General features: G+C 65.6%; 2 protein-coding genes across 2 annotated transcripts in view; both read right to left on the bottom strand.

Annotated features, from left to right (window-relative positions):
• LOC117645844 (nucleolar protein 4-like) overlaps positions 1-6,667 on the bottom strand; it is a 19,443-nt gene extending 12,776 nt beyond the window's left edge. Inside the window, exons 1-2 of the mRNA XM_034386303.1 lie at positions 6,425-6,667; positions 5,958-6,049 (exon numbers count right to left, since the gene is read on the bottom strand). Coding sequence (XP_034242194.1) covers positions 5,958-5,990 — 33 coding nt within the window. The 5' untranslated portion in view covers positions 5,991-6,049; positions 6,425-6,667. The remainder of the gene's footprint in view (positions 1-5,957; positions 6,050-6,424) is intronic.
• Positions 6,668-18,060: 11,393 nt separating this feature from the next.
• LOC117646254 lies at positions 18,061-47,219 on the bottom strand. Its single transcript, XM_034387090.1, has 7 exons — positions 46,710-47,219; positions 40,194-41,171; positions 39,673-40,110; positions 21,784-21,921; positions 19,391-19,560; positions 18,585-19,279; positions 18,061-18,467 (listed from the first exon to the last, which is right to left on the bottom strand). Exons 2-7 carry the CDS (start codon positions 41,160-41,162, stop codon positions 18,061-18,063), a joined length of 2,817 nt encoding a protein of 938 aa, XP_034242981.1. The 5' UTR covers positions 41,163-41,171; positions 46,710-47,219.
• Positions 47,220-68,805: the final 21,586 nt, after the last annotated feature.

Genomic DNA, 68,805 nt, shown 5'->3' with positions numbered 1-68,805 from the left:
GCCCCTCGGGCCGTTCCCTTCCCTCCCCCGGGCGTCCCTCCATCCGCCGGCAGCCCAGCCCCCCTCCTCGCACCCTTTCGGGGAGCAGGTGCTGCTTGAGCTGCCAGGGGCCGGCGGGCGGAGGGGGCAGCAAAGGCCCGTGATTTTTCGCTCGCCGACAAGCGGCGCAGAGAAAGCGGGGGAAAAGGACCGCGAGAAAAACAATGGGGAGGGAGAAAGATGAAATGAGGAATCTGCCGCCCCCTCCATCCACTCCCCCGATCGACGGCCCCGCTTCGCCCGGTGCTCGCACACCCTACACTCGCAGTGTGGTGTGCAGCTTGCAGCGCTCAGGTGCGCCGGCAGGCCGGCAGGGTGACTCACAGTGTCACACACCTCTCCGCAACAAAAGCTTTCGCTTTTTGCCGCCCCTTTGGAAGCGCAGGCACAGCGGTGCGTCCGCGCGTCCGCACGGCCAGCATGGGAATTCGTGGAAGACGAATGCATGACGATTCGACGAGTGTGCCAGAGAAAACACGTGGCACTACACCCACCCTTGCGACCCTTGCGCGCAGCGCGCAGCTAAAGGAATTCCCGGACACGCATAAAGGGCGAACCGCCTGCACTGGGGCGGAGGAGAAGAGAGCATTTCTACAATTCCGAGAAAAACGACGACCAGAAAAAACTACTTCTGGCATCTCCCCCCTCCCCCCTCTCGCCCTTTTCACCGCCAACCCGCTCGGCCCGGCGCGCCTGCAAGCATGCTGCAAGCACTCTGTCAGCGGCGGCCAAGCCACGGTGCCCATGGCCTCCACGACGTCCACGCGGTCCAGGAGTCCCCAGGACGCCGAGCCGCCTTGCACAACGCCGCCACACTTTTGTCGATTCCTCGAATTGGAAGGGATTACCTCCACCCCCTCCGCCTCCCACCTTCCACCTTTCCTTCGCCTCTGTCCGACGAGTCCGACGCCTACCTGGCCTTGCCGGTGCCGTCGTGCCACGCCGTGCCGTCCCCGCCACTCGCCGTATCATCGCTCGCTTGCAATCCGCAGCTTACCTTCCCCCACACCCGCACCGAGGGGGGAACAGCTTCCCACATTCATTGTACAAAATTTGACCACATTCCACATTCAGGTGGCAAAAACGCCTGTAAGTAGGCAACATGTGTGGCAAAAACGCTAGAAATCTTGCACATTCTTGCACATTCACACAATCATTGTACACCAAATGTTTCAGTGGGTCACCCCTCGACCCGCACTCACTCACACACACACACACACACACACACACTGCTTTTATGTGAGTCAGGTCCGACCTGCCTCACTCACTCAGGTGAGCCGCCAACGCCGCCAACGGCCAAAGAAGAAGAAGAAGAGGAATAAGGGGCGGGGGAGCGGCCCATCCGCTTTCTTTTTGTCATCGTTGTGTCTCCAGGACTCCCCCACCCCCAGGCCGTCGGACACGCGGAATGAAACAGTCACTCTGCGCGATGCTCGCACGTCGCCCCGCGAATTCTCTTATCAACCCCCTCCCCCTCCCCCTCCCGGACATCCTCGGCGCCCTCGGCAGTGGCGTGGCGGCGTGGCCTCCACCAGTCTGGCGCCGCCGCCGGGGCCCCGCTGGGGCCTCGCAGGGGCCGGCCGCTCCACCCCCACGCCCCCACGCATTCCAGAGTAAAAAGGCCCCCGAATCCGTGGCGACGGCGGCGTCCTGCGGCATCCTGCGGCGTCCTCGACGTGGCGGTGACCATCGCGTCGTCCTGCGACGCCGCGTCGACGCCGCCCTGCGTCCTACGCCACTCCCCGGCTGCCATTCCAGAGAACGAGGGTTGAGGATTCCTTTCATTCGGCCGGTTGGCCACGGCACGCCACGGCACGCCACGGCGGCGCGCTCTTTCACACGGCAAGGATCCCCTCGTCGTCCATGCCTGCACCCCTTCCCCGCGCCGCCCCCGCGCCGCCCCCGCACCGCCCCCGCGCCAGAAAACAAGCAAGAAATGCGTTCGCTGCCTTTGTCCACCGCATCCTTGGACGACCCTCCACCCCTCGGAAGACCCTGCCGCGCCCCGCCGCGCCCTGCCGTGCCGTGCCGTGCCTGCCACCCCCAAAGAAAGGGACAAGCAGGTTCACTATTGCTTTTACTTACACGTCCCCTTTTCCGTTTTTTCCTGCCCGTCCCTGCTTCTGCGAATGACGGAGGCGCAGAGACGGCCTGCATGCCGTCCGCTGGAACTGCTGGAACCGCCGAAAACCCCAGCGGCCTGCCGGCGACACGTCCTGGAGGCCTCGGCCTTCTCGGACACCGCCTCGCCGTTGTCACACCGGACTGGCCAGGCAAGGCCAGCGAGCGAGGACGAGACGAGACGCTTGGCAATCGGCTAGCTCCACTTCCAGGCGTCGCTCCGAAAAAAAAAGCTCCAAGTGCAAAGTCAACCGTGCTTGTGTAACAGGTGGAAACGAACCTTTGATTTGTCAAGGGTGGCGGGATGGCGCGGTGGCCCACTGAAGCCTGAAGCTCCGGTGGCGCCAGTCCACTATGAAAACGGTCACGGACGCGTCGCGGTGCCTAAAAGCGTCCGGCCGGCCGGTCCCCCCCCCCCCTTCAACCACAGCTGGATGCATTACCATCAATAATTTGTGTACCCTACACCGGACGGGAAAAGGGGAAAAGGGGGGGGGGGAGGCACAGGCCCAAGGTGACACGCAGGTGGGGGAACTAGTCCCGCTCCTTGCAATAAGCAGGGGTGCATGTCTCTGCCGAGGGAGAGGAGCGTCTGTGTGTGTGTGTGGGGGGGGGGGGGGGGCAGTAGGATCACCGAGATATTTTTCTCTTATTACAACTGGAGAGCTGTCACCACGGGAAAGCCAAGGCCGGCATTGCTGAATTGCCACTGTGCTATATAGTACAGTGTGTAAGTAAAACCTGACAGCACACAGAAAAACAAAAACAAAAAAAAAACTGACGTGCAGGGCGCCGCTTGTAAAGTTGCGGGCAGGGCCTTTATATCACCCGCTTATCGCAGGGCAATAATTACAAAGACAGGTGGGACAGGTTCGTATACAACGGTGCAACGCGGGGCGCCGCGTTTCGGGGGAAGCACTCGGCCATAAAGTGTAGTACCGGCTGAACTGGGCTGAACCGACCCTGAGCGGGCACACGGCGGGGCACCCGGACACGCGGACGGCGGGCCAGATAGCTGCACTGCGAGTTTCACTATTGCTTATCAATGATGTCCGCGCGGGCCAGCCACTCCATTACTCCAACCGGCAGCTTCCGAGTTCGATAAACCAACCTCTCCCCCCCCCTCTCTTTTTCGACTGGCGCAGATATTCTACGCGGAGAAGGGGCCGAGAGGCTAGAGGTCGACCCGCACTCGCTAGTGCGCGCGGGGCGAGACCTTGACCAAAACAAACAGAGGAAGAAACGAAAGAAAAAGGAGCGGAGGTGCGGATATTCGAAGCCCAGTGTCCCCGGCGGAGCTTCTGCGTCGGATAGCCGCCCATTCCCTTTCGCTTCGCAGCGGCCAGTTCGGCCGGCAAGACCAGCCAGCCGCGCCGTGCCTGCCGCGCCGTGCCGAGCCGAGCCGCGCCGTGCCGCGCCGCCACCTCACTGACCTGCCGCAAGCCAAGCCGCGCTTCGCTCGCGGTCCTCGGCCCGCGACAAGGCGGCCTCCCCCTCCCCTCCCCCTCCCCTCTCCCTCTCCCTCTCCGCGCGGTCTTGGCCCTCTCGTTTTCAGCACAGCAGACGCAGTTAGCACACTGCTGAGACTTCTTCCCTCACGAAAATCAAAATTGCAAAAATTCGATTTTTGAGACTTGTTTGTTTGAAATAGGAAGCAGCTTTCCAGTTCTCAACACACGCGGCGGCACTGGCACCGCGGATGGAACGGGAAGGGTCAGTGTTTCGCACCGGCTGCCACGGTGGGACGGGCCCAGCCTCCCAAAAAAATAATGAAAGAGAACGAAACAAAAACCGGAGAGTGGCATTCGCGATGCTGTGTGGCACACACACACACACACAAACGCGAACGTAGCGAAATGCGAAACAATAAGGCCCCGAAGTGGGTCGTGCCGCTGCTTTTCGCCGGGTGGAGCGGTGGGGCCGAGCGAGAAACAAAAACGCGGAATGAAGCTGCACGCGTGGATCGATGGCGGGAAACAACAAGAACAAGCAAAACCAGAGGAGCAGTCCGCGGCAGTGACGACGGGGACCTGCGCGTTGTTGTTGTTGTGGTTGGCCCATGCACCGCGGCTTGCAGATCGGGTCGGACCGGGTAGGTTAGGACAGGGCCGTACGCAGGCTGGCCCGCAGCGTTGCCGGACCAGACGGGCCAGGGGGGGGGGGGGCAGCGGCCCCGCGCGCGGCCAGCAAGCTGCAGCATCTAAAGGGGAATCCTCACCGCGCGCCACGCGCATTTTACGCGAGTTTTCCCGAACAAATTATCGGTTTCCGAACTCATGTCTTTTTCGGGTCGCTGGGGGGCAACCTGTTGGCTGGGCTGAGGGCAATGCCTGTTGGTGTCTCAGTTCACGGAGAGCGATTTGCCCGGTGGCGGCCGCCGGGAAGGTCAGTCGAGGCATTCAGGCCCAGCCATTGAGGCCCAGCCATTGAGGCCGCGACAAAGGCGCCTCCAGTCGGGTGCCTCAAGGGCCCGGCGGCGTCGCGACGCCTCAAGGATGAAGGCTGCCGGCGGACACTTTGCGGACACCTTGCGGACACCTTGCGGACACCTTGCGGACACCTTGCGGACACCTTGCGGACACCTTGCGGACACCTTGCGGACACCTTGCGCCTTGCGGACACCGAACGCCGGAGACGCGGGAACCCCACTCCATATCCATCTGACTCCGCCGCTTGACTCGCCGTGCGCTTGTCTTTTTGAAACAACTTTCAGCCAACTGCCAGTCACCATTATGCTCCGGCACACAAAGTCGGACGCTACCTTTCCAAAACACACACAAACACACACACGCACATGATGGTGAAATATAAATTAGATAAAAAACGGGACAAGGCAAGGGCAGAAACAGGGACCCAGCATCACATGAAAAACTAACGACGACCTGAGTACAGCAGCGAGGGATGGCCAGCTCCTAACGCAAGCCAACACACTCACTCACTCACACACACACACACACACACACACACTGACTCACACACACGCTCACACAATAAGGGCGCACAAACCGTACTAGTCCCTCCCCTCCCAGTGAGTCACTCCTATCTCGCCCCGTCCCTTCGCAAAGACCCTTTGCCGCTCGCCCTCCGCTTCCCCCATGCATGTGTAGCGCCCCAGCCTCCCCCCTCCCCTCGGGCTTTGGACGAGTAAAGTATTTCATGACTCGGGCGCAAGAAGTTTCCAGGTTGCGTGGGTGTAGTGGTGTAGTGCCTGTGTGGTGTTTGAGGGCCAATACGCAGAAAGTGCGCCGTCGGCCCACCCCTCCCTCGATGCCTTTCTGACCGCACCGGGCTTCTCTCTCTATCTGCCTTTCTCTCTCTCTCGCTCGGATCGCTTTGTGCCGAGGTGAGGGGGCGGGGGGATCCCCAGTGGCTGCGGGCCCCGCACAGGTCAGGTACAAAACCCTTCAAAGGGCAGACACATCCACACAGCCACGCCACCTCTCGCACATCATCCTTCCCTTTCGAGGCGTGGTTCTCTGCCGCTCCGTTCCGCGAAGGCATGAAAAACAGGCATCTCCTAGCCATGTTGCCATGATGCACCATGATGGTATAGTTCGGGCCTGCCGGGGAGGGGGGCTCCGGTCCCAGCCGGTATAGAGTCCGAGGGAGAAGGGGGGTGGAAGAGGGGGCGTTGCGTTCGATCGCCAGAAAATGCGCGATTGTTGTGTCAAGTGGCGGTGCGGTGCGGCGACCCGGGCCGGGCGGCCACAGGCCCAACAGGCCGAGACTGGCGCTGGGTGGGACTTCCCTCGGCCGCCACCGCCGCCTTCAACGACCACAACAACGCCGGCACTCACCTTGGGTATGCTGGCCTTCCTCTTGGCCGACATGGCGGCTGCGGCTATCGGCGCGACGACGGGGACGTGCAACGGGCCGCGAAAGGGTCGCCCTGCAAAGAAGCGGATTAGATCAATATGGGAGCCCCTCCGCGTTAATCATGCACGACGGCGAGCTGCAGGGCGGCGGGGCCCGTCCTCAGGGCAGACCGCCAGTGGCGTCCTTATGGCCCTGCATCCTGAACTGAATGAAGTGGAAAAATCACTGAGGCCAAGCATCTGACCCTCGGGCGCCACCGGCAAGGATATGCCGGACGTCCAAAAGTGAGGGAGGTCCTTGGCAACGTCAACGTATGGCCCGACACGGCAAGTTCAGTTCAGTAACCCCGCAGCAGTTATTCATGACAACACTTGCCTCCGTGCAGGCCGGAATCGAACACACACACATATATGCGCGCACACACCGCGAGGGAGTAGTAGACACGTACCTTGTCGAAGAGCGCGGCCAATAAAATCCTGCTGGTCGCTGTCGCGAGGTTGTCACGCAGTGGGTGTCACGCAGTGGGTGTCACGCGCGGCGGCGGGGCGGTCGTCTCGTCGTGTCACTCCACCCTCACCCGACGCACACACATACACAATCACACACTCGGTGGCACTGGTCGTCGCTTCGCGGGGCGCGCGTCGCGGAGGCGCCGGGCTGTGCAGGTCGTCGCCGGCCGGTACGAGCAGTGGCCTGTCCGGGGGCCTGTGGGCCTTGGGACTGGCGCGAGCTTGCCGCGAGCTTGGCGCGAGCGAGGTGGCCGGTGGCCGCAGGACTGGGACTGGCTCAAGGCGGGACGCGACACGGCGGGCGCGGCGCGGCGGTGCGGCGCAGGGCTCAGGGAAGGGCAGCAGCACGGCAGGGCAGGGCCGGCAGGGCGGGGATCTGTGTGCGTCCTCGCACTCCTCGTCCTCCTCCGCGGCTCGGCAAGTCTGCACTGTGTGTGCTGCGCTGCGGGACGGGAACGGGAGCGGGACGGGACGGGCAGCTATGGCTTGCCTGGCGTGCTCTGGCCGCCCTGCCTAGCCCGCCCGCCGGGCCAGGCGGCCCTCCCCACCCTCACGTCGGGGGAGGCGAGGTGGGGGGTGGGGGAGGAGGGACCTGCCGTGCGCGGCGGGAGCGGCGGGAGCGGCGCGGGTGGAGGGGGAAGGGACGCAGGTTGAGAGAGGGAGGCACCCCTTGCGGGGGCGGCCAGGGCGGCCAGGGCGGCCAGGGCGGCCAGGGCAGCCGAGAGGGGTGTGCGACGGGATGACGGGGTGGAGGTAGTGCTGCCGAGCCGGTCCGCGCGCTGCAGCGCAGCCAGCCAGCCCGCTGTACCGGTATCCAGCCTCCACCCCCGCGCCGCGCCCCGCCAGCCTCGCAGCCCGCTAAGGGCGCTGCAATGCAACTGCAATGCGGAGGCGGTGCAGTCGCCGCGCTTTTCGGCAGCACTACGGACTCATTGCATTCGCCAAGTAGAGCGTGGGGGTGGACGGCAAAAGAGGCGCTGTGAAAGGGTCGAAGGGCGCGGGGAGGGGAGGGGAGGCAGGGCAGGCCCGAGGCAGGGTAGGCAGGCCTCGCAGCGCAGGCCTCACAGGCCGAGGAGGTATAAAAGACCGAATATAGCGAGGGCGGCGGGTTGATGCGAAGTGAGGGGACTCGGTGGGGACTCTTCGTGGAAAGGGGTGAGCGGCGCCCTCTGCGCGGCGCTAGTGGTGCTGCTGGAAGGGCAGGACATACACTGGCGGGCGTAATACCAGGGCTGTACCATGGCTACCCCCGGCCGGCAGGACGGCCCGCCACGCCACGCCGCAGGGGTTAGGGTTAGGGCGACCCCGTTTTCTTGGAATTACCCGGCCAAAGGACCGGGCGGCCAGGGCGCCCGGCGAAAGGGCTCGGCCGCTGTGCGACGGCGACACCAGCGACACCCGGCCGGCGTGGACTTTGGCGTCGTGGTGGTAGTGCGTAGTAGTGCCAGTGGAGTGGCTCGCCGGCTCGCCTCAGTGGCACCCAGTGGAGGCAGCCAGGCGGCCGGGCGCGGCGCCTGGGGGGTCTTGATGGCGCGGGGCGGCCCGGGGCGGCCCGGTGTGGTGGCGGGGTCCTCGCGATCGGCTGATTCAACAGGAGGGTTCGCTGCCTCGCTGCCTTGTTGCCGCCACGCGAAGCCACGACGCCGACGGCAGCGTCCCGCTCTGGTGGCACACTGGAGCTTGGGCGTCGCGGTGAACGCGGTCTGCAGAGGACGACTGCCAAATCGAGAAAACGGGGGCGAATCTGGCGACCACTTCTCCGCGGAGTCGTAGAAGTCTGGCGTTCTCCGCGGAGTCCGCGCTCGTCGCCGCGTCGCCGCGTGGCCGCTCGTTGCCCTAATCTACACCCATTGCCTCTATCTGCAGCCTTTATCCGTCACTGCTGGCCTCGTGGGCTGCGCTAAGGCTGCGCTGGCTTGGCCGGTGGCCGCCGGCGCTGCTGGCCCACACCCTGACGGCCCGACCCCTAAGTGTTATGACCCCGGCGAGCGGGCTGGGCCCGCTGGGCGGGTCGGGGGTGTACTCACTGGACAGGGCGACTTTGGGGTAGCGGGTGGGGTGGGAAGCATCGAGTGTGGAGGGCTGTGTGGTAGCGCCACTGTGCGGCCCCAAGGGCCCCAAGGGCCCAACCGACCGCCCGCGCCAGTCCCGCCAGTCCCGCCAGTCCGCACCCCCGCGCGGCCGCCCCGCCCAGGGCCGCCCGGGCCCCACCAGAGGACAGGTAGAATATACGACATGTGTGCCCGTTCCGTTGCCCCTTTGGGGTAAGTGACGTAACATCGGAGCGGGGGAATTGGAAGCATGGCCGCCTCCATGTCACGTCTCGGCTGCCCCGCAGCCGCCGTGTGTGTGGGCATGTGGATGTGTGCGTGGCTATATCAGGGAAAATAGAATGCTGTTGGAATGTCGGCATCCCTGACACACAACCCCACGATGGCCACGCTCGCCGCGCTCGCCGCTCGCTCGCTGCGCCGAGCGGCGGGGGCGGCGCGGGGGCGGTGGGGGCGGCGGGGGCGGCGCGCAGCAAGGCCCTGACGACCACTTCCATGAATTACATTTCTCACAAACGCGCTTACTGGCATGCGAGAGGGGGGCCGCACCACACAACACGGGAACAGCACAGCACGGCGATGGCACATTAGTACATTAGGGGCGTAACCGCCCCCTGCCCGCCACACCGCCACACAGGCCTTCTCCAGGTTCAGGGCGACACACACACACACACACACACACACACACACACACACCACACACACACACACGCTGGCTGCTTTCGATCTGGCGCGCGTGACACCGCGTCGTGGGACCGCCCTGCCCTGCTCGGCTCTGTCCTTAGGGCTGTCCTTCCTTCGGGCTGTCCTTTGGCTGGCCATTCCCGGCCACTGCGCACCGCTGCACTGCAAGCAGCCCTTTCCGTTGTCTCGCAACTTTTTCTCTTGGAAACGACCGCCACTTTTGTCAGCTGCCCCTCCCTCCCCCTTTCTCTCTTCTCTTTCTCTCTCCCCTTCGCTGTCCTTTGTCGTGCCGTCCTCCTCCACGTTCCGTCTCGCATCCCCCTGCGCCGCCGGCCAGTCCATTCCCGTCCCCTCCCACACCCTCCTCACTTTGGTGGTCATCCCCCTGTGGGTCTCCTAAGCCCTCCCCCACTCCGCGCTGCCCGATTCACCCACGCACGCACACACACACCCACACACACACACCCTCACACACACACCTTACACACACCCACACACACAGCGGCCCGCACACACTTGGGGAAAGAGGCCGTTGCATGGGGTGTACACAAGAACGCAGTGGGGACAGTTACAGAGCCAGCATGGGGCGGCCGGGGCGGCTCCCCTCCCCTCCCCTTTACGCCCCTAATTGCGCCCCAGGAGGGCGTGGCCCGCGGTGCCCCGCGGGGGGCGGGGGGAGGGGGAGGCCCCTGTCAACCACCCTGGCAAATGCGGCGTGGCGTTGGCGTGCACGACCCACATTCACGTGTCTTTTCTTCATTTTCTACGTGTGTTGTTGTTTGTCCGTTTTCGGACGACGCTTGTGTGTCAGCAGGTGCGCCCGGTCGGCGAGCCTGGTTCTTCCAGCCTAACCCAGGCCAGCGTCCCGCGGTTCGGTACTCGGGCGTTGGAAGCTGCCGCAACAGGCACACCACTGCCAACCACCACTCACGCACCAGCGCCCCCCGCCACTGCGAGCCAGCAAACCTTCCCCCTCCCCCTCCCCTCCCCTTCGCGGCGTCTGATCCCAGAGAGAGCAGCCTATGCTTGCAACTTCCGGCAGACCTCCTTCCGGTGGCGGGCCGCAAGCTGGGGAGCCGGAACCGGATCCGGCTCCGGCACTCCGGGCGGCGGGCACGGTGGGCAAGGCGGGCAAGGCGAGCAAGGCGGCCCGGCCGACCACGTGACCAGCGCGGCGAGCCCATCGAATCACCGCCAGGATCGGTGGGGCGCCCCGCCGTTTCCGGGGCCGCGGAATGCGAACGCGGAGGCCGAACACGAAGCCGCTGCTAGGGCGTACACTGTATACTGGCACTCGCTGTAAAAACAAAGCCAAACAACTCTCGGAATCGGCCCTCCGTAACGGACTGGCGGCGCAGATATCCATTCCCAAAAGGAGTAAGGAAAGAATTGGCAAGCAGGCGCTGCCGCGCAGCTGGAGGGGAGCGCGGCCTGCACGGCCGGCACGGCCTGCACGGCGCGCAGGGGATGCGGCCGCGGGGTGCGGAGGGTGGCGTAGAGCCCGGCTAGAGCTAGGGAAGGGTGGACAACTAAGGGTGCTTGTCAGAAAGGACCCTCGCGGTGGATGGCCTGGGCTTCCGTGCGCGCAGAGCGGAGCAGGGCGGCGCGGGGCGTGACAGCAGGGCGGCCAGGGGGGAGGTGGAGTGCGGGGCGCACGCAGGGCGGATCCAGTAAAGCCGCGAGGTGAGGCGGGTGGCGGGCGTGGCGGCGTAGAGCACCCAAGGAGGACGAGTCAAGAGAGAGAGAGGGGGCTAACTACCTTCAGAAAGAATCCCGAGGCGCGCGGTGGCGCGCACTGAGGGAGACAGAGAGAGAGACACGCCTCGCGCCCGCACCGCACCGACCTCCGGAACGGGCAGGAACGGGGCTCCGAACCCTCCAACCAACCATCCCCCAATCTTGGGATGGAAAGGGTTGCCGGCGAGGTGCTGAGCGCGGAATGGACGCCACCCCCTACCCTGGCCGCCCCGCCCCGCCCCGCCCCGCCCTGCCCCGCCCGGCTCGGCTCCCCTCATCATCCAGGCCCGAGGCTCCCTGCCTGCTGGAAAACTTTTCACCCACTACTCCACAAAATCAGTTTGCCTCTCATGCGTCATGAAACAAAAGCGGGTGGGAAGCAGCAGTGGAGCGGACCAGCGAAGCAGAGGCCTTGCCTGGCGGGGCGGGGCGGGGCGGTTCGTTCAGCCCTCCACTGGAAGGGCAGGCCGGCCGCACCGCCGAACGCCGAACTCGACTCCAGGCTCTCGGCGCGCTTGCGGCCGCGATCTGCCACTCGGGCCTTGCCCACCCTGCCCGCCTTGCGTTGCGGGATGTGGCTGCTGTTTGAGGCTTCGAGTTGGAGGCGGCCAGGGCAGGGCGCCAGGGCCGGGACCACTACCCCGCAGTGCCACGCCGCCACGCCACTCGGCCCGGCGGGCTGGTCGACTCGCAAAGGCAAGCCGTGCTCCCGGCAAGCCCGAGCCAAGCCGCTTTCTCCATCATCTTGACTTTCCTTTGGCCCGGCGGTGCGGCGCGGGGCGGCGCGGCGCGTTCCAGTCCAAACTCCTTGCCGCACTCCTTGCCTGGATGTAGCAGCTCCCCTCTCTGATGGCCTGCTGCTTCCACCCCTGCCTCCCTCCCCCTGGAGACCTTCAGGTCTTCCCTCTTGATCCGAGTTCCGATGACGACGCCAGTCCCCTCCAACAATATCCCCTCCCCCGCATCGGCTCGCCTCGCCTCGGCGTCCCTGGCGCTGGCGGTTCTGGCGGCCCTTTGGCGCGTCCGCCGCGGTCCTCGCCCCACGGCGCGGGTCATACGCCCCTGGGGCCTGGCCGCCCTGCCCCGCCGCCGTGCCGCTCTGCAGTCCTTGATCCAAGTCCCAGCGACTAGCTCGGGCCGGCGCGACATGACCGCACTCGGCCGTTGGGGACCGCCGTCCCCGCGGGCCCTCGGCACCGACAAGCCGCGTGCTGGGCACGGCCGGCCCGGCCCGGCCTGGCCTGGCCCGGCACGGTGGGCCGAGTCAACTCTCCAATACAAATAACGGGGGGCGGCCGGTGCGCGCGGTGGACGCGGCGGGGGTGGCGGCCGGCTCTGGATGTTCGCACGCGCGGCCCGCTTCGTTATCTTGAGGCCGACTGGCTCGGCCGGGCCGTACCCCACCCCACGACCTCCCCGATGTCGCGAATAAATCGCAAATTCAGCGCATAATTAAGTGTCAGCAGATTAGGCGGCATGTGGAGGTAAGGCCGGGCAAGGCGGCGCTGCAAGGGAGGGCCGCGAGGGTTGTGGCGGCGTGGCGGCGTGGCGGCGTCCGGAGGGCCGAGGAGGCGAGGGCCGCGCCGGCAGGGCTGCGGGGCGGCAGGGCTGTGCACCCAGAAGGGAACGGGAAGGGGCTTTTGGAATTGGATATAAGGTGGGGTGGCGCGGGGTGTTTGAGGGCTTCTGAAGGACTTTGGAAGGGTCGGCCGAGGCGGAGCGGGGCGGGGCGGGGCGGGGCGGGGCGGGGCGGGGGGGGCGGGGGAGGGGGAGGGGGAGGGGGAGGGGTGCTGCGAAGGGGTGCGAGGATAAGGCGGTGGAATTGGGCGGGGGAGGGCTGGGGCTGGTATAGACAGGGAAGAAATACTGGGGAGGGCGCGCTTACCGCCACGCCGGCCACGCTCCCTCTTTCTTTTTCACTCTGCCCCTTTCATCTCTGTCTCGCACGTCCTATGAGAGCAGCGCGAGCAGCAACAAGGAAGGAAATTCGCTTTTTCTGCTCCCGGGCGGGGCTGGGTGGGGTGGGGTGGGGTGGGGCGGCCCTCGCGGTGACTCGCCATCCGCCATCGCCTCGCCGCAATCACCGGCTCGCCAGCCTTCCCAAACTTTGGCCGATAAAATGACGAAATGACACGGCAGGGCGGAGTGGATGCCCTGAGATCCGCTGAGATGCATTGAGATGTGCCGAGATGCGCCGAGATGCGCCGCGGTGCGCTGAGATGCGCCAAGATGCGCCGAGCCGTAATTAAAACGGCCCGCTCGCCTTGGCTGGTACAGCCCTTCGCCTTGCAACGGGGAGGAGGAGGGAAGCGGGCGAGGGATGGAGAGAGAGAGGGAGGTGCAATGTCCGACGGAAGATTGAGTTTTGAAAGAAAGGTGCGCCCCGAGGGGAAGGGGGTGGGGTGCCCCGCGGTGCTCCGGTTGCTGGCCGAGGCGGGCAGGGGTGGGCCGAGGGCCGAGGCCGAGGGCCGAGCCCGAGGGCCGCGGTGCGGGGAGGGAAGACACAGGACACAAAGGGAGAAGGGCGAGGCGAGGCGAGGCGAGGGCGTTACACCCCAAGCACAGCAGCACGGCGAGGCACGGCGAGGCACGACGTGGCGGGGCTGCTCTTTGGGTCCGGGATAAGAGTGATGTGGGGGCTGAATCGAGGCAGGACCGAACCGCCTGGACCGCCAGGACGCGGGGAGGAGAGAGAGAGACGCCGCCTTGGAGGTCCGAGGGGGATATCGGGAGGGCAGAAATACTCGGAAAAGGGTCGCCAGAGCTGCGGTGGTGCTGCCCGGCTGCCCAGCCCGGCCCAGCCAGCAGCAGTGTCCTTGTCCTCGTGGCCGGGCGGGGCGGGCGGGGCGAAGGACGGCACGGCACTGCGAAAACACAGGAAGGGTTCGACTTTCCAGCTCAATTAATTGCCGGCTGCTGGCCGGATCCCGATGGAAATAACGTGTGCGAGAGAGACTGCGCGCGCGTGAGTGTGTGTACCAAACGGACGTGCTTCTTGTCGTCTCGCCACTTCGCCTCGGCGCGGCTCCCTCTAGCAGCCCTCCCCGATATTGTCTGCACACATTTCCCGCCAAAATGATTCCCCACCCCCGCGTCTCCGCCGGTCTCCGCGACCCTCTACGCCGCGCCGACCGGCCGTGCCGCCCGCACCCCGCCGCTGCGTGGAAGGGGTGCGTCTTCTGGACAAACAAGCTCCCGGCAGCTACAGCAGCAACAGCGCGGCGCTGGCCGGCCCCGCGATGACTGCGCCAAGGAGTACGTCATGGAGTACGTCGTGGAGTCTACCATGGAGGCCGCCGTGGAGTCCACCTCCCCGTCGTCCCCGTCGTGCATTTTGTCTTCGCGTCCGCCCCGAGATGAGTCACGACGCGGCCACGCGGCCACGCTCGCGGCGCAGTCACAGAGCCACGGGCCTGCTGACCTTATCAAGAGCCCGAGGAATATTTCCTGGAATGTCATATCAAGCCACCCCGCCCCGCCCCGCCCCGCCGCGCTCAAACGCGGGAGCTTGCCGAGCAGACGCTTTATTGGCCCGAGGTTTTTGCTTTCGGTATTTTCAAGCTATCTCCGTTGGCCCCGCCGACGCACCGCTTCGCCGGACCGGATTCCCGGAATAAAGTTTCTCCGGTTTATTAACTAGTTCGACTGTGCGGGCGGGCGCCGGACTGATGGTCATGAAAATGTTTGGTGAAAATGCGAATCACTGTCTGCTCCTGTGCTACAAACCCCGGGGCAATTCGTTCTTCTCCTGCCGGATTCTCTCTGTTCTGTCTTTCTCTCTCTCTTTCTCTCTGACCTGGCCGCTGGAGCGGCGGAGAGCAAGCGAGACATCTAGACGTCGGTCCCTGGCGTGGGCGAGGCTTGGGCGAGGTGGATTAGCTGGCAGCGCGGAGCAGCGCGCACCCCGGCCTGCTTTTCTGGGCAGAGACACGATCTGATCCTGGTCCCGGCCCGATGCCCTGCCGGGCAGTGTGGGAGTACGATCGAAAGACTCCCCCCCCTCCCCCGTCCCGGGACAATGCCATCCAATAGCGGGTTTGTGCAGCGGCACGCAATGATGAATCTGGTGTTTGTGCGGCAGCTGAAGTGAAATTGAAAATACTCGTGTAGGAGGTGTTTGATCGACGCCCTCAGTGCCACCCTCCACGCAAGCCACGCGAAGCAGTCCGTCTTCTTGAAGCGCGCCGGACAGGAGTCTGCGGGGGCGGGGCGGGCGCTGGACGGCGGAAACAATAGGGCGGTTAGGGTAGAAGGACGCCGTGCCAGGCCGTGCTACGCCGCGCGCTGCGGAGGAAGTTGACAACCAACGGGATGGCGACGGCCCTCGATACCGGATGTGTCGAGCTTGGAGACGGGGTGGACGGCGCAGGGAGGGAGCGGGCGCACTGGGGAGAGGGCGGTGACGGCCACCCCCGGTCCAGGACGCGTCCAGGACGATGCGGCATGATGGACTGGTCGGCTCGCTGGGGTCGCAAGGGTCACCCTGTTCGAGGCCTTCTTGCACTGTCTCCACTTTGGTCCGGAGCAGACTTCCTTAGGCGCCCCGTGACCCTTGGAGCAGCCCTGGCAACTCGGCTGCGGTTGGCACTTGCCCTGGCCGTGCGTTGCCACTTTTTAATGGCGCCGATATTGCCGGCGTGAAGGGCTGCAGGGCGCCGGCCGGGCCGGGCGCTGGGCGAAGGGCCCGGAGGTGTGAGGTCTGTCCTGCAGGACGCCCTGGACGCCCTGCTGCGCGCTGAGAACCCTTCGAGGCAGAAGGAATTGGAAGGGAAGGCAGCCGAAGGGCGGGGAAGTTACTTTATGGGCAGTAAGGGATTCGCGAGGGACTCCCCGAGGAGCCTAGATGGCCGGGAAATACTCAACTACTGCCAGCCCCGCCAGCCCGGCAGGCAGGCAGCCAGCCAGCCCGGCACCCCAGCGCGGCGGGGAGGGGCGGGGAGCGCGATTCGGGCGAGCCAGGCCTTCCCCCGTCCAACAAAGCACCTGCAAAGCAAACTGACGGAAATACGATCAAACTAACTCTGGAAACGACTGGCAGCCGAGTAACAAGCGGACTGTCAGACCCTCCGCCGCCACCCTCGCCTCGCCGCGGCCACGGCGCACCGCGGCGCGGCCCGCCCGAGGGATGGTTTGCCGGGTCCAGCAACCGCCAAAGTCCGCCACCGTCTGCCTTCGGCCCCGGCGGCTCTGCCCCACCCCACTCCAATCTCTTTGCCGACGACGTCGTAGCCGCGAGGAGGAACCTCAGTTAGTTCAGGGAGCGGCGGGGGCAAACACATTTAACCCTGCATTAATTAATTAATTATTGTTAGCGGGCGAAAAGGGCAGGCCGCCCGGCGGGGGCCGCGTAGCCGCGCTGGCGTTGGCGTTGGCGGGGCCGCAAAGGCAACCGTGGAAAGAACGGCGCCGGGAAACCATGGCGGACATCGGAGCATTTTCTCTGTCTTGCTTCATGTCTGCCGCGTTAGCCGAGGTGTTAACGACGTGTAATCCCATCAGTAGGGTTTGGTGTTCGAATACCAGCTTGTCAATTTTCTCTCGACTGCGGGGGACCAATACGAGGTCAACGAAGCCTTGGCGTCTTGCACCAGACACCCGAATCGGGAACGCGAATGGTAATGGTAATGGCAGATATACCCCGCACCCGTGCCGGATGGGCTGCCGACGCAGCAGGCGCTCGGCCTTGCTCGTGGTGCCTCGCGCGATGGGTTGCCTAGCCGGCAGGGGCCGTGGGCCGCCACACAGTGTAGCGGTGCCTACGGGCTACCTACGGACTACCTAGGGTCACAGAAGGGCAGCCCACGGATGACCGGCACACACGCCCTGTCCAATTAACAGCAATGGCCGAGGGTGGGGGCGTGGGCGACTGGAGGCCTGGCTAGCTTGGCCTGGCCGGCCGGGTGGATGGACAGCCCACAGGCCCACGGCCTGGCACGGCACTGCCTTGTAGATTCGCAACACCGCCGCCGCCCCTGCCACTGCGCTGCTGCGGCGCTCTGCTGCTGTGGGGCTGTATGCGTCGCAATTTGACACCGGCTTGCTCCGCGCTCCGCCTGCCAGACAGCCAGACTGCCAGGGTTGCCAGATGCCTGGCTTACGTGTCGGGGGTGTCGTGGCGCGGGCCAATCTACAGCACCCCGTACAGACAGGCCGTGCAGCCCGGGCCCCTCCTGCTCGCGCCCTCGCCGCAACTTCAACTCAAGGCGTGCGAGTGTGCGTGTGTGTGCATGTGTCTGTGTGTCCCTTTGTTTAGTGAGACTAAGGAAGGGTGAAAATCAGACTAGGCTTTTCTATGTAATGTGGTTTTTATTTGAAAAAAGAAAAAGAACGAGTAAAAATAGAAATATTTGGTATTCTTGGTATGTGACGAATAACATTTATTAGACAAAGTCCAATGTTTAAAAAAATGTAATTATGGTAGCGCCACAACAGCTTTTGTTTTCCGTTAGTTGCTTGACGATCTTTGGCGAGTACAGACTTACAGTTAAAATGCACGAGGATAATTGATTAGACATATCTTGATATGACTATTACATTAACACAAAGACATTGCAATGAAGCAAAAAATGGTACAAGCAACACACCACACTACTTCTCAACTCTAACAGTATGAGTGGTAACTTGATGTGATTCAATATTACCATTTTATTTAGTGCTAACAAAGACGTGTAAATATTCTTTGATTTAAAACAATAATCACCCCGAGATCAGCTTCAAATTAAACAGAAAACGGTCATAAGGACACTTAAAGGACTAGCAATAATTTCATTACTTAAATATTTGGCTTCTAAATCACAATCATAGTAATTAATGTCCTCTGACGACTAAACAAAGGCTATTTCGATCACAAATAAGCATCACAATCATATATGAATATATTTATAATAAACAATATCTCCCAAATCATTGAAATTGCACGTGGTACAGCTACTATAGGTCAGGCAAACAGCCCAATCAATGGCCCACCGAGTAAAAAAACAAACAAACCAACAGTTCGTTTGAAAAAAAAAAAAAAAAACTATGAAAAAATTCAACAACAATAAAATAGCTCGACACATTTCACGTAATCTCACAGCACATGAACGGCGTTCGAGCGCGCGGCGCTACAGGTAGTCGTCCACCACCTTGAGGGGCACGCCCAGGACGTGCTGGTAGAGGCTCATCTCCACGTCGATCTGCAGCGCGTCCTCGTCGGCGTAGCCCAGGCTGCGCATGTACTTGAGGTACGTGGTGGTGATGGGCAGGTTGAGGTCGATCTCGCCGGCCTCGGGGATGACGGTGCGCGGCCCGCGGTTCCTCAGGACGCCGCTCTTGAGCAGCAGGTTGAGCAGCCCGCTGCCCGCGGCCGGCTCGAAGCCCGCCATGATGGAGGACGACGGAGTCGCGGACGGCACGGCGCGCACGGGCACCGGCACGCACACGGACGAGGACCCCGTCGTGGACGAGGAGGGCTCGGCGACGGGGAGTCTCGGCGCCACGGTCTCGAGCGGCTGCAGGTACGCGGACGGGCCTGCGGGGGACGGGGTGCGCGGCGGGTGGCGCAGCAGGGCGTGCGGGGGCCGCGGCTTGGGGGGCCGCGGCACCAGGAAGGTGTCGTCCGCGCGGCTCGGGCCCGGCGTCGCCTTGCCGGTCGACTTGGGGCTGCGCGGCCGCGGCGGCTCGGGCACGGCGAAGTGCTCCGGCGGCGTGGGGGAGCTGCGGCTGCTCTTGCTGATGTTCTCGATGGAGAACGGCGAGCTGGCCAGCTTCTCGCTGGGGGTGAGCGGGGTGAGCGACACGTCGGTCTTGCGGCCCGCCGGCGTGTGCAGGAACACGGGGCTGACCGAGGGCAGCGGCTGCTTGAACAGGCTCTCGCCTTTGGCGGCGTCCTCTCGCAGCGGCAGCAGCAGAGCCTCCGCCAGGGCGGGGCTCCGCGTCCGGATGTCGTCGGCATGCTGGCCGTCGGCGTGGCCGTTGGCGTGGCCGTTGGTGACGGGCTGCCCGTTCTGCTTGCCGTGGTCCGCGGGGCTGTGGAACGCGCTGGGGCCGTTCCGCGACAGGATCCCCACCGACCCCGCCGGCCTGCTGAGCGGCGACGGCGACAAGCACGGCGAGACGGACGGCGCGGGTGGCGAGAAGGCGAAGCGCGACGCCGCCGCCAAGTCCGGCGACACAGGGGAGGACGGCGAGGAGGCCAGGTACCGCGACCGAGACGTGTCCGCGGGGAACGTGTAGGGCAGCAGGCCGTTGGTGACGCCCCCGCTCTCGCGCGGCAGGTCGGCGAACCGCTTGTACAGCTCGGTGTGGTCTGGCGCCAGCGGCAGCGGGTGCAGGCGGGACACGCTGGCCGCAGCCGTCACTCCGGGGCTCAGCAGTGGCGTGGACGGCGAGGGCGAGGCCGCAGGCGACGGCGACGACGGCGGCGGGCTGCCGCGGTGGCTGGGGCCCGCGGACCCGGACGAGGCCGCCAGGCTGTCCGCGGACACCGAGTCGTCGTCCTTGGTGATGGCGGTCACGGACGGCGTCGGCGACCCGGGCGAGCGAGGGTGGCGGTTGCACTCCGTGCAGCCCAGCAGGAAGCGGGTGACGGCCTCGCGCGGCAGGAAGGCGTACGAGTCCGTGATCTGCAACAGAGAGAGGCCGCGCTCCGTCAGAGGCTCCGACAAAAAACAGTGGGGGAAATGGCTAATCGGAATGAGGCCAGCCAGCACTGTGGGCGTCCCGCGGGGGCGACCCTCGTGGCATCCGACGCGTATAACGACCCTGTTGCGTGGGGGCGCCGCGAGGGGCCTGCGCGGGGGCGGCGGGGGCGGCGGGGGGCGGCGGGGGCGGCCGGCCACTGATTGTGTCTGTTGCGCCGCGCCGTCACGATGTAACGACTGCACCCAGACGCACGCCACCGCCACGCCATCGCGCCACATTTCGATCATGTCGCCGCCAATGTTTTCACGCCACTGAATCTTTCAGCAATCCGCATGGCAGTGGCGGGCGGTGGACAACGACGCAGGCGGGCTGGGGGTGCACAGTGGGGTGGGCTGCGGACTGCGTGTTCGGACGTTCGAACCCCAGGGGGTTAATTGTTAACAACTCCGGCAGCGCTGCGTGGCGTGGCGTGGTCACGCTGGCCGCCCTTCCCTTCCCCTCCCCCCTTCCGCCCTAACCACTGCCCCTGCCGGCTCCAGGTGTAAAAGAGGAGGGGGAGGGGCCGCTCTTTGTCTCCAGTGACAGCGATTCTCGCTCGGCGGCCACGCCGGCCAGGGCGCAACCCTTGCGGACCGTCGTGCACCCCATGCAGGGCGACATCGACCACCGCAGCAACGAACTGGGTCAGGCGGGGCGGGGCGGGGTGCGTTGGCGGGGGCCCGGGCAGCACCAGCACGACGACGACGACGGCGTGTTTGGTGAAAAGGAAGTTTGTGAAAGCGGCTGGGGGTGGGGGCGGCGCGGGGGCGGCGCGGGGGCAGCTCTCGGCCGTGGGTTGTTTGCAGAGGAAGGAATAAAAGTGGCACGTCGGACACGCCCTGCTTGTTGTGCGAACACCGTGAGACACTACGTATTGATTCGAGTAGCACCGCGTTCGCGTTACCGTCAGCCTGGTTGGCGTTGGCAACAGGTCAGGCCCCGCGCGCTCGCTCTCTCTCTCTATTCGGTTCCGAGCTCCCTTTCTCTCTCTCTTTTCTCGGTCCCCAGCTCCCTTTCTCTCTCTCGCACGGGCATAACTCCACCTCAGCGGTCGCGAGCGAAACCAGAACAACGTTTGGGCGCACCCAAGCCAAGCCCTCCCGCTCCTTTCTGCCCGAGACCCGACCCGGTACCTTTCGCCCCTTTCTTCCGACGCAGTAAACTTTTTCATCTCTTTGGCGGCTTCCCTTTTTCCTCGTGACCCTTCTACCCGCTTCTCCCGCGTCCGACCCGCGTCGCAGCGCCCCGCTTGGTGCCTTCGTGCCGAGGGCTGCCGAGGGCCGCTACGGCGCTACCCGTTGCCGTATTTCCCGCGTCTCGTGGCCGGATCGCCGACAAGTACAAAACGAAAGACGAAAATACGTCCCCAGTGCTCATTTTTTGGCGTATCCCTTTTTTCGCCCGGACCCAACATTTGGATCAGCTTTCTCTGCACTTCTCACGCTTCCCCCGCACCCACGAGGCGAACAAGAAAACGGACTGGCGGAGCGCTGTTTGCCTTTTGCTTTTCCGGGGCGGTGCGGTCGACGAAATTGGTTCCCATTGCCCCGCGCTGTCGGGACGGCCAGGCCGTCGGTCGCTCTGCCTCTGCCAGGTAGCCGTCCGCTATCGCTTTCGGCGTTCCCGGCTTGGAGACTGGTGACTACACTGAGAATCCAAACGCTAGCGCCAAATGGTGCTATGCATTTGCAGACGTTTTCATTGCACCAATTCGTGCAATGCTTTTGCGAGAGAGACAGCGATGGACCGATCCTGAGGGGGCCGGCCGCCGTGCCGGCAGGCTGCGCGCGCGCACCGCCGCCGACCGGGTTGCCTAGCCTCTGGTTGGCGGGCGCGCTGCGCTGAGCCGACTCGACGCCGACGGCCTGATCGCGTGACGAACGTGGCATGCCAGCACACTGATTCCGAGAGGCCTTCTCGTCGCTCTGTCCCTCTCGCACTCGTGGGGCGCCCCGCTTGCGTGCGAGAGAGACAGAGCGACGAAAACGATTGTCGGAATCAGTGTGCTGGCGTGGCGGCGCCGTGCCTGTGTGCGCTCCGAAGCACGTACCGTCTCCACTTGTTGCTGCCGCGGACAGGCGGCGGCGCGGCGGCTACGAGTGTCACGGCCTGCTTCGCGTCGAACAACAATCCAACAAAGACAACAAAAACAACCTCGCGCTTACCGTTCGGTACGTCCTTTTCTGGCCGGCGTGCTTGACGCCGCGCCCCTCGATGTCCACGTGCACGGAGTAGATGATGTCGAAGAAGTTCTCCACCACGGCGACGCGCTTGTACACGGGCACGCTGCGGCCGTCGTCCTCCTGTCCGGAAAAGAAGCGCAGAGTAAGTAACAAAGCGGAAACAGACAGAAACACGCTGTTTTGCGGGTGCGCGGTGCGCCGCGGTGCGCCCAGGCCGCGACTCGACGCTATCAGATTCGCGTCTCGTTAAGATAATCATCTTGGCGAAAACCACGCCGCCCTGAAGGATCGGCCGCCGCGCCGCGCCACACCAAGGGGCGGACAAAGGCGTCTTGCTTTAGACAAAACACAGCCGACAGGGCGTAACAACCCGAGGGGAAGGGGAGGGGGAGACAAAGACCAGCAGGACGGCGGGGAGGGCGGGGGTTATGGGCTGGGAAAGCAGAGCGGGGAAATGAAGGAAAGAGAGAGAGAGAGAGAGAGAGAGAGAGAGAGAGAGAGAGAGAAGGGGGAGGGGGAGGACGAGGGGTTGGGAACTTGCCTAGGGGTGCTTCCAGAAGGCTTGGAAGGAGCAAAGGAGGTGACAGATGGTTTCGGAAGGAGCCCCGGTAGAGCGGGGCAAGCAGGGGGGGGGGAGAAGGGAGGCGGGAGGGGCGGAGAGATGGAGAGGGCGAAGTAGCGAGAGGAAGTAGCACTGCCGAGGGGAGGGGAGGGAAGGGTCATATAGAGATGGGCTCCAGCAAAATGGCGGCACATAAGATGAAGTGAAGGGAGGGGGCGCGGCGCCGCGCGGCCCGGTGGGGGCCCTGCCGCGCCACTGCCGGGGCCGAGGCGCGCGAGGCCCCGCCCGGCCCTGCCTTGGCTGCCGGAACCAGTTCGGTCTGGAGAAACAGATAGTGTGTGCTGTATGAAAGAGAAATAGGGCTGGGGGAAGGGGCCCCAGGCCGGGCCCAGGCCGGGCCCAGGCCAGCCCGCGGGGCAGGGAGGAGGGTAAGCCCCGTGTGCTTCCGGTCAGGCACTGAAGGGGCGCCGAGTAGGTGGGGTGGTAAATCAAGGACGTTATGGTGAACCGTGATTTGAGGGCGGGGCGGGGCGGGGCGGCCGCAGGTATGGGAGGAGCACACACCCCACGTGCTTGGCGTAGAAAGCATCGGCTTGCCGGCCGTGTGTGTGCGTGTGTGTGCGTGTGTGTGCGCGTGTGTGGGTGTGCGTGCTCGGAGAGGCGTGGCGGCCGGCGCTGACAGCCGGGTAGCTTTGTGCGCGCGGCGCGGTGTTTGGCGGAACGCGAAGCAACGCGAAGCACGGGGAGGCAGGGAGAGGCCGAGAGCGAGCGGGCCAGAGCGAAATCCAAAATTATTCATCTTCTTCTTGCTCCGCGGCTCCGCGATCCCTTTTACTTCATTTATGGCTACCTCTGGGCGCAGCAGCGGCGCCCGAATGGGGGCGGACAGACGGACAGACGGACGGGCAGACAGACAGACCGGTGCTGTTCCCATTTCCGCTTCCCGCCAGCTTACCCTCGTTTTCTGTCGCACTGCTAAGGGGAGCCGCATGCCAGCAGCGCGGTGGCGCGGCGAGGCGCGGCGAGGCGGGGTGGCAAAAGGACTTGTAACGAAGGGATGACGATTGCCGCGCCCCGCCGCGTCATCGTCCTTTCGCACCAAAGGGCCCACAGGGCTCCCTTCGGCACGCTTGCCTTATTCGCGTTGCAGCCGCTGGGCCTAATGCAGCCCAACGACGGCAAAATGACGCGAGCGTCGCGGCAGTAATGGGCGCCGCGCCGTGTCGAGCCGCGCCCTGTCGGGCCAGGGCAGGTGGCGGACTGATTCCGGGAGTCGTTTCCGTCGCCCTGTCTCGCACCAATACGGGCCGCCGCTCGAGAGCGAGAGAGGCAGAGCGATGAAAGCGACTCTCGGAATGAGCGGAGCAGCCCGGCAGCCTGCGGGCCGCGCCGCGAGGTGGCGTCGTTGCGAGTAAAACAGCAGCGGGGGCTCGCGTGGGGCTCGGGCGTGGGGCGCGGGGCTCGCTGGGGGCTGGTGCATCAGCAGAAGTAGTGATGGGGCGTGTATGGCGGCGGTGGGGGAAGTCGTTACCGGGCCATGCTGCCGCTGCTGCCGCTGCTGCCGCGGGGAGCCACGGGATGGGAATCCGGTATCAAGCCGAAGCGAGGCACGGAGCCGAGGCACGGTGCCGGGGGAAGGGGAGGGGAGGCGACGCAGGAAAGATACGACAGAATTTCGCATGAAAGGGAGTCGGCGGTAGGAGTAAATGGGAGGCGAGCAAGAGGGTCTGACGGGGGCGGGGAGGGGAGGCGAGGGGAAGGGCGCCTCCAAAGCCCGTCGTGGTTGGTTCCGAGTGAACGGGGATGGCGGGGGCGGGGCGGGGGCGGCAGGGCGGCGGCGCGTGGGGGTTGGGGCGGCTAGGAGAAAATGGGACTTGGAAAGGATGCCGTGGATGGGTGGGAAGCGCTGTTTTTCTGTGCGGTTTTTGGGTCGGATGGAAGGTGGAGAGCAGCGCGGCAGGGAAAAGGCCCGGGGGGAGGGGGTCATGGAGATGGCGGTGGGGGTGAAGGGTGAAGGAAGCTGGGTGGCTTGCTTCTGAAAGGCGGAGTGATGGCGAGGCATTAGAGGGAATGAGGCTCCGGGAGGGGGGAGTGGAGGGGGTAAGTGGCAGGCTGTATACGTGTGGAGGGACGCGGGCCCCGCCGAGGGCCCGGCCCATGTGCTGCTGTCCGCACCCGGCCCCATGCCCGGCGTGCGGTGTGCCTACACTGCAGGGGCCATTCCTCACCATGCCGCGGACAATATTGTCGCTAACACAGTGTCCTCGCCGTCCTCGCCAGAACGGCGGCCGGACCCGCGTCTAACAGGCCGGGACGAGCCGAGTCGTGGCGCAGCGGCGAAGCGGCGCAGCCGGAGACAAATTCTGGCCGCGCACAAAAAGGGGGAGATTCGTCTTGTCGCTTTTTCCCTCCTGTCTCGACTTCAATATCTCTCTCCTTTCTGCGCTGGCTGGCTGGCCGACTTTGCGCGGGGCGAGGCGGGGCGAGGCGGGGCGAGGGTCGACAGGAGTGAGACAGCGGCTGCCAGGGGCCCGCGCGGGACCAGCCAGCAGCCCAACCAGCCGCCCACAGCGCGGTCTTTGTTTGACTGGAAATAATCCAGCAAGGAAAGCATCCAGCGAGGCCAGCGTCTTGAATCATTTGCGGCGACCGTCTCCCGGCGGACAGACAGAAAGACGGACAGACAGACACACGGACAGTCATCTCGCCCCTCTTCAACACGTGCAGCGTGGGTGTATCGGGCGACCCTCTCATCCCCTCACGCAATATGCAAGAGGAGGGTAGTTGGGTCCGACGGGGCCCCGGCAGCCTGGCCCGGACTCCGGGGCCCTCTATTTCAACTCCGGCTACAAGTACACAAGGGTTTCCCTTGAAAGATGAGGACCACCACAGACTGGTCCTCTGGCCCTGGTGCTGAGCAGAGGGCCTGGGGTGCGGTGGGGGCGGCGGGGGCGGGCCGGGCGAGGGCGGCGCTGGCCCGATGGGTACAACAGAAGCTGAGAGGGTCAGGGGCTGGGGTTTTGGGGGTGCGGCGCCGTGGCGTGCCGTGCCGTGCCGCAGACCCAACCGGACGGGCAGCGGGGTCCTGCGGGGCGAGGGAGGACGGCAGGGCGAGGAGAGTTGCCATCCCCACCGTCCCCACCGTCCCTGCCGTCCAGTTGGTCCTGCCCACCCTCCGGGCCCCAAGCCCCAGGCCCCGGGCCCTCTGCTGCCCTTGGAGGCCCTCGGCCAGGCGGGCGGCATCCTCTCGGTTTGACCATCCGCCCCATCCAACCACCCGCCACGCCGCCAGACCGCCAGGCCCCACCCCGCAACGCGTGCTATCATTCGTCGATCTTTCTCGCCGAGTCTCAAAAAGTTGGAATCTCTCTTATCCCGCAAAGACGGACGACCAGACGGACGGACACGCAGACAGACCGTGCGCCGGGCCGCCACAAGGACCCTTCCAGGGCCTCCCGAACCACCCCGCCCAAGTACCTTCACAAAGTTCGGCCGGATGAAAAATACCCCGAGCGGCGCTGCTCCGCTGGTCGTCGCAGACCCACTTCCTCCCCTCCTGCCGAGGGTCCGCCGCCCCCGCAACGCCCTCGCGCCGCCCCCGCAGAGCTCTCCGACCTGAGCTCCGACAGGATGTCCCGGGTGCGGGGCGTGGCGGGGCGGGGCGGGGCGTGGCGGGGCGTGGCGGCTGCCCAAACTAATCTCTGCGAGGCAGGCTGCGGGGTGGGGCGCCCGGGCTGGCCGGGGCTGTCCGGGGCGCGCATTGGAGCCGTTGTGGCCAAATCCCCGGGCCAGCGCCGCGCCGCCTCGCCGCTCGGCGCCCTCTTACACACACATCTACACCCCGCACCTACAGGAAAATCCCTCAGGGGGAAATGAGGGGAACGAGTCGGGGCGGGGCGGGGCGGGGAGGATGGGCCGGACCTGGATTTGAGGTTACGGCGTGAAAGAGGCGGGGAGGGCGAGCGACCGGCAGGGCCACCACACCAGCAAACTGCGCCGCAGCAACAGCGACCAACGCGGCCAAATTCCGGACCCAGGCGACTCCACTCCGGGCGCTCGGCTCCGGGCGGGGGGCTCCGGGCGGGAGGCTCGTAAGCGGGCGGAGTTACGCACACGACTCCGGGCGCCGGGATCGCAAAAATGGCGAATCGAATTCCGGAATGCACTGTCGCCGTTCGCGGCAGGCACAGCAAGGCCGTCTGAAATAACGCCGCTGAAATACGGGAGGGCCTCGCTGGGCAGGTTTGGCGTGGACGGGCACACACACACAGACAGGCACACACAAACACACGCCCGCCCGCACGCATCCGCAACACGCACGATACACATCTACCGAGAAAACGAATGGCAACAATACACTCGGGGTGCAGCCCGGCCCGGCCCGGCCCGGCAACATGGACAGGCGGGGAGCGGGGAAACATGAAAGGGCGGCACAGTAATATCATTCACCCCTCTGGAAGAAGAAGATGGGAAGTGGCAAACAAGGAAAGTTTCGGAATGGATTGAAAGGCAAGGCGGGGAGAAGGCAAGGCCTTGGGGGTCTTGAGGGGGAGTAAGAAGTGGTTACAGCGCCCGGAATGACCGGGCGAAGCAGAGGGAGAGAGAGAAGAGAGAGAGAGCAGGCCCTGTAGGTACTCTTGCGGCTGCGGGGGGAGTGTGTGCCACTAGGCGTCGAGCCACTAGGTGTTATGCCTGCGGAGGGTACTACCAGCGCACGGCGTTAGTTTGCAGACGCCAACCCGCCTCCGGGCGAGAGGGGAAGGGGGGGGGAGGAGCAGCACATGCTGAAGCCCCGGCCTCGTGGACCGGAGATGGAATTGTGTGAAGGGTTGACGGTGTGAGCGTGTGTGTGTGTGGTGCGAAGGACAGCGAATGACTGCGAGTGTGTGCGTGTGTGCGAGAGGGTGAGGCACGATGCTGGTATGAATGACTGGCTGATAAGTTGTCCACATATCCGGGCCCAGACAGCAGCTCAGCCTGGAGTGGGCGAACTGCCGGGGAGAACCGCGCGGGACCGACCTCGGGACCGACCGCACAGCGCGCTTGCCAGCACGGCAGGCAGGAGGGTTGCAAAAAGAAGTCGAGATATGCGCAGCATCCGTTCAGTCAGCCTGCCTGCTGCCGTGCGCTGGGGCCCTTCTAGAACGCGGAGAGGCAGGCCGGCCCCTCCAGCCCGGTCCGCGGGGACGGAGCGCGGAGGGATAAAACAAGGGGAGGAGAACTTTTGGAGCGACATGGCCACGCTGCTCGCGCTGCTAGTGCTGGCAGGCAGTGCGCGGCGCCCCGTGGATCTCCAAAGATCGTAACCGTTACTGTCACGGGCGGGGCCCTAGCGGGGCCTGGCCGCGCCGATCCGGTGCTTTTACGTTGGAATACACCGCGCCATGGTTTACACCGCCCTCAAGGGCTGGCATATACTGTACAGCGCGTTCGGCGAACAGCGCGGCTCGGCACGGCGCGGCCCGGCAAGCAGAGGAATCGTAAACGAGCTATAAACGGGGGCAGCGGCGGCACGCAGCGGCAAGCAGCGGCCATCATGGCCGGCCGGGCAACTCGCCCGCTTCGCCCGCTGCGAACTCATTCAATTCATTACCTCGCCACCTGCTGCTGGCGAAAGAAAGGGGACGCCGAAAATGGATTGGCCGAGCGGGATTCGAACCCACGCCGCGTCGGACGGCAGGGCGCATGCGGGGCACAGGGCAATGCAGGGCGACGCGAGGCTCCTGTCCGTCAGGGCGACACCTGTCTGGCGGCGCTGCTAGGACTGACACTCCGGACACTGGATTGGGTTTGGCGGCAGGTCGGCCGGCCAGGGGGCAGGGCCGGGCAGGGCTTTGCGGAGTGACACGAGCAAACTGCTGCCGCCACTCGCCTTGCCTTCGGCCCCCTCTCCGGGGTCAGGCCAGGCCGGGCCCAGGCCGGGGTTACGGATGGAGTTAAGGGTTGTTGGGCCGACGACGCCGACGACGACGCGGCGGGGTGTGCGCTCGATCCTCCGCTGCCACGCTCACTTTTTCTCCCCTCTTCTTCCACCTCTCCTTCTCCCTCCCTCTCTCTCGCACTCGGATCCACGCCACCCCGCCCCTTGCTCCGGCTGATGTTTCCTTTCTTCCTCCTTCACGCACGTAGAAAAATCCGAGCACATCATTCTTGATCCAAATCGCACCACTATAAGAAGGGAAAGGAAGAGGCGGAGCGCGAGGACGAGCCGGAGGGGGTTGATGGCTGGGAGGAAGCGAGCACTTTGGAGGCGCCGGGCTTGCGCCGGGCGGCAGGTGGGAGAGAGAGCGCGAGAGAGGCGCCTCCCTTTGCCATCCCTTTTCGGCTCCGTCCTCCAACACCGGAGGCTTATCCCTCCCCATCTGCCAGTCACCGCCCGGAGGATAGCACCGCCACCCCCAGCAGGGCGCGGCGGGGTGGGGCGGGGTGCGGTACAGTGCAGGGAGTAATGCAATTGCTGCGCCCCCCACCCCGGCCGAAATGGGACGGCATCCAGGACGGGGGCGGCAGGGGCGGTGCAAGCGCGGCACACTCTGGTTATGATGACCATCAATTCGGTAACGGTCTTCTCCTCTTCTTTCGTGTTCTGCATTTATCCCTGTCTGTGTTTCTGCCTCGGGGTTCGGCGCCGTTCGGCGCTGTGGGCTCGGTGGGGGCGCTGCTGCTACGCCGCCCGGGACGGGAGCGAGGTCGAGGATGCTGCGATGCGGAAGCCGACACGGCGGCGGCCTCGCCAGCCCCGAGTTGCCCTTCCCCCCACCCTCCACGGCCAGAACAGAGGTGCGGGCCGCGGGGATTAGCTGAGGCTCGCGGTGTCCGTTATGCTTATGGCCCCGGCCTCGTGCTCACAGACACGGCCTCGGCCCTCACATGGCCCGCACCGCCTTGGACGGGAATTAATGACTCGGCGGGTAATCCCCCGCACCCCGCCGTGCGCCCCGCCCCGCCCCGCCGCCACCAAATGGCAACATCCAGCGAACCCTTTTTATCATCAACCCCTCTCTTCCTTCCTCCGCTGCCTTCGCTCTTACGCGGGGTTAAAAGGTCATAAACAGCTCGAGTTTACTACCTCCTCGGCATGACCTTCTTGCACCCTCTCCCGGAGCGGCGGAGCTGGCGGCAAAAGTTGCTGGCAGCCTCGTGCTCCGTCTGGCCCAGGCAGCCCGGGCAAGCCCGGCGGCGGAGTTTTCATTCCGGGCGGAAATCAGGCGGGCCAAACAATGGCGGCATTGCCAATTGTGTAGTCATGAGTAGAACGCGTGGGGTGCCAGCCACGCGCACGCGCGCACACTCACACACGCACACGCGCGCGCGCGCTGCTGAATACCCACGCCCCGAACGTCGACGCAACCCTTGTACAGCCCCACCACACGGCCCGCCCCTCGGGCCTCTCGCCCCACCGGCCTCGCCCACCCAATTTGTGTGGCCTCTACACCTGCTCCGCACTGCTCCGCACGCGGGGGCTCGGCATATGAAGTGGATGAGCTCGAGCTGCCGCCCCCAGTGGGGCCCAGCCCGCCCCGCCCCACTTCGCCCCGCCCCAGCACCCGAATAGCCTTTGTAGAGCCCTCTGTGCCGGGCGGGGCAGGGCGGGCGGCCCCGTCGAGGGCCCCGCGGACCCTGCGGGCGGGGCTTGGCTTTAGTACGAGCGACAGAGACAGAAACAGCACCGGACACGGCCAGCAACACGGCTGGTGAAGGGGGTGGGGGCAGTATATCTGGTAGTCGAATTGACAAACGCGCGCGAAGCGCTGCACAAAACGGAACGGGCGCAGAGCGGCGCAGAGCAGAGCAGCGCAGGCAGAGTGGCAGGGCGGTCGTGCCCCGCTCGCTGGCTGGATGGCTGGCTGGGTGGCTGGCTGGGTGGGGTCAGCTTGGCGCTGTCGGGCTGCTCCAAGGGCTGCTCCCTGCCTCGCGCGCCCCGCGCCGGCATTGTGTTGCGAGCCTCAAGCACCGAGGGTGGCCTGGAGACAGCAGTGGCAAGACGCACACACAATCCGGCAGCGCGACATGCACGGAGACCGCGGTGGCACGGGGGTACGGCACAGGGGGTGGAACGCCGAGAAAAAGAGGTGGAGAGGCTTTTGATGGATGCGGTGTCCACGCGGTGTCCTCGCCCTGCAGGCCGATTCGAGCAGCGCTTTCGTTGCTCTCTCTCTCTCTCTCTCTCTCTCTCTCTCTCTCTCTCTCTCTCTCTCTCTCTCTCTCTCCTCTCAAAAACTAAACTCTCTCTCCCCCTCTGAGTGCGAGAGAGACGGCGGCCCTCCTGTCGTCCCGCCCATTCCGCGCCGTGCGACAACAAGCAGGCCAAGCAGGCCCCGCCGCTGCTCACTTGGAGAACCAACTTGCGGCGCCGCGCAAACACGAACGTGAACCGGGAGCAAATTGAGATTTTGTTTGCCGAGCAAATTTCGGAGGCCATCGCCGCGCCTCCCACCGCCGGGCGGCTTGCGTGGCTGCCGTGGCTGGCGGCGACGTGGAGGCTAATACAGCGCCAAGTCGTGCAAGCAGGTTGCAAATGCCTGTTGCCTCGGTGGAGCGCGCGGGGCTGGCGGGGCGCGGAGCCGACGCGCCGGGAACTCTGGCCGCGACGGTGGCGCCACCTAGCGGGGGGTGGCGGAGACGCGGCGACGCTGCGGGTGCGCCCACGGGCAGCGCGCGGAGTAGCGACGCCGTCGTGCTGCGACGCCGCGGCGCGGGGTATTCCCGACGCCGCCACCGAGCGCGCGGAGTAGCGTGCGTGCTCACGCGGTTACCCCTTGCCTCGCTGTTGCGTCCCGCGTGGAGTATCGCCGCAGACGACGCCGCGACGCGGGCGCGGGGTGTCGTCTGCGGCAGCAGACCAGAGATCCAGAGGCGGGGTCTCTCCGCGCAAGACATCTCTGCAAGTTCGCAAGGGCTTTTCTGAGTGTAGCACTTTTTGCTACTCACACGCCTTTTGAGCTTCAGAGTCGCTAAACAGGACTCAAACCAAACGTATGACCCCACCAATAGATTCCTCGTTCGGAGAGAAATCCATTGGTCGGGTACCACGTTCGGTTTCAGTCCTTTTCAGCCACTGTGGAGCTCGAAACGCGTCTGGAGTTTTTGCCGCCTCCACCGGTCTTCTGGCAAAGCCACTGTGGGGTGGCGCGGCGTGCGCGGCGTGCACGGCGGCGTGCCGCGGCCCGCGGCGACAGACGCCTCATCGGCGGACAGCGGCTCCTTGGCGCTTCGCCGCTTCGCCGCTTCGCTTCGCGGCCGCGAGAGCCAGCCTGTTGCGTCCGCGGCCCGCGGCGGCCCGTCTCGCGACTCGCGAGGGTGGCCCGGCCCGCTCGGCCCGCGGGCTGTGAGAGGGGCGGCGGCCTGGTGGCGGCGGGGACACACGGTTACATGCCGTGTTTGTGTTGTGGGTTAGTTCCCGCTTCCCGCTCGCCGTTTAGCGCCGTATTTTGACGCGGCCAACTTTTGGCGGCGGGGTAAATTTATTCGACTTGTCGTCGACGCCACCGCGACCGTCGCCGCGCCGCCGCCAATCGCTAGTTGTGTTTACTATCCGACGACGCCCCTGCCGCCTCCATTCAAGCGAGCCGAAACAGAAAATAAAGTATCGGCGGAGAAATGAGACGGGAAATGTTGGCGGGGATTTTTCATGCACATGGTGGACCGTGCTTTGTGCATGCCCTTTCACAAGCACCGAGGTCCGGTCTGGTCACTCCAACGTCTTTCCACCCCTCGGTGCGCACACTGTAAGGGCCGGCCGGCCACCCCTTCCCTTCTCTTTTCAAAGAATTTCGTCAGCGACGTTTGAAAGGATTTGCCGGGCTCGCTCATTGAGTTCGAGCATGTGTGTGCGTGTGTGTGTGCGCGCGATCCTGGTCGGCGATTGGCGGACGCCAAGGAGGGGGGACGTCTGGTTGCGGCATTGGCCTCGCCGTGCCGCCAGGCCGCCAGGCTCCGCCAGGTAAGGGGAGGCACCGGTCGCCAATGGGCATCCGGTGCACGCATCTCGCATTCGGATCCATCATGGCGCGGGGTCTTTTCACCTCTCTCGTTCCGGTCGCACAGCCCGGCCGAGTGTCCGCGCGGGGAAACGGTCACTCCACTGGGCAGTTGGGCTGCCGTCCGTCGGCCTGGCTGGCTGGACAGCCATGGGAAAGCCCTGGGACAGGCCTGGGACAGACCAAGGACAGCCCTGGGAGAGCCATGGAAAAATCCTGGGACAGCTCTGGGACAGCTCTGGGACAGTCCCGGGACAGTCCCGGGACAGCCCTGCGACAGCCTGCCTCGGAATAATCGGATCGGCGAGGGAAGCAGCGAGGCGTGAGTTCCCGGCGAGGTCGTGGCGCCAATTAGGGTGGCGACCACCAGCAAGCCAGGCCGCCGCACCCCGCCGCGCCTCACCCCCGCCCCACCCTCGCTATTGTGACTGCACTCGGCCCTCGGGCCGCTTACGGCGCCGCCGCCCTCGCCGAGACCCTCACCCTCGCCCTCCGCCTCGACGTCCCCGTCCACCCCGGCGTCCGGGCCGCCCGGCCGCAGCGCCGCAGCGCCGCAGCACAGCCGCAGGGCAGCCCGCGTCAGCGGGACCGGGAACACAATGGTCAGCCCTCATCCCGAATCCCTTTAATCTCGGCCATGCCCATGCCCGGCCTCGGCCACCACGGCACGGCCCGGCCCGCCGAGGCCGTTTCACTCTCTGCCTCCTTTTGCCTCTCTCTCCTCGCAGTGGGCCCGCCTCGGCCGCCTCGCCCGCTTCCCCCGGGTGGGATGAAAGCCACCGCCTTGTATATGGGCAGCACGTGCGCGGGACGGAAAAAACAGGGCCGCGACCGGAACGCAAGACGCTGTGTCAGGCCAGGCGTCACCACGGCCGTCCCGTGCCGTGCCGTCCCTCTTTGGCGGCGCCCTTTGGGGACTGGGGGAGCCCTTTGCTACGCCCTTCGGGGAGCCCTTCAGATTCCCCGCAGAGACCGTGCGGGCGGCTCGGGGCGCCGCGGCGCCGCCCGACCCTCCCCGTGCCGCCAGCCCTGCCAGCCCTGCCAGCCCCGCCCGCCGCCCCGCCCCGCCGCCAGCCTGGCCAGCCCTCCCAGCGGGGCCGTTCGCCGCTATAGTGATAATTAGCGTTCATAACGACTGCTGGCGCGGGCCCAGCCTGCCGCCCCGCCGCCCCGCCGCCCAGGACCCGGCAGGAGCAGCCAGGGGTGCGAGAGTTTGCGGGAGCGCCACCGCGGCGGGGAGGGGGAGGGGGAGAGAGGTCGTCTTTTTGCGACGCGGCCGATTCGCGACCCGCGGCGCGGTATATTTGTTATTTGCCGTCGCACGTCAAGCGATGTTTGACGAGCCGCTCTTTTCTTTTTTCCAGCGCCACGCTGCTTCGCTGTACAGTGCCGCAGCACGCTGAATCGAGGGGCAACCAACCCAAGATTTTCACGTCCACTGATTACTGAATTATTGAAACTATAGAGAATACATTGATTACGTTGATTATTAAGAACCGTTAAGAACTATTGAGTCTATATCATTTCTCCTACCTAAATGTTCGCCTACCTGTCTATTTCGCCTACCTATATTTCGCCTACCTAATAAATATTGAATAAAAATATTCATAAAATATGCCATTTTTCGCCTACCTATAGTTCGCCTACCTAATAAAAAATAATAAATATTAAACCCAAAAAACAAAAACGGCCAAAAAGTACTACGGTCTAAAGGAGACCCGCCGATCAGCTTCGGTTTCTTATGGAACCGGGCCTTCATCCGACGCTCCCTGCCGCGCAATTCGACAGATTAGTGGGTTCGTATTAGGCTGGCCCACCCGAAGTGCGCGCGGTTTCTGTGGTACAGTGAGAGTCCAGATTCAGAGGCCTTACCTCAGAGGGGTCACATTGGGTATTTGAACCCGCGACCCCGAGTGCCGACTCTAGTCAACTCCTCTACCCTGACCGCTCAGCCACCGAACCAGCTTGTCGGCGGCGATGTCGCAACTCCTCTTGAGCTGCTGTTCGAGAAATCTGGTCCCGAAAAAATGGTACTTTGAGCGGTCTCGAACCAGGGACCTGCTGCTTCCCACATCATGCTCTTAACCACTGAGCCACCGGGACGCCATGGCACCCGCCCTGCCTGCGCTGGTACTCAATCTTCTCTAGATATGCCTCCCCAAGCAATTGGTCGCCGAAAAAATTGTGTATATTACCGGTCCCGAACCCGGGACCTGCCGCTTCCCACATCATGCTCTTAACCACTGAGCCACCGGGACGCCATGGCACCCGCCTTTGCCTGCGCTGGTACCAATCTTCTCTGGATATACCTCCCCAAGCAATTGGTGGCCGAAAAAATTGTGTATACTACCGGTCCCGAACCCGGGACCTGCCGCTTCCCACATCATGCTCTTAACCACTGAGCCACCGGGACGCCATGGCACCCGCCTTGCCAGCGCCGGTACCCAATCTTCTCTGGATATACCTCCCCAAGCAATTGGTGGCCGAAAAAATTATATAAACTACCGGTCCCGAACCCGGGACCTGCCGCTTCCCACAACGTGCTCTTAACCACTGAGCTACCGGTGGATCATGGTGCCCGCACTGCCAGCGCTGGTACTCAATCCTCTCCGGATAGACCTCGTCAAGAAGTCGGTTGCCTCTGCCGAAAAATATACTCGTGGTACTCGTCTCGAACCCGAGACCTGCCAGTCAGGAACGCAGCACTCTAACCACGGCGCTACCAGGTTGCTACGGGCGGCTACTGCGTCGAAGCAAGCAAGTGTGGCCTCCGCGCTGTATCGCTGTATCGCCGTATCGCTGTATCAGTGGCGCGCCGCATCCTGCTGCCGGCCGCCCACCTCCTCATTAGCTACCCGGGCTGCTATCAGTCAACGCCCCGCCTCACCCCCGCGGCCCACGCCGTCCGCAACCCCTTCCCGGCTGGATTAGCGCGGCCCTGCCCTGGCCCTGCCCCGGCCCTGCCCCGGCCCTGCCCCGGCCCGCCCCACCCCGCCACCGGCCACGTCCTCTGCCGCCACTACAGCGGCCCGCAGGCGGACGAGGCGCCGGCGTCCGTGAGGCGGGGCGGCGGGGGTGGCGGCGGGGTAACCATTTCACCCCCGCCCCTGCCTGCCCCTGCCTCGGCTTCGTCCGCCTCGCCCCGGCCGCGCCCGGCCCGGCTGTACGCTGTACGTGCCCCGCCTGCGCCAACAGGCCAGGGCCCGCCAGCCCCGCCAGGGCCGGAACTAGCCCTCCCTCCCCGCCTCCGCGCCGCCTCCCTGCCCGGTCCCAGAGCCCCTGTACTCCCTGCTGCTCGCTCGCTCGCTCCCGTGACCCCGCCGGTGCTGTAAAGCCCCGCCACACCCCGCCCCGCCCCGCCCCGCCACGCCCCACCGCGCCCCGCCACACGACCTCCGCATCGCCGCAGCTAGGCCGCTCTGCCACCGCGCCCCGCCGCGCCGCCACCATGTTGCGGATACAAGTAATTTACGGCGCGCTGCGAGTGGAGTGGAACGGAGTGGAGGCGGTGCAGCGCCGTGCTGGCATGCTTCACGTCGGACAGCAACGCGTGTGGTGATCCAGGTCGGCGAGGGCAGCGCCGCGGCCACACCGAGCTTCATCACGGCGGACAAGCTCTGCGCGCGGGCGGTGCGGGGCGGTGCGGGGCGCGGCGACCACAAGTGGAGCTCTTATTGCCCTCCGCCACCCCTGCCCGCCCTGCCTGCCCTCAATGCACCCTACCACCGCCGCCTGCCGCCGCGCCGCGCTGCTTGCCACCGTCGAGACCACACGGCCGCAACAGCGCACATCCCCCTTCCCCTCGCCCGGCCTCGCCCTCGCCGTCGTCCGCCCTCGCAGCCCTCGCGCTCTTCCGGGCCGTGACGGCGCAGATAGGAGGCGAGGCAGCGCGAGGCGGAGCGGGCCCCGGGGGAAGGAAAAGCAGAGGCGACGCTAAGTCGGCGAGGCGGGGCGGGGCGCGGGGGTGCCGCCGGGCGGTCTCGGAGTCTCGGATGCGCCGCGGGGAGGGAGCGGCAGCGGCAGCTCTTCGCGGGACGGGACGGGACGGCGGCGGGTGGGGTGGGGTCGGCCAGACGTACAGTCTCGACCGCCATCTCGCGGTGCGGCGGCGCGGCGGCCCGTTAGCGGACGAGGCGTGCACCGCCACCATCACCACCACCATCACTTCCACCACCACACCACAACCACCACCTGGTGTAATTCTAGCGGCGGCGCGCTGGCTTACCGACCGGCAATCGCAACGGACCAAAAGGACCCGGTGCCCAGGGGCGGCGGGGCCGTGTGAAAAATAAATGAGCAAAAAGGACAGAGTTGATTTATTCAGCGAGCGCGGCCTGGTGGCGCTGTGCCGCTGTGGCGCTGCGCGGTGCTCTCTGCAGCCACTCGGGACGGGACGGAGGGACGCAGGGACGGAGGGGAGCGGGCTGGCGCCGGCCGGGGCGGCGGGTGTGGCGCTGTCCCCTGTAAGCCCGGCCGCCCGGCGCGCCCGGCCATCCGACCCGCCGAATTATTCAGCAGCAGCAATGAGCGGCGTGTTTTCTCTGGCAATATGTAGCGGGGCGGACGAGGCTCGCAGGCAGGCTGGCGGCGCTGATGTCTCGGCCGGGGCGGCGCGGGGCCGCGCAGAGCAAACAGGGGGAGCGGCCGCCAGCGCCGCCAGCACCGCCAGCGCGAGGGTGTCACGGTTTCAATGAGTCCGGCCGGCCGCCTGCCCGCCGGCGCCGCGTGTCGTGCGGACTGACGGACAGCCGGGCGATCAGGCGGACGGACGGGCGGACCCTGTCACGCCGCCGCGTCACGCACGTGGCCGCGTGCGCAGCGTGCGCGTGGCTGTCACGCGTGGCGGCCGAGCGCGCGAGAATCTGTGGCGCGGCGAGGCGGCGAGGTTTGATGGTGCTCGTGGCTCGATAAGGGTGGAAAGTCGACACGCCCGCGCGGCAAAGCGCGGCAAATGCAGGCCGAGCGGCAGGCCGAGCCGAGCGTGCCGAAGGCCATTTCGGCCTCGCCGCCCACGCCGCCCGCCGGCCCATGTCCCGTTCCTGTTACGACGGACGTGGTGCCGCGCCGTGCCGCGCCTCGCCGCCAAAACGCGAGATTACACTTGACAAATCACTCCAAGTTAGTTGGAGCGGAGCGAGGAGCGAGTCCTGCACCCCTCGGGCCGCGCTGCCGCTCTGCCGCCGCCGTGCCCACGCCGTACCGCCGTCGCTCCGCGCGACGCCGTGACGAGTACTCTCATTCCCCCTCCCGCTGCAGGCAAACATTTCCCAGCGCAAAAAGCCCCTACCAACCCCGCCTCCTCGTCTCCCCTGCTTTGCTCCCTATTCTTCCCCGTGACACGCCCCTCCCCTCCCCTCCCCTCCCCTCCCTCCTCGTCGGCGAGGCACGGGCCTCGGCACAGGCCGAGTTAATGAACGGGTGTTTCCTCTCTCGCCGGGCCGAGGCCGGGGCCGTCCTTCCCTCTCCGTCTGTCTGTCTGTCCGTCCGTCTGTCTTCCTTTCTCTCTCTCTCTCTCTGCCCCAGCCCGCCGCGCCCTCCACCGCGGCTCCTGTGGAGTGAAGCCGTGAAGCCTCGGCTCGGCGGCAGCGGCGCGGCGCAGCGCTCCGGCGGGCCCCAGCCCGCCGCGCCCTCCACCGCGGCTCCTGTGGAGTGAAGCCGTGAAGCCTCGGCTCGGCGGCAGCGGCGCGGCGCAGCGCTCCGGCGGGACACTTAGCGCCCCTCGCTCTGCTCGCCTCCTCGCCGTGGCGCCGCGCCGCGCCGCGCCGTGCCGTGCCGCGGGCCCGGCCTCCCTCACACAGTCACACCCCAAGGGATCAACACGTCCCCGCCGCGCGGGGCGGGGCGGGGAGGGCCACGCTGCCAGGGCCCGGCGCGGTTGAAGCTGTCAGGCGCCAGACGCACGCGGCGACATCCACACCAACGCGATTAAAATTACCATTCCTGCCACCGGGACTGCCGGGACGGGCGGAGGACGGCGCGGCGTGTCCTTGTTGTTGCTGCTGCTGCTGAAAAGTTGTGCATGTTGCTCGGCGGCCGCCAACTCTCTCGCTCCCCGGATGACACTGCAGCCGCGGTAGCGTGATCGATGCGGAGCCGAACTTGGTGCCGGAGCATCAGGGTGCGAGAGAGAGAGAGAGAGAGAGAGAGAGAGAGAGAGAGGAGAGAGAGAGAGATGGAGGGGGCTAGAAAGAGCGCGCGCCGCGGGATCAGCGAGGGATAGAGACGAGAAAGAACTCGGGCTAGGGAGAGGAGAGGGCGGCGGCACGGAAAACACACACATACACACACATACACACACACACACAAGCGCGAGCGCGGCGCAGGGCTCCGCAAATAATTGGATATCCGCGAGGGGATTAATGCACCGCTGCAGCGCCTGGCGGGACGGGCAGGGCTGGCAGCCTGACGGGCGGGCAGGCAGGCGGTCGGGACGCGGTGATGCGAGCATCGCCAAATCGCCACGGGCCAGTTTGCCCACGGCCGGGTCAACACGACATGCAAATGGCGAAGCGGCCGCTCGGGTTGGTGTCACCCCCGTGTCCGCGTCCGCGGGCCGGGCGCTGGCGGGTTGGTTCCGAACAGCGCTTTCTCTCGCTCCCCTACGCCACGACCCGCGAGTGCGAGAGAGACAGAGCGGGTGCCGCCAAAGAGAGACGCGGCTGGGAAAGGCGGCGAAGCGACGCCCTGATGAACGTCGACCGCGCAAACCACATCACAATCCCGCCCCGCATGGTGCACGCCGCGTTTGCGCCACTAAAAGGATCATCCCGGAAGTTCCGCGCCGCTCACCAGGCCTGCCGGAGAGACAGAGACAGACGGCCTGGCAGAGAGACAGAGACAGAGAGAAAGACAGAGAGGCTCGGCGGCGCCCCGTGACGCGCGTCATGACACGACCGTGCACGGCGCCAAAGGGGGTGCGCACCTCCCAGGGGCTGTCGCCTCCTCGCCACCTCGCCGCAGCCATGGCGCAGCGCGCAGGCGGGCGCCAAAGCAGTGCGGCGGACTCCCCCCGCCCCCTCCCCCTCCCCATTCGCCGCGCCGAGGCAGCCGAGGGCGCCTGTTCTCTTTGCTTTTTGATCCGTCGGCATGGTCGGCATCTGCCTAGCCAGCCTGGCGGCGAAGCCTGGCGGCGCCCTGCCCCCTTCATCAAACCCGGCCCGGCCCGGCCCGGCCCGCGCGGCCCGCCGCTCCCCGGCCCCTCTTTTCATGCGCCGCGGTCGATATCTGGATTGTCGTCGACGGCGGCCTTTGCGGCCTTCGCCGGCGACGTGCTGCGCCGCGCTGCGCCGCGCTGCGCTCCGCTGCAGGCGGCAAGCTCGCCGCACTCACCTTGTTGGTGCCGGTGGGGACGTAGAGCGGCGGCGCGTCCACTGGCAGGACGGTGCGGCCCGCCTCGTCGGCGCACACGTACAGGTGTCCGGAGCGCGTGTCGATGCCGTAGCTGCCCAGGATGTCGTCGGCGGGCTTGCGCGCGTGGCCGTCCGGCTCGGGGGCGCCCAGGCGGAAGCCCTTGGACCGCACCCAGAACCGGAACTTGGAGTTCTCGGCGGAGTTGACCTCCTCGCCGCGCAGCGTGCGCACGATGCGCGCGTACTTGGCCAGCGTGATGGTCTTGGTCTTGGCGGCGTCGCCGTACGTGAGGATGACCCACGGCTGGTAGCTGGAGATCATCTCTGCCTTGTGGAGCGAGGCCGTCACGGCCGCGCTCGAGGCCGAGTGCGCCTGGCTCAGCATGAGCTGGACCATGATGTGCTGGCGCAGCACGGACTATCGCACGGAAAAAAAGTCATCAGTTTTGCAAGTCTTTGCAAGTAACGTTAACTAGATTACGAGCGGCTGGGCTGCCCTACCTGGAAGTTCTCCGGCACGTGCTTGACGCAGTCTAGGAGCCCCTCCCGGTTCTCCTCCGGGCCCGGCTGGCGGCTGCCCGTCTTCCGCTTGCCCCGCGGGGACTGTGAAGGGTTGGTGCGCGCCGCCGCCGAGCTGCGCGACGACGAGGACGCCGTCGAGCCGTTGGACGACGGGCGGGATGGCGGACGCGACGGCGCGCTGACGGGCGGCATGGACGCTGTTGAACCTGACGGCGGTCGCGGCGGCGGCAACAACCCCAACGGCGTCGTCGCTGACAGCGGCAGGGCCGAGATCGGGGACCTCGGCGGCGGCGGTAGGTGCACCATCGGGGAGCTGGACGGTGGCAGCAGCGCCATCGGCGAGGTCGGCGGCGGCGGCAAGCCTACCAGGAACGGGTTAGGAGGCGGGTACGGCAGCAGCCCCGGCAGTGGCGGCCGCTCCACGGCCAAAATCACACCGGGGGTGTGCAAGACTGGTGAGACGCCGAGCCCCACGTCTGTCATGGCCGAGGCCGCCAGCCCGGCGGGGACCTTGAGCGAGAAGCCGGGGGCCTCGGAGCTCTCCGAGTGCTTGCGTGCCTTCTTGGGCGCTGGCTCGGCCGGGCCGTCGCAGGGAGCCGCCACGGGCGTGGCTGGCTCGGCCTGCGCGGTGGACACGGAGTAAGTCCGCTTGGTGGATGGCTCCACCGCGTCCAACTTGAGCACCACGGGCGGCACCGTACGCGGAGGCTGCATCCCCGACTTGTAGTTGTTGTTGTTGGTGGCCGTGGTGCTGTTGTTGTTGGAGGCCACGCCGCCGATCTGCTTGGCCTTGATGTGGTGGTCCTGCAGCTGCTTCAGGGTGGGGATGGCGGGCGTGGGGCCGAGCTGTCCTGGGGCCAGGCTGGCTGCGGCCGGAACCGGGGTCGGGAGGCGACCAGGGGTGGCGGTCGCGGCGCTCATGTTGACGGTGGCGTGCGTGCTCTGCATCACATCATCCTGCAAACACAGCGGTACGTCAGTACGTCAGGCAAAGGAAAGGCACTCCATTTGGGCGCCGGCGGCGCGGCCTATTTGTGTCCTGCGCACGCCTTGCCGGGCCAGCCGCCTTGCCGCCCTCGCCATGAAAAAAACATCGGAAGCCCATTTTCGTTTGTGGCGCACGGCGCGGCGGTAAAGCTACTCGAGCAGGGCAGCAGGGCGCGGCGGCGGGAACGTCACTAACTCATGCCGTCACGAGGCGGGGCGGGCCGAGGCGGGCCGAGGCGGAGCGCAGACGATCGTAAGTCAGGCGAGCACGGGCCGTATTGCCGACCGGCCGGGCGGCCGGGCGGCGGAACGGCCGGTGGAGTGGGGCCGCGGGGGCCGCGGGGGCCGCGGGGGCCGCCGCGCATCGCCTCGCCTCGCCGCGGCAGCGCGGTCAAAGTTTGGCATGGCGCGGCCGCGGGCACGGCCTGCACGGCCAGCCACGACAGTCACGTCTGTTGGCACTCCCTACGGCCAAGGGGCGCGTAACCCACGGTCACGCTAACTTCGTCAGTCCCTCGGGCGCGGTGCGGCGGTGCGGCGCGGCACCCCTCTGCCTCACGCCTCGCCCCGCCTCCCCCTCCCCTCCCTGCAGACCGTCCCGTCCCTACCCGCTCGATATTCCCGCAGACCGCCAACTGCCCGCCGCTGCGGAAACGGCCCGTTTCAGAATCCGAGAGGCGCCCGCCCCGCCCCGCCCCGCCTCGGCTCCCCTCTGCCAGCGTCTCGGGGTGGACGGCCACGCCGCAGGCCGCCCCGCCCGCCCCGGCACTTGCCCCGCGCGCGCCGCCCCAATAGTTCCCCTTCCGGCTGCTCGCAGTGCTCGCGCTGCTCGCCGACTTCCGGGTCGCGGATGTGGACGACTCCGGCGCGTCCTTCATCGCCCTCGGCGGCGCCGCGGCGCGCCACTTCGGCCTCGAGGACGCCCTCGGCGATCAGGAAGTGGAAGCCCCACGGCCCCACCGGGGCGTTGGCCTCGGCGCGGCGGAACGGTCGGAGCGGGCGCGGCGCGAAGCACCCCGCCAAGTACGTGTCGTTCCGCGTGCTTATCAGCGCGGGGGACGATGACGACGACGACTTTTACGCGCGGCGGAAACAGCAGTCGAATTCACGGCGCGGGGTTTACGGTGGCGTGGCCGCACGTCGGCGAGCGGGGTGGCGCGGCGGGCGGTCAAAACAAAAGCAACAAACTGCCGAAATCATATCGCGCGTGCAGCGCCCAGCCACCCCGCCCCGCCTCGCCCCGGCCCAGCGCTGCGCGATGGAAATAGCCGCAGGGAGCAGTACGTGAGGAGCGCTCCGCATGTCCCAGTGCGCGGGGCCGCGGGGCCCGGCCGGCGAGGCCAGAGAAGTGCCGGGAAGGGCGCGCAGGGCCGGGGAAGGGCTGGTTGACATGGGACACGGGGCCAAAGCGGGGAGCCCCAGCCAGCGCCAGCCAGCCCGAGCTGGCAGACAGATGGTCTCCAGCCGCAAACAAAAAGAATGCGAAGAAGCCGTTACACGACGCCGGGGGAAAGGGAAGGCACAGCGCGCAGGGAATGGCGGCCCGGGCCGGGCGGGCGGGCGGACGCCAGAGACGGCCGGGCGAACTGTTTCGCGGCGTCACGAGCGCGCAGCGCGTCGAGTTCTGGAGGGGCAGAGTGCGGCGCGTGGAAAAGAGCGTCGTGGGGGAGGTGTCGCGTCGGCGAAGTTGCGCCGCTGTCCCGTCGCACAGCTGTGTCACCAGGACCCCGTCACCAGGACGGAGACCCGTCAGGACCCCGTCAACGGAACCTCGTTACTAAGACCCCATCATTAGGATTCCGTCACCGGCTCCTTGTCACTGGGGCCTTCTCACTGGGACGCAGTCACTGGAACCCCGTCACTAGGACCCTGTCACTGGGACCCCGTCACAAGATCCGCGCACTCGCATCGAAGCTCGACGCCGCCCTGCAGAAATACATGACAGCGAGGCAATCACTGCATGACGTGATTCGGCCCCACCTGGCGGCCCCGCTCACCACGCGACGCCACGGCGACGCCGAGACGAGATTCCATGCCGCCGTACCGGGCCTTTTCGTTTTCTTTTTCGTCACGAGAAAGAGAGCGCGCTGGAGTTGCACGACGGGCAGGGCGTGGAGACGGGCGGGGCGCGGGGCGAGCGTGGCCCTGGCAGACAAGCACCACCACAGTCCTAGAGGCCCCCTCGCTGGGGCGTGGCGGGCGTGGCGCGGCGGCCGTGGCGGGGCGTAGCGCGGTGATCGGGGAGATTGGGCCCTTCCCTCTGGCGGGCCGCGAGGGCGGAAGGGGTGGCGGGGGAGGAGGGGGTGGAGGGGCCCGCGGCGGCGAGGCGAGGCGGGCGGCGAGAGGCGAGGGGCGAGCCGCCGCCACGTCCCGCAGCGGAATTCTCTAACGGGCCGAGCGAGGGAGCGCGCTACTCCCCCCCCACCCCACCCCCACCCCAGCCGTCGGCACAGACGCCGCTACCGACGCCAGGCGGCGCCCGACCCGACGCGACCCGACCGCGCGCTGCGCCGCACGAGAGCTATGGTGGGGAAAGGGGGGCGGACGGGACGGCGAGGGAGGCGGGGGAGGAGCGAGGCGAGCGAAGCGCAGAGCAGGGCGCGGCGCGGCAGCGCGGCTCTCGCGTCGCCTCTGACAGTTGCCGCAGCGCCGCCACTCCACGCCACGCCAGGCGCGCCCCGCCCCGCCCCGCCCCGCCCCGCCCGCCCCGCCCCCCCCCCCCCCCCGCCCCACCCCGCCACGGCAAACAGCCAGGAGACTGCCGCCGCGCTACGCTTTCCTCAAACATCCATTGTCAGAGGCTGCCGCCGCCTGCTGCCGCCTCGGCCGCGCTGCTGGTGGCCCTGTTGGTGCCCGTTGGCCCGTGGGGGGCCGCGGGGCCGCGGCGGCGCCCTGCCAACTGGCCCCACTGGCCCCGAGCACGACCACGCTGGGCACCCCAACCAGGGCGGGCCGCGGGCCGGCCGTTCCCCGTTCGGGAATGCCAGGGGCTGGGCCAGGGGCTGGGCCAGGGGAGGCGACGGATTGCGAACAAGGAACACGCGACGGAGAAGGGGAAGCAAAAACCGAAAGGAGTCCCCCGCGGGCTGGCGGGCGACGCCGGGGCACGGCTTCGTGTACCAGGTGTGTTCTCGAGGAGTCACCCCTTCCCCGCTCCTACACTGCCTGCCAGCCAGTGCCAGCCAGCAGCGGGCCGATTCCCTTTCCTTTCAGTGACACGATCCAATTTCAATTTCCTTGAAGCAGCAAGCAGCGCCGAGCGGCGCCGAGCAGCGCGCCCTGTCCAACGCCTTGCCTCCGGCTATTGATTCCAGCGTCGCTCTACCAGGGTTCTACCCGGCGCATTCTACCCGGGTTTTCTATACCGGGGTTCCGCCGCGGCCCTGCCCGCCGCCCTCGAGGCCGTGCTCGTTGTGAAGGCGCCCCGTCCCGTCCCAGCGCTGCGACGCAAAGCCGGCGGCAAAGCCAGCGGGGCACTTCTGCGTGGCTCGGGCGGCGCGGCGAGACGCGGCGCGGCGAATCCGTCACCAGGCAACGAATTTATAACGGGGACGCGCGGCAGGGCGGCAGGGCGGCAGCGAGGCGACGAGGGGTGGCATCTGTCATCCCGCGAGGGCGTGGCGGCGTGGCGGCGAGGCCGCTTCGCACCGCCCGACGGGACGGCTCGAGACCCCCGCCCCGGGCACGCCGCCCGCTGGAGCCCGGGTAGGCAACCCGGCCGCAGCCGCGCACGCGGGTTGCCTACCTCGCAGGCTCCATCAGCGAAGTCGCCGCCGTCCTCCGATCGTGAAGCAGGGTCTCCGGCCAGACAGACGACGCCCTGGCGGCAACGGCGGAATTAGTGCTTCGTCAAAGATTCATCAGCTTTTACTGCTTTTTGCGACGCTCGAGCCGTCTCGGCGAGGCGGGCGGGGGCAGAGGCCGCGGCAGGGCGTTGTCCGCGCCAGCCTGCGCCAGCCTGCGCCAGCCCAGGCAGGCGAGGAGGGTCCGTCCGTCTGGCGGCATCCCCTTCGCTTCTCGGTCTCTCCCCCTCCCGCCGAGAACGGAGCGCTGATTTAGGAGCGCGTCGCTGCTATCAATCCTGGACCGCGGCCACGCTGCCCTCCCAGGGCCCGCCCTCGGCCCGCCCTGCCTTTCAGGCCCTATCGGGGCGCCCTCTCCTCTCCTCTCTCTCTCTCTCTCTCTCTCTCTCTCTCTCTCTCTCTCTCGCCTCTCCATCCCGCCGCCCTGGCCTTCGGGCATGACTGATTGCGGCCGTCGCCGCGGCGACCACGCCACCTTGAAGGTCGAGCTGGCCGTCATCCAGCAAGGGGCCGCTCCACCACCATGGCCGTGGCCGCCCCAAACAAATCCACTCGTCCCAATGAACGGAACCAATCCTCTTTCCGCAGTGCTGCGCCGCGCTGCGCCATGCCGTCCAGCCGGGATTAGAGTCAAGTGCGGCCGCCGCCCAATTCATATTGGTGAATACCCCCTCCCCTCCCCTCCCCTCCCCCGGCGCGGCGCCGCGCGGGAACACGGGCCGATGCAGTTGAATTGCCGCCGCCACTGCCAGCGGTGCTGTGCAACGCGGCTCACACCGCAATCTCCCCCGAGCCCCCGCCGCCCCCACCTGCCCCGGCCCCCTCGCGCGTCGCTGCACTGCATGCATCGGCGGGGCAGGGAAGGGCAGGACGGGGGTCTTTCTGTTGCCTAGCAACCGGCCAATGTTCCACTCCGCAGCGCGAGTCGGCGGCAGGCAGCGGCAGCCAAGCCGGGGGTGTTCTGCTATAGGGCGCGGCGGGGCGTACCGAGCCGTGCTGCGGCGGGGCGGGGCGGGGAGAAGAATTACCGACGGAACGAACTAATGAGTGGGATGATGTGCCCGGCGCTGCTGCCGAGGCCCGGCCCAGGGCCGGCCAAGCCCGCCTCACCGCCGGCCGGGCAGGCCGAGGCCACCGCCAGTAATTAAGGGACCGAAAAACTTGGTCACGACGACGGCCAGGACGAGGACGTGCGGGGAGAGGAGGGGAGCACAGCGGCCCCGCCGTCGAGTGCAGTCGTCGACGACGGCCAGGGGCGGGAGGGGCGCGGCGGGGAGGGGGGCAGCCGGGGCGCCCCTCGACTGAATATGCTAAGTAGACCAGGGAGGCAGCGGGGCGCTCGTCCCGCTCGTCCGCCCTACAGTTTCAAAAATGAGCGGGAATCCGTCGCCGCCGCGGCGCTGCGGCGCCTTGTGGAGGGAGACGAGACACGTCCCGAGGGAGCGCCGGGCCACGCCGAGCCAGGGCAGGCGGGGGGCCTCGCTCGGGCGGGCTGGCGGCGGGGCTGGCGGCGGGTGCGATTTGGAGCAGTCGCCCGGAACGAGACAAATCCAGCGCGGGGAGAGCGGAAAATGATATACAGCGATTTGGGAGGACAAAAAAAGGAGCGGGCGGGTCGCGCCGCGGGATCAACAGATGCAACGCGCGGCAACGCGTCCCGTCCGGCGATTAGGGCGATACAGCGAGGCCCGCAAAGTCTACTTACTCAGGCCGGCGATCGTCCATCCAAACAAAACCGTCGTCCGGTCGGATGACATGGCCGCGGGGTTAGTGGCAAAAGCTAGAACGAAGCTAAAACAAAACAAAGGCAAACCAAAAGCACAAAAAAAACAACAAAAAACGGCAACAAAAAATTGAAAAATAAAATAACAAAAACGGTAAGATAAAAGCAAAACTGAGAAAAAAGGAGTCTGCATCGGATGGAAACGAGATGGGGAATCGGCGGCCTAATAAAGCAATACTGCAATGGGAGAAAACGCTAAAAACTCATGCGCAAAAAAGAAAGAAGTTAGTACAAAAACGAAAAACAAAATGGTTAGTACGTTAATCACACAACGAGATCAAAAGCTATAAAAAGCTAAAATTAATAGGTGACAAATTGTACAATAGTGTACACAAGTGTAGCGCTAGAGCCGCGCACTAATGCAACAAGTACGTCAGCGAGTGCGCGCTAAGTGCAGTGCGGTGAGTGGCGGCGCGACTGACCGCTGACAGGCGTCGCCGACTCCAGGAGCACGGCCAGCACGGCCAGCAGCGGGGCGAGGCGGCCGGCGTCGAGACGGTGCGGCGCTGTCACTCGGGGCGGGGTGGGCGCGGCGCCGCCAGGCGGGCAGGGCAGGGCACGCTGGCAGGGCACGGCGTGCGGGGCGGGCGGTGTGGTGCGGAGCGTCGCGGGCAGAACACGCCACGGGCAGGCTTGGCCAGGCTCGGCGGGCTCAGCCTTCCGCGGGAGGCTTGGCAAGTTGCTGCTGCTGTCACGCTCAGCGCAGCACTGAGTGTGGAGCCGTGCGGTGCGGCCAGGCGGCTCGGCTCGGCAGCGGCGGGCGCGCGGCGAGGGGCGAGAGGCGAGGGGTGGTGCAGGAGGGGGAGGAGTGTGGGCACCTTCCACCACCACCATCCAGCCAACCAGACACCCGGGCCGCGTCTGCCCCGGGGGGCGAGGGGGCGGGCGGAGCGGCGCGGGGAAGTGTCCCACCACGAGATGTTGGCTGGCTGGCTGCCTGGATGGGCGGCCGGCCCGCCCCGTCCGTGCGCCCCCGCAGGGCTCGGCAGGGCTGCGCAGGGCTCGGCAGGGCTGCGCAGGACTCGGCAGGACTCAGCAGGGCGCGGCCGAGGCGAGAAGCAACCGGGGCGGATGCCCTGCCGCCCTACCGCCCTGCCCTCCTCGACCCTCCCCTTTCCGACCTCTCTACGGGAATTTATCTCCGCCTGCACCCCGCCTCCTCCTTCTGCCCCGTGTACGGCCACGTCCCTCTGTCTGCGCCGCACAGGCGCCGCCCGCCCGCCAAGCCGTGTTGACTTTTTGCGGCCCCATTTTCCAGCGCGACTCGCCTCGACAATTTCCACCGCGAAATAATTGCTGTCACGTGGAAACAAAACAGAAGCCAATCTGAGCGCCGCACGGCGACACGCCGCGACGCGGCTCTATTAGCGCGACACTGTTCAACCGATGCCATTATTCTGCCGCCGGTTCGCAGCGGTGGACAAGCCTTGCCCGGTCTGCTGCCCGGTCAGCGGAGAGTCCAGCGCGTCCACTGTGCCGCCGCTGTGGTCCAGCAAGCCTCGCCCTCTGCTCGGCCAATCCGACCGGTTCCAGCGGCCTCTCATCCCCCGGGCCCGGCCCTGGGTCGCGGACCACGCGGACCACGCGGACCACGCAGCGCTGGACCTGCCCAGCCAGAGCCCGCATATCAGGTTGCCGCCCCTCTTTGAGTCCGCGCGCGCTGGGCTGCCTGCCTGGCTGCCTGGCTGCCTGGCTGCCTGCCTGGCTGCGGCGCGGGACGCCGTGTGAAAAGAAAACCCCGAGCGCCGCTCTCTTTCATCCGCCGCCTCGCCTCGTCTGGCCTCGTCTATCGCGGACTGCGGCGGCTCGGCTCTGCATCTTGCAACTGAAAAGAGCCTCGCCGCACCGACGCGGCCTGCTTCGACGCGGCCCGGAGAGGAATGGCACAACACACTGCGGGAGGGCGTGTGTGTGTGTGTGTGTGTGTGTGTGTGTGTGTGTGTGTCCGCGCGCTCCCTTTCCCCGCTCGGCCCCGCTGCAGTACAGTGCACCGAACATGGCTCGGCTCCGCTCCGCTCTCGGACCGCCCGCCGCAGCCGTCCGGCGAAACATGCAAATTTGTATGAGGTGGCGGGGAGGGCCAGGGGGAGGCACGGGGGAGGGGAGGCGCGATGCGAGCCGTGCTGGTGTGGGGTGAAGGCGGCGCGGCCAGGCGCGGCCAGCAGCGCATGGCGAACAGTGCTCTCGTCGCTCCGTCTCTCTCGCACCCACCGGACGCGTTGGGGGTGCGAGAGAGACCGCGGCGCGGTCCGGGACCGGCCAGCAGCAGGCGCGGCGGCGCGGCCCAGCGGGATGACGGACGGCAAGGCTGACGGGTTCATGGGGTTGATTCACGGGTGACGTGCTCGCGCTCATCGCGGCGGCCGCGACTCATTATTTTTGTCTAACTTTTTCACGTTTCTGCCTTCAGATCCTTCTTTTTCGTCGTCTGCCCGCCATGAAAGGGCCTGCCTCATTACTGCGAGTACTTGGCGTGGTACTTGCCGGGGTGCTTGCCGTGCTACCCAGTGCGGCCCGGCTCGGCCCCCTCGTGCTCCGCCGCGGGCGGGGTCGCCCTGTTCGCCCTGCTCCACCACCCTCGCCCTCTCGGGGTTCTCGGAGTGCTCGGCGCGCGGCGGCGCGGCGGCTGACACGGGAATGCCGTTGGTCTCCGCGCCACCGTGCGCCGCCGCCCTGGCCGCCCTGGCCCTGGCCGCCGAGCCCCTCCACGGTTTGTTCGCTCCGCAACAGGTTTCGAGGGGCCTGGGTGTCCTGGCGCGGCTCGCCTCAGGCTGTGCTCTGATGAGGGTTGCGCCGCACGTAAGTGTGTCTGTGTGTGTGCGCCAGAGCGTGTGCGCGTGTGTCTGTGTGTGTGTTTCCGTACGACAGCGGTGCCTCATCACCAAATCACACACCAAACTTCCCTCGCTAGCGGCGCCGCCGGTGCAAAGTTTTATTTGCATCACCCTTCCTAGGATCGTCGCGCACCTCCACTACCCACCAACGCTTTCCTCCCCTCCCCTCGCCGTCGGCCCACGAAAAAAAGGAGCCCTTTGTCCCAGGCACGCGTCGCCTCTTCACCACTCAATGACTCAGAGCTGATTAATTCAACTTCGGCCGCAAGCAACAGCGGCAGATCCCGTGACCCTCCGCGCGTCCCCTCCTCGCCGAGGTGGAGCAGGCCACCGGCCTGGGCCTCGGTCCAGGGCACGGAGAGAGAGACGAAGAGGGAGAGGGAGGGAGAGAGAGAGAGAGAAATGCCGGAGTTGTTCATTTCATGCAATAGTTCGCGCGAAAGTCAATCATGTTCCCTATGGATGTTGTGAACTCTTTCAAATATAGACAAAAAAATCTCATTCAACGAACGTCAATGAAAGCAGATGATCCGTCGCGTTTCACAACTGCTGTGATAGCCGAGAGGTTAGAGACGTGGGATCGAGTTACCGCAGGCCGGCGTTCGAATACCAGCGTCACAAAAGTTTTTTCGACCTGCTATCCTACGGGTGGTGGTTCGAGGCCATCAGAGCGGAGCCGTGTGCAACAGGCCCACATGCCGGAGGTTCGACTCCTAACAAATATTTCCATTTAATTTTACTGCCTCACCCAGTGCGGTTAAAACCCGTGAACTTGAGCCCAGCCCGAGCATGGGACGTGGTGGTCCAGGGAGTAGAGGCGTCGGTTCCCAGTGCTAGGGTCGGCGGTTCGACTCCCCCAACTTCTTGCGAAATTTTGACCGGGTCGGTCGAGTCCTGTTGCGTCAAGAACCCACCTCACGCCGGTCCCCTCACCATGGGCCGTGGTGGCCGAGAGCGTAAAGTCGTGTGATCCCGATGGCGGGGTCCGGGGATCGAATCCCATCATTTCATTACATTTTTCGACCGCCTTCCTCCCAGTGCAACTCAAACCCGTCGTCCAACACGCTGCCAGACGTACAAGCGTGATAGCGTAGTGGTCAGAGTCACATTCACCTGGCCACTCCGCTGTGGGTGTCTAAAAAGCAATCCGCTTCGGCGGGTTGGCCTCGGCACTGGAGCGATGGCGTATTTGATCCATCAATCCAGACCACCCGGTGTGTGGTTGCGGGTGGTGCCTCCTTGATCCGTCGGGGAGGCGATGATAAGTCCTTTGAAGCTGGCCTAAAACGCTGTATGTTCGGTACGGGAGCGCCGGACAGTGGGGGTACCATGGGGTACACAACCAACCCTACGAAAACAAGAAGCTCCCACCAAACCTCTTCTCTGTCTGAGTCTCTCTCTGTCTCTCTGTCGTCTCACTCTACGTCCCGCCCCTCAAAGAGCTTCGTACTGGGTGCTCTCACCCTACTGCCTGAGCTTTGGGGTCCTACTGGGTCCCCCGGCGAACGCTTGGGTCGCTGACGGGATTAACCCCAGGTACCTGATAGCACCGGTTCCCATCCCGAACACCGAAGTAAAGCAGGAGGCCTCCCCATTAAGACTGGGGAGGGGGTGTAGAGTTCAAATTTTTTTCTTTTCCCTTTCAAATTTCTCAGTTAATACTCGTTTGGTTTTCTTATACGGGGCAGTATGAGGGCTCATTCCAAAGATGGTAATTAAAATTCACATCCGACGCACTTAAGGCATTTACAAAGTTACGAAACTCGGCCTTCCCACGGCCCACGGCGGCTGGCCCGCTGGACAACAAGGTGGTGGTCACGGTGGATGCCGCGTCGCTGGACCGAACCGGACGCTGGTCAGTGCAGCAGCATCGCTGGCCGGACGCTGCGCGCCTGGACCGGGCTGGACCGGGCCTGGACCGGGTCGACCGGGTCAGGGCGCCGGGGTCACTCGGCGACGTTCTCACGACCAGCCTCGGCTCCAGCGGCAACTGCAGGGCTCCAGAGGGAAACTCCAGGACGAGGGGCACAGCAAGCATACAAGGAGACACGTCACGTGTGATCCTATTCGGGGTAACGTGCACGCCTCAAATTTTACAAGTTCTGCAAACACCCCACGTTCCTCGACCGTCCACGCATCGCATCCCCAATGACTCCCGGCCGATCTCCGGCGCGCCGCGGTCCCGGCGGAGAAAACCCGTTCCGATCGGTGTCGCGGCAACAACTTTACACCCCCTGCACCTTGCGGCTGCTGCCCTGCCTGGCCCTGCCCGGCGGCTCCCTGGCGGCGCTGCTGCGCGCTGCTGGCATTACCGGACTGGTTTGTGTGCGCTGCAATAAAAGCTGCCGCCCGCGCGGCACAGCTCGCCTCGCCGCGCCCGTGCTGCTGTAGCATGCTGTTGTTTCGGCCAGGTGGGCTCGGCCCCGGCCCTCGGCTCCGCACAGCAAAGCGCACGGCGCCGGCACACAGTGGGCCAGAAGACCGGTGGAGGCGAACAAAACTCTAGACGCGTTTTGAGCTCCAGAGTCGTTAAACGGGACTCGAACCCAACGTGTGACCCCACCAATGGATTGCTCTTCAAGCGAGGAATCCATTGGTGGGGTCACACGTTCGGTTCGAGGCCTGTTTAGCGACTCTGGAGCTCAAAACGCGTCTAGAGTTTTGTCCGCCTCCTCCGGTCTTCTGGCCCACTGTGCGGCACAGCCCAGAGTTATGCCCGGGGTCGGGGCCCTGCCCGCCCGGCCTCGCCGGCCAGAGTGGAGTTGCCTGGACGATGTCGGGCGCCGCCCCCGCCGCCTTCGCGCCGCCCCCAGCCCCCGCCACCCCGTTTAGCCCCTTCACCGCGGGGCCTCCGACGCCAAACAAACATTGTGGTCAAACAGCAAGGGCTGGCCCTGCTGGCCCTGCTTGCCCTGCTTGGCAGTGCAGACGCTGACGCCCGGGCTGACGCAGCCGGGTCGCCCCGAAAGCGCTGAAAGCCACGAGGCTGAAGGGCGGCGCGCGGAGTATTCCGCACATAATGCACTCCACGGCGGCGAGGCGACGCCGAGGCTGCACTCGGGGGATGAGGCCGCTGCGTCTTTCATTTCGGTGCCACCACTTTGCTATCTCGACGCTCTTTCCGACTCCGTCTTCTCCGACGCCGAGGCGGTATTTGACTTGCTGTACTTATCTCTTTCACCGACATCACCATGCCCACCTTCACCATCTCCAAGAAGTCCTCGATCATCTTCACGACTTTCACTATTTTGCTTCGTCTTCACGCTGGGATTGAAACGAGCGATGCTGCCGGACCGCGCCGGACAAGACAACGTGCAAGTGGATCCGGTCCGACGAGGTGCTGGCCGTGCTGGTCCACGCGGGATGCTGTCCGCGCGCCTTGCGAGCTCCCCCGCGACCTCATGACCCCCGCGTACTGGACGGCTGGACCGCGCGGGACGCTGCATGCATTCCCACACTGTCCGTCCCGCTCGGCCGGCCCACTTTGCATGTTTCTTCAGGAGGGAAATTAGAGAGACTATCGCAGAGAAGAAGAAAGCGGCGGAATATTTTAACGACGTCGACGGCTGTGCGCAGGCCTTGGCGCAGGCCTTGGCGTAGGCCTTGGCGTAGGCCGCCCGGTGCAAGTCATGCTCGGGACGTCGGCAGTTGGAAAGTGGTGGCCGTGGGGGCAGCTTGGCAGTGCCACTGGCCGACAAGCACGGCACAAGTTGGGACTGGACTTTTGCATACTTCAACGCCAGGCCGTGCGGGCTGCGGACCGCCACCGCCACCACCACACCACCGCCGCGTCCGCAGCGGCAGCAGCGCCATCTACGCTCCGCTCCTGTGGTTTTGCGAGCACGGCCGGGTCGGCAGCATCAGGGCCCCGTACGGGACCCTCTGCCCACCACGCGCCGCCACCTCCCGTCCGGCAGGGCGGCAACCCATGCCATGCCGGGGCGGCCGAGGCCGGGGCCTGCTCGCCGCCCTCCCCGGAGCCATCCCCTTGCATCCCCCGCGCGCCCCGCCCCGGGCGTTCCACCGCAACAGACTCCCCGCGCCCCTCCCGCCCTGCGGCCCTCGGCCCTCGGCACCGAGCGAGGCCGTGGGGCCGGTGTTGGCGCGGTGGTCTGGCGGCCGGGGTGGTGCGGGGTGAGGCGGGGCGGGGCGCCGCGCGCTGTTTGGCGGAGGCGGATAAAGGAGAGAGGCCGGGCGTGGCGCGGCGTGGCGCGGCGTGGCGGGGGTGACGCTGTAAGCTCCGGGGGTTCGAGGGCTCCGCGGGGCCCGCGGCGGGGCGGCGAGGGACTGTGGCGGGGGACTTGGGGGATTGCGGCGGCGGCTGCCAAGCGGGCCGTGACGGCACGGCACGGCGGCCAGGGCGCGGCACGGCCCGCGGGGGAGAGGGGGGGGGACGCCATAACCCTGCCCATCCCCGTCTCCCTCGCTCGGGCCAGCGGCTCTCTCCGCGCTCTTCAGCTGCGCCCCTGCTGTTGATGACCGCAATATCCAGCCAGACTCGGGTCCCACGCCCCGCCCCGCCCCGCCCCGCCTCACCGCAATGCATGAAGGATGCCGACAGGGTTGGGCCCGGCTGACGGGCTGCGAACGCGGCGGCGGTGCTGCGGCCAACTTTGTCCGGAAAGGGGCAGGCGCGCGCCCACACTCACACACACACACAAACGCGCGCGCGTACACTCACAAACACGCACACAAAGTCAGCGCTGAGGAAATTCAAAACTGTCGAAAGAGGAGAAAACCGGACCGGCTTCCCCGCCACGAGTCGGAGGAGCACGGCTTCCTTTCTTCAGCGCAGCACTGCGGCGCTGGAAACTTGCAGGCGAACTCAGCGCTTCGCCAGCAGCAGCGCCGTGCTTGGGCCGTGCGCGCGGCGATATCCCGAACTACGCCCGCCCAACCCCGGCCGCCGCGTGTGGGCCGCGCCATTCCGGCGGGGCGGGCGGGGGCCCCACGCGGGGCAGCGACTTGCCAGCTCTCAGTGTTTGCCATTTCCCCGCTCATCCTCGGCTTCCTCTCCGCTCGTTCCGACCTCGGTTCCGACCGTGGGGATGGCGGGGACGGCGACGGCGTCGGCTGAGCCGGGAGGGATTTCACAGTCAGAACCAACTCCTATATTCCGAGCCGCCTACCACCCTTTCCCCGTCGCCCCGTCGCCGAGGGACAGGGCCGACGGCGCTAAGCCTCTCCAGCCTCCAGTGCAGCCCCGCCCCGCCCGCCCGCCGCCCGGCCTCCGCGCCGTGCTGTGCCGCCGAGCACCTGGGTCGCGCGGGTTGCATAAGCTAGCCGTGACAGGCGCTCTGGCTCTAGCCGCGCGGCGCCCGCCGGGGCGCCACCAACCAGGCCCCGCTCCCGGACTGCGGACACTCCGCGATCAGGCCAACTCTGGAGCATTTCCAGAGGAAAATTTTCGGATTCCAATGCAGGGTACGCTACGCTGCGCGCTCGACTACCGAATGGCAGCACGGCGCAGCACAACAAACTTCGATGAAATTTCCCTGCCTCCAATTGAAAACTCAGCAGGGGCCGAAATTCCTTTTATGAAGCGCGGCGGCGGCGGAGAGAGCAGGCAGAGAGAGGCAGGAGCAGCACATCAGCACAGCGCGGCAGGTGGCTGTGTCGGCCCGCCCGGCCCGGCCCGGCCCGCTGCCTCCCCAGTCCTACTTTTGGCCCCCAAATCTACCACCTCGCCAACTCCGCGCTCCGCCTGGCTCCGCCCCGAAACCCTTTCGGCGCTGTGACTCCACGGCCGCGATACGGGTTGCGCTGCCGGCGCTGCCGCCACCACCGCCAGACTCGCCGAGGCGGGATAATTCACCATCCCAGCCGAGCCCAGCCCTTCCCTTCCCTCAAAGCAGCACACCTTGGGGCCTGCCTTCGGCCTCCCAGCCCCTCGGAGTACACAGAGTGCCGATAGCAGCAGCGCCGCCACGGCGCCGCCTCGCCGTGTTCGTGTCCTTTTCTTCGCCCGGCCCGCCTGACTGCGCCTGGCTTCCTCCAGCGCGGCTCCAGGGCTGCCAGTGCGCTGGAGTGGCGCCGCGGCCCTCTAATTCTCTAATACGCGGCACGGCGGCCACGCGGCCCGTAAACCACGTTAAGCCTTCTTCTTTCTCTCCGCGGCCTCGCCTCTCGACTCCCCACCCCGCCTCGCCGCGCTGCCTCTCCGCCCGTATATCCGGGCCGCCGGTTTAACCTTGCGCTAAATGGCGCGCCGCCTCGCCCCGAGAGGCCGCCCCAATCACCCCGCCCCGCCCCGCCCCAGCCTGCCTCGCAGCGCTGCGCAGCGCTCTCTGGCGGCGCCTCCCTGTGCCACTTTCTGACTTTCACAGCCTCTTAATATCATTCAGCCGCCCCTCCCCCGCCCGTCCGTCTGCCGCCGGTCCGCCGCCCCGTCATAGTCTGTCCGCCCGTCCGTCCGCCTCTATCGAATTTCGGCAGCCCGAGGAAGTCCACGAAAGCTTGTCCGCGCCTCTGCCCGCGCGGCCCGAACTTGACTGCAAGGGCTCTTTGATGAATAGCCCGCAGCCCGCACAAAGCCCGGGCCGTATCGAGCCGGGCGGGGCGGGGCGGGGCGTTGCAGGGGTGCCGCATGCCGATATGAGTCAAGTCGGGCGCGCGGTGCAGGTCTGCCCGACCGGAGCAATCGGTGGCCCATAACTTCCCCGCCTGGACGTCCGCCGCCCCGCCCGCCCCTCGGCCCGCTGGACAATACCGCCACGGCTGGAGCCGCTGGAGCAATTTGCGGCGCCATCATTAGCAGCAGACGGGCTGGCCGGGCCGCCCCGCGCGCCTCGCTCCGCCGAAGCGAAGCGCTCATCCCCGGTCGTCCCCGGTGGATATTTATATCGGACCTGATAGCGCGCCGTGCGCCGCCGGCGTGCAGGCTGCTTCCGAGCCACGGCGTCGCTCCGTCTCTCTCGCGAGGCGTCCCGTGCGCGTGCGAGGGAGATGCAGGCTGCTGGCGGCCGCCCGGTGCGCACCGCTGCCGATAAGGGCAGATCGCTGAGCCCCGCCACGTGGCCTGGCCACTGCGACGGCGCCTCTCGCTCCGCGTTCCGTGCTCCGCGGCCAGCGAGGTCTTCATTACCGGCCTGGCATTCCCGGCCTCGCTCCTCGGCCTCGCCGCGCGGCTAGATTGCATTCTTCTCGGCGGAGAGCCGCCGCCAGGCAGGCGGCCAGGCAGCCAGGCCCAAGTCACAAAGGCGGCAGAGTTCTACGGGGCCCAGCCTCCCTGGCCTTCCCGGCGGCGCTCGGCGGCGCTGGCAATTGAGGTGGGGCTGTCTCCGTGACGGCGGGCTGTGGGGCTGCGGGGGACCAACCCAGCCCAGCCCCGCCCAGCCGAACCCCAGCCCCACAGAGTCCCGTCCGTGGTGGCGGCGGCAGCCAGAACAGATTAGATTGTGAATAGGGCCGGGACCTGGGGTGGCTGTCGGCTGGCGCCGTGGCCGTGCCGTGGCCCACCCACCCGCTATCTCCACCCTTCTCTCTCGCTCGCTGTTCTTCTCCCCGCCAGCCCACTTGCTCTCTCTCTGTTGCTCCGTGTCCTGGCCTGTCGGGGCGGTCCCCGCGTGGTCCCGGCGGTCCCGGCTTCGGGCGGCGTACAGTACCGCCCGACACCGCCCCGCCGCACCCCTCCGCCTCCGCACCCTGGCCCGCAACGCTGGCTGCGTGTTGATTCGCACCCTCTGCCGTTCCGGCGTTTAATTAAAACGTTAGCGGTTCTCAAAGGCTCGCCGGCCTGTCCCGCCGGCCACCTCCACCACCACCACCACGGCGACGACGAGCGCCTGCTGCTCACCGGCCTCCTTCGCGGCCAAACGGGAAACCACGGTGAATTCCGAAGCCGCCTTTTTTCGCCCCGTTGTGCGGCGGCCTGGCAGGCTGGCAGGCAGGCCGGCGCCGCACACCACGGCAAAGCCCTCCACGGCCTACCCGCAGTGCAGCCCTGGCGGTCGTCATGGAGAATGGCGGGGGGGTGGGGGTGCGGGGGGTGAAAGGGACTTGGCAGAGCGGCAAGTGAGATGGGGCGTGGCGGGGCGTGGCGCGGCAGACGGGACCGAGGGTGGCTTCCCTCCCCGTGCGCTGGCAGCCCTCCTAACAACGCCGCTCCCCCCCCCCTCCCCGCCTCACCAGAACACGCCCCTCGCCGTCCCTTGTGGATCAACCCCTGCCGTCCCGTCCCGCCTGCTCGCCGTGCCGCGCCGTGCCGCGCCGCGCCGTGCCGCGCCCTGCCTCGCCCCAAGGGTCGGTGCTGTACAGGCGGCCCCCCGCGGGGCCCCGCTTGGCCCGGCCCGCAAGGGGCTGACTCGGGTCCTTGGGGGCCCTCGGGACCCAGCCCAGCCTGCCCCAGCCTGCCCCAGCCCCGAGCTCGGACCAGACAGCGCGGTCCTGCTTGCGCCCGGCGGCGCTCCCCGCAGGCCGCGCAGGCCCGTCCCGACCCCAGCCGACCCGAAGCGGGGCGAGGCGGGGCCGCGCAGAGTCCGTGGGCCGTGCTGAGGCCGTGCTGTGCCGTGCTGTGCCGTTGGGGCCCCCAGTGGGGCGGCATTCTTAACAGCCCGTAATGACTGCCCGGCCGTCTGCGTCCGTGCCGCCGCCCTTCCTGCAGCCTTCCAGCCCTTCCAGCACGACGGCCTTGAGGACAGTGTCCCGGGGACGCAGCCGGGGCCTGGCGCCGTGGCGCGCCGTGGGCACTGGGTCCGTGAGGAACGGAGACAAATCCGAGGCTCATCCCTTTTGTTTCAATTTGCAGGGAAACCCTAGTTAGGCAGGCTGGCGTGGCGAGTCCCGGCGACAGGGCGGGTCGGGTCGGGTCGGCGTCATCTGGAACTGTCTGCACAGTTCCCGCCGGGCCGCCAGGCAGGCCCCGAGGGCGAAACGGCGGCATAACTATGGAAAACCCGCCAGCGCGGCACGTCGCACCCGGGTCATGCGGCACCGCACCGCACGCCGCGAGGACCAAGTCGAGGAGCAGGACGACGGTTCGTCAACGAGAACCAGCCTCCCGGACGAGTTTGTGCGGAGGCAAGGCGAAGGGAGGGGCCAGGGCAGCCAGGCCGGGGACGGCAACGGACGGCTGGGGCGGCCCGGGAGGGGCTGGAGCGGAGCGGGCCGGAGTCTTGCCGGCCGTCCTGCCGTTGATGTGGAAACGTGATGTCACGTGGGGATAAGAGCGACCCGGGCCCCAGCTGGCTGCCACGTCTCCCTCGTGCCTCTGTGCGCGCGCACGTGTGTGTGTGTGTGTGTGTGTGCGCGTGTGTGGATGCCGAATCAAGAGGAATGCTTGTTTGGAATCCCGGTTGGCGTATATGCCGGCCGACGCAAGGAACGAAAGGAAAGAAAAAGACCGTTTCCTCCTTTGACCGCACTGGGGCGCATCTCTGAATCTGAAAAAAACTAGGACGTGGGTTCGACATGACGAAGACTGGCCAAACCTGTCTGGAGGCATACTGGCGGTGGTGCGCGACTGAAGCGCTGCGGAGGCGGGAGGCACACGGCAGTCGCCCCCTCCAACGCCCCCACACAGACAAACACATACATGCACGCGTGTGCGGCAATAAAAAAAAAACATGCCGACAGCGGGCTGGGTGGCTTTCGAAACAAAAATTTGCACCAGGTGCGCTCTATATTCCGCCAAAGCGAGGACGGGCGCGCCCTCAACACCAGCGTACCGCCGGCACCGCCCCAGCGAACAACAACAACAACTTGGAAAGCAGAATAGCAAACAACAAGAGCAACGACCGGGCAGCCCGCCCGGCCGGGGTCGGGGCTGGGCGCCCCTGCGAGGTAGGCAGTGTGGATGCTCTCAGGCGTGCGGGCCGTGCGGGTTGCCAGGGCGTCCCTCTCGCCCGAGCTCTCGGCCGCCGTCGCTCCGGCATTGACTTGGAAATGGGCGGGCGGGGCGCGGCCAGGAACCATCCATGCAGCAACACGATGACCAACGTGAGCCAATTAATGCCGCATTAGCTGGAGCGTGGCTGCGCGGCTCCCAGGACAACAACAACAAGCCGTGCTTCGCCTCCGTGCCGACCTACCGATACTCGGCCCCGTCCGTCGACCTGACCTGCTCGGCGTGCCGGGCCGCGCGGCCCGTTACGCGACACGGAGAAATTCGGACGACGACGGCAACCCTCTCCGCTTGCGATCCCCCCGGCGGCGGCGGCACTTCTGGTAACGTCGTAAAACCGAAGGGAAAAAATACGAGCAGGAAGACGCGTGGGCGGGGGTGGCGGCGCGGCGGGTACGCGGTGCTGCAGCAGGTGGCGCGGCGCTCCACGGCCACGCCCTGGTGCCGAGAGATTGAGACGGATGGCGGGGCTGAAGGGCGTGGTGGTGGTGGCGGCGGCAGCGCCATGGTGACCGGGGATCGCGCGGCGCCACCGCTACATGGATGACGCCCCGACCGCCACGCTCCACCGCGCTGCCCGGGGCTGCTCATCACAGCGGCAATCCATCAGCACCATCAGGGCGTAACCTGCTCCTCGGCGTCGCGGGGCGTCGCGGGGCGTCGCGGGGCGCGTCGATATCGCCGAAATTGGCGGCTGCCTCCACTTGGCCGCCGTTCTTCCCGCCTGTTCCTCTCGTGTCGCTGCGTTCCGCCGCGCTCAGCCGGGCGCGCTGCTCCTCTAATTCAGTGGCGTTGCTGGGTCGGCTTCGCAGGCCGCCCCTGGCTGCCTGGCCACCACGCGCCTCGCAGCCGGGCTTTGCCAGTCCGTACCCTCAGCGACCCCGAGCGACCCCCGCCGGCTGGCTGGGCAGCGCCATGATTGATGTGGTTTGCAGTGCAGAGCCTGCCTGGCTTGCCGGGCTTGCTGGGCTTGCCCCGACCGACAGGGCGTGGTGGGGGCGGCGCGGGGGCGGCGCGGGGGCGGCGCGGGGGCGGCGAGTGGCGTCGGCCTCTCTGCCTGCCCGCCCAGGCCCCGCGATGCAGCACTTGCAGCAAACTTCGTGCCCAGCCGCGCGAGAGTTCGCCATTCTTTGCCCTCACCTCGGCAGAGTTTCCGTCCTGAAATTTAATACCGCGGCGGTGGCGCCGGAAGCCAGCAGGTGCCCGCCATGCGTACCCAACCACCGCGAGGCTGCCTTCGCTGAGAGCCCCGGCTGGACGATTCTGAAGGGCCGATTCGTCCCTGTCTTTGTGGCAATGATGGGGCGGTCCGTAGGAAAGCGACACAGACAGACGACTCTTAGGAATCAGTCTGCTGGACTGCTGCTCGCGCTCCGCTCTACTCGCCGTCGCGACGCGCCGATACACCGCGCCTGCCGCGGCGCGGGGTAGCGACGCCGGCAGGGTGTGGCGTCGGGGTTGCAGCGACGCCTTGCTCCAGAAGCGTCGCGACGCCACTCCGACGCCGCGGCAATACCCCGCGCCTTCCGTCAAGACTCCATCCCCAACGAGACACGGGGTAGTGACGGTGGAGTCGAGGGGTGGTGGCTGGTGGCTTGCGCGCTCGTGTCCGGGGTAGTGACAGCTGTCCAAACATTTGCAGCGTATTCTTAAACAACAAATGCTATTCAAAATACACGCAAAGTGGTTGCCGTTTCAACATGTCTCGGAAAAGTTTTCAGTTCAGAGTAGCAGCGGTGTCGAAAACGATGACCCTGATGAACTAAATTCACTGCTCGTGTGTTACATGATTTTTCCGAACATATTCGGAAATTTTCCTGAGGGTAGCACAAATGTGTAAACAGCACGGTGGGACCCTCGCACGGCGCGCGCCCCCACCTTTCATCGCCACAAACACTTTCATTGGATTTATTTCCGCGTCCGTTTTTTCCCCTCGGAAAGTCGTATCATATCATGCAAAACTGCGGGGCCCGTCCCCACGCGCCCCTCTCTGGCGGGCCGCGAGGGCGAGGGCGGCGAGGGCGGCGCGGCGAGGGGCCGAGAGTTGATCCCCGCCGTTCCGTCTAAAGGCCTAATGCTGCCAGCCGGCAGAGTAAACATGAAAAATTGCCCCAGATACGTGAATGTAGGCGGAGCGCGGCGCGCACTGGGGCGAGGCGCTGCACATTTTTCACCGACTTGGCCCGGGTGGGCGGCACGGCGTGGCGTGGGCCGAAGCATTCGAGGGGTCAAGCGGCGAGCATGACAGGCCAGCCGGAGGGCGGGCGCACGGACAGACGGACAGACAGACAGACAGAGGGGCCGAACGTCCGCGCTGAAACAGGCGGCGAAACATTGGCAAAGTGGAGCTCCGGCCTCGCAGCGCTCCGCAGCGCTCCGCAGCACCAAGGGAAAAGTCGGGCGATCGCTACACGGAAGTGGCGGCACGGCGGCACGGCCAGAAACGGCCAGAAAAATCGAAGGGCCTCATTGATCACAAAGTTGTAAACTAGATGTAACATCTGCGATTCCATTCCCGGCATGTCGCTGGCATAAATCACACACCACGCGCGGCCTGTTGGCCGGCTGTCTCTCTCGCACTCCACGGGGCCTTCCGCAAGGGCGCGAGAGAGTCAGACCGATCGGACGCAGCCACTGGCCGCCGCCGTTGGCGGTCTCCCCGGAGAGGTTGTCCAGCCTGGCTGGCGGCGGGGCTCTGCGCAGAGCGAAGCAGAGAGAAGCAGAGCGGAGCCGGACACTGCAATCGCAAATTGCGGCACTAATTGAGGCTGGCGTTGGCTTGGTGGGAACGCAGTGGAACGCAGCGCGCTCGCCGCGTTCCCTACGCTGTGAGTCTGTGGGCCACACACTTTTCGGGCATTTTCAGTGCACCAGGCTCTGCCTGAAGTGGAAACGCGTCACAGAAACCAACCGGAGGCGGAGAGTGCATTTTTGGGGTAGGTCTTTGTGGTAGGCCACGGTTGACGCCTCGTAAGATGGCCTCCTTTTTCGACCAGGATCCTGGCCAGCGCGTCGGCAGTTCGTCCGGAGGTTCGGCCGGCGGCTTGCCCGGCAGCCCACCGCAGCCGATGCCGGCCGCGCCGCCGTTAATAGTGACCAATGAGGAAGGGGCGATGCGTCTCACTTATAGAGGGAATCAAGACGGATGCGACAAGAGCGCGACACCGCCACCAGGAAAGGGTGGTGGATGGCGTCCAGGGGGACGGCCCGACCGGGACCGCCACGCCTTGGCCACGCCGCCCGCCACGCCTTGGCCACGCCACACGCCCGGACGTCTGCCGGCCTTTTTAATAAATGAGAGCCACCCGGCCCTGTGAGTGTGTGTGTGTGCGCACGCGCGTGATTGTCACGGTGCGCCACGCGATCGCGCTGCTGCTGCCCCGAGCAGTGCTGCGCTGAATTGCTTTTTTGTGGAAATAGCGTGCGTTCAAACTCCACCACACCATAGTCTCAAGTGCATGGCGAGGGGGCAAAAAAGGAAAAAAGGAGGACGTTGTTGTTGTCTTGCTTGCAGTACCTGATGCCGCGCGCACTCTTCAAGACGACGCCCCCCTCGAGGTCAACGAGTGCGCCTTTCTTTCCTGCTGCTTGTACACCACTGGACCCCGGGGAGCACCGGAGCGAAAAGTGATTTCGAAGCAAGCGGCGCGCGTGCGCTCACACTCACGCACACACCCTCACACACACACACACACACACACCTACTCACACACCCACGCTTGTGTCAGGGTGAGGTGTTCGGGCAGCTTCGCCCCGACGCGCTACGGCGCCACGGGCTCTGGAGGCCCATGCATACATAGTATCTGCCGTTTGCATCTGGGTACTTGAGACTGAATAAGGGATGCTTTCACGTTGTGAACCTCATTTAGCCAGGAGTGGCCGGAAGAGCTCTCGAGTCTCTTGAACCCCGTGGGGAGCGCGCGGCCCCCTCCCCCCTGCAGGCCCCCAACGTGGAGGCCCCGCCTGGAGGCCTCGAGGGCATCCTGGAGTCAAGCAGCAGACGCAGCTAGGCTTTAAACCACAACAAGATCCCCGGGACCTAGGCAACCCGTCCCAGGATGACTACACGCCACAGGTAGCAACACCTGTCACAACACGGCCGATAACTTGGCAACAACAGCGGCCCTCGTCCGCGAACACGGTGCGCCCCGCGAAAGCACGCCGGGGAGCAGAAAAATGTCCCTGAAAAAACACGGTGGGCAATTTGGAGCCGCGGGTTTGTGGGTCGAAGGCGTGTGCAGGCTGTGAGGCGACAAAACCGGGCCGTGCACACACTCTGCGCGGAGGCCGGCGGTGTCCGGATTGCCAGCCCCCTTCACAAGGAAGCCCATCTCCGCCAAGGAGAGCCCTCTCACCTTCACCGCGCCACTCCTCGCAGTAATTGTACTTAAAAAATTCATATCAGCCGCAGCATCTCCGACATGCAGCGCCGTGGCCTGGCTGGCCCGCCTGCCCGGCCGCGGCGCCGCGATGCAGCGCGCCAGAACGGGCCGCAATAATTCAGGCGACCTCGCTGCCACCGAATCGACCGGTTCGTTACAACGACATCCATTTAGAAGTAGTGGCAGGGGAAGAGTCGGCGCGTCGCGTCTCCGCCTCAATTGTATCGCAGAAAAAGGTACTAAAAGTATGGCCTTTGGATTTACAGTGTCGAGCCGACCGCGGCGTCACAGCCACCAGGTGCACTGCAGTGTAGCCACGGGAAGTTCAAGGACGACGGAGCCCCTTCCGTCAAGTTGGCCACCCGGGGGAGAACACACTGGGGTGATCAGCATTTCCACAAGGCTCATGACAAACGCGGTGCGCATATAAGCGCCACCGCTCCGCTCTGCTGCCACTTGGCGCCGGGATCACACGGGAGGGATGGAGGGATTTGAGGGGATGACGGCGGCGCCGCGACGCAGGGGAGGGGGGGGGGAGAGGCTTCCAGTGGGATATGGGTCGTCTTCCCAACAGCACTTTGGAATCTGGGCCGCGGAGTGCGCGCGACCATATGATAGTGCAGGGGCTCCCGGAGGACGGCCATAGCACGCCTTTAGTGGCTGTCATGAGGACCGCAGGGCTAGGGCCGCCTGAGGCAACGCAGAGGCCATAGGGCCACACGGAGAGAGCCCTCGGGCTGAGGCTGCGCCCGAATCCAAAGGCTGGCCTAAGGCTGCTGGAAGTTTGCCTCGAGGCTGTTTGGAGGCTGTCTAAACTGCTGGAGTCTGTTCAAATGCGAAGGCTGTCCCATCAGATTACACCGAGGCTGTTTGGCGGCACGCGGCACCACGGTTCATTTCAAGGTGGCCCTTTCTGGCGCATATTGACATCTTGGATCTCAGCCAGGACGGCAGACAGTCTGTGCCGGCGGGGCATAGAGAGCAGCGACGCCGAGCGACGCACACAGGCGTGCGTGTGTTTGTGTGCAACGCCAGCGTGAGGCTGACGAGTCATCAGTCACGGTATGACGCGTGTCACGTGACGTGTCGCGCGTGACGTAGTGACGGCCGAGATAAAGGCGTCGTGTCTTTCAGGCGGTGTCTTTTGAATTATGGCACCGGAAGGAAAAGGGGTCGAGGGTCGTTGGATGTTTCAATCCCGCCGCAGAAAAAAACCCACGAAGAAATAGAGAGAAAAGCTGAAAAATGCACGCGAGCAATGCCGTTGTGGTCTTGCTTGGCGTGCCTTGGCGTGCCTTGGCGTGCCACAGATAAAGCGGATATCGCGTCGGACGCTTGGCTCCGCTCGGCTCTGTCTTTGGCCGCGCCTTCACTGATGCGGTCCGGGTGGCCCTGATTGAGTGCGTCATGAATAATGGAAACATCTCCTCCCTTTATGAGTCGACCGAATCAAAGCGGAAAAAAGAGAGAAGCGCAAGAAAGGAGCAGAAGTCGCGCAGAACTCCGCGCCGCTGGGTGTAGATTTCTTCATCAAGTGTCCCAAACGGAGACCCATCCGCTTGGACGACTGCCTTTGACTTTTTTTTAAGGAGTGCTGACCAAAACCCCTTCTCGTCTATCTCACCACCACCCTCGCGCACCCCCTTGAAATGACACTGTAAAGATGTCTTGGCGGTGGAGTGGGGCGCACGCACAGTGTTCAATCTCTATCCATCAATTAAAGCCGTGTCAGCGGCGGCCGCAGCGACGCCGCCCCGCAGCCACCCTCCAGGCCACCCCCGCGACGCGACCGCGACCACCCTACCCCATTCGTACCCACTGCAAGTAGCGCGCAGCCTCGACGTCGCAGAGTCTCCTTCAAACTCCCCCATTTCCCGCGTCTCACTGGCCTCGTTCCTACTACTATCCTTCTTCTTCTTCTTCTTCTTCTTCTTCTTCTTCTTCTTCTTCTTCTTTCCTTGACGCGCTACTCTGAGCCGCTTTCTTTCTTTTCCCGACTGATTTCGCGAGGTAATTTCTCAGGGTTCTGTTTCCAGCCCTGGACGCGGCCTGCCCAGGATTCAAAGGCCAGCCAGTCGCCTGCAAACAAGCAAGGAGGCTAAGAGACGGAGAAGGGTGCCTCCACCGACGGAACCAACGACACCGCCTCAAAGCCGAGTGGCTTGTCCGCGTTGGCACGAAAACACTCTGTCTTTTTAAAAGCCACCGCTCATTGTTTCGGAATCGAGTTTGCCGTAACCACGTCGCACCTCATGATCCTCCCGGCCGGCGCCCCGGCGGCGTGCAGGGCCTGTGCAGGGCGGCGGCGCGGCCCAGCGCCTTCTCAAACTTGCGTGATCACGTTAGAACCATTAACGTTACACTTCCGCGACGAACAACTTTCGAACAAAGTCCCTGCGCCGCTGCTCAAAGTTTGCTTTCGACAAAAATAATGCGACACGCAGAGTGGGGCGTCGCGGCGTCGCGGAGGCGAGAAAAAAGGGCCGCGGCGAGCCGGGACGACGCGCAGGGCCATCAAGGGCAGGAAATTGCACGCCCAAATCGCCCCAAGGTGCGAGCGCGGTGCGGCCGGGCGCGGCCAGGGGGCGAGGGAGGCGCGGGCGGGGCGCGAACCTCTCACTTCCCGTCAGCCCGAAATTATAAACTAATTCTGACGTCCCTATGCTGCACTCGCCGGCGCTCCCTGGTGCCAAAGACGCCACCGAAGCCTGCCATCGCCAGCGGCTGCCAGCGGTTGCCAGCCTGGCCAGCCCCGCCAGGGCCGCGGCAGGCTGCCAGCCCTGCCAGCGCGGCCGATGACGGCGCGGCGTCGTCCCCTTTCGGTACATGCAAACCCCTCGCTGCCGAAGCGAAACTTGGCCGCCAACAACAGCACGCCAACTTGCTGGGCGTTGTTGCTGGGCCATGGCCGGGCCGCGGCGGAACATGGCCGCAGAACTTGGGCCCTGTCCTGCCGGGGACGATTCTCGGACTGGAACCAACCAACGTGACGGACGGGCCGCATTTATTTCGTCACGGCTAATCAAGGACCCATCCAAGTTTCATCATCCCTCGGCCACACGGGGCCGTGCAGGCATCGAACGACATCACGAAGGGCGTGTGAGCTCATTCCAATGAAAGGCCACCGCTCCTGCAATCTATCAGTGTTCTCTGATTGGTCGGCCTTATCAATAAGTGAGTGGTGGCGCTACGTGATAGGTTTCGCCCAACAGAGGGACAGTCTCGCGCCAGGACATGTGCGAGACCGATTCGCCTTCCTCGCAAAGGAATGAGTTCTCCAATCTGGATGGTACGCTGTTTCCCTTGCCGGGTGTGCCCGCTCCGACTCGGCGTCAGGCAGCGCGGACTCAAAGACCGCCCCCCACCCGTCCCTCCTCGGCACAGCCCGCTCCAACGGGAGGTATCATTAGTAGCGAACAAATTGCGGCCGCGGTAAAGTTTCCGGCGAAAAATATTCCCGCCCACTTTGCGCGAAAGAACGTGATGAATCAATTAATCACGCAGCCCCACCGCGCGCCGTGGCCAGCGTGGCCGCCGTGGTCGGCAGCAGCCCAGCCCCGGAAAGCAGCCTACATTTTGCAAACCGCGTCCGATACAATTAGTCGACTAGTTGTGTCCGAAGTTGGGTGGCGTTCACCGTTGTAGTCTTTACACAGTGCAGAGTGAGGAAGCAGGTTCACAACTAGGAGGAGATAACAAGTTTCGAAGAAAACTTCCAAAAACAGGAGAATACGTTTTAAGAAAACTGTCGCACAAAACAATTTGCAAGTTGCTCCCCCGCTGCTTGCTTGCGACACCACAGGCGTCGAGGTGCGGCCGAGCAACATCATTGCGGACTCCCAGACGAAATAGAAAGGAAAATGGGGCCGTGATGGATACGCATTTGCAAGCGAGTGCGCGCAGCACCGCACCGCCGCCGCGCCATTTCTTGCCAATTTGGGGCGCGTGATGAACGGGCCTCCGGCGCGCGTCGTTTGTTCGTTTTATCGCGAAAAGAATCCGAACCAATCCGAGGGGGCGGGTGACTTGAAACAAATGAATGTCATTACGAGGCAAGGAACACGCCGGGAGTGGCCTGGGGCTGTGGCGCCGCGCTCGCTGCAGTTCCATGTTGATTCAAACGCGGCCTGATGAAGCGGCCCGCCGAGTGGTTTGTCAGCAGCCGCTCCGTCGGGTCGGACCGCAGCGCGAGGTAACGGGCCCTCGGTCCTGCTGCATAGGGCCGCCAGAGGGCGCAGCGGTCGGAGTGGAGCGGGATTTGTGATTACAGATCGCTGCGCTGCACCACCCCTGCGCGGCCTGAGCGGCCGGCGCTGCACTCACACGGCATTAGCACCGGCCGCTGCACCTGAGCTGTGGTCGGCCTGATTGGGGGCGTCATTAGGCCGACGCGTCACGCCGTCGCTTTGTTGTCTCTGCGTCAGTCTGCGTCCTCCCCGCCCAGGGCCCCGACAAGGAGGGGCGACTTTTGCAGGCCAAAGTTTGACAAGGGCCGCCGCCGGCCTGTCTCACCGCGCCCTCCAGATGAACTATCTCAAGTAATGACTTGGCAAGGAAAGTAGGGCGTGGTTGACGCGCGCCATCGGAGGGCCGAACGACACCTGAAGCGCCATTTATAACCAGCTTACTGCAGGCATGAGTGTCATTATTCCCGAGGAGACAGCTCCATTATAAGTAACGTCTCCGTCACGACCATTTTGTTCAGGGTAGAATCGAAATGGTTACACCGAGGGGTGGGGCCGACGGCGAGCGCGGTGGCGAGGCTAGGGGGCTGAACCCAATTAATGCGCTTATTTCCTGGCAGCGAGGCCAGCGCGGCCCGATATGACATGATACCCCGTGATATGGCAGCCAGCGCTGCCGGCGCCATCTCACGGAAGTTATCGTAACGACGCGGCGGGGCGAGCAAGCCTCAAAAAGATAAAAAACAATCGCGAAAACAGTATACCGTGGTTAGAATA

Source organism: Thrips palmi, unplaced genomic scaffold (genome assembly GCF_012932325.1).
Source record: "Thrips palmi isolate BJ-2018 unplaced genomic scaffold, TpBJ-2018v1 HiC_scaffold_19, whole genome shotgun sequence".
Lineage (NCBI taxonomy): Eukaryota > Metazoa > Arthropoda > Insecta > Thysanoptera > Thripidae > Thrips > Thrips palmi.
This window is presented reverse-complemented; position numbering and strand designations above follow the sequence as displayed.

Bases quoted from the DNA above. Each gene is read 5' to 3' on its own strand.
- LOC117646254 (XM_034387090.1), bottom strand. From the start codon at position 41,162: ATGCAGAGCACGCACGCCACCGTCAACATGAGCGCCGCGACCGCCACC. The intron at 19,561-21,783 runs GTAAGCGCGAGG...TCTCTGTTGCAG, and splicing joins AGAAAAGGACGTACCGAACG to ATCACGGACTCGTACGCCTT. The intron at 18,468-18,584 runs GCAAGGCGACGC...CGTCCCCCGCAG, and splicing joins GCGCAGCCCCAAGTCGACCG to GCCCGTCCGCGTACCTGCAG.